We start from the raw sequence: 72089 nt of genomic DNA on the forward strand, positions 1-72089 counted from the left end.
TTATATTATGTTATATATTTAATTTTTCGTATAATTATTGTAGAATTGATTTTATTGATTAATATATTTTCTTAAGTAAAAGTTTATTTTATTTTTTATGATATTTATATCCAATAAAACTTTAATATATCATTTAAAAAATAAAATTTGTTTTAAATTTTGATTTTTTTTAAAAACTTTTATGTTTTGAATTAAAAAATAAAATAAAATAAAAACATAAGAGCAATTAGTCTCATAAGAAAGGAGAAATATTCAATGGGAGCAATCAGACTTCTAAGAAATAAAAAAGACTACTCCTAAAATTTGGTAAGAATAATTAGTTTTTTAAGGAAGGAGAAAAATCTGATGGTGTTAAGCTCAATGTCGATTGGGTTAAGTGGTGTTAGGCCCAATTTCATTGGGGTCCAGATTGATAAAACATCCAACCTAATAGACATTTATGATTCATTAGAGATGAGGGGTTAAACAATAAAGAAGAGACATTAAAAACTAGCGACAAAATTAAATAGAACATTTGAAGATAATAAAGGAAAACTTAGGTTAAGAGAGAGAGAAGGATAAATGGGCTATGATGCTAGGAAAAAAGAATATCACTTTTTGAATGTTTTAGTTGAATGGATTTTATCTTTTTGCTAAAAAAATATTTTAATAAATACTTTTTTATTATATTTGATTTTATGTTTTATTATTTATTAACATTAAATGTTGTGTTTTATAAAAAAGAATAAAAATATACCTACTTTAATTTCCATCAATTTCCAATATATAGTACATGTGATTTAAAATATTTCAAAAAAAATTAAATTTTTTCAATATATATACATATAATTTAAAAAATAAAAAAATTATAATAATCCGCCACTGGTAACAAGGTATAAAAGTAATTAATCAATGTCTACTCAAAGTGTATCACCATAGAATGACTTTCTATTGAACATGTGAATAAAGAAGGAAAAAAGAAAAAATATATATATCATTCCACAAAGTAACGAGAAACATGATAAGAGAAAATATATTCCTTGTTTCGTTTATTTTTTATTTCTTGGACTTATACCTTGTAAGATATATCTTCGTTTAATTTATTTGATATTGAAGTACAAATAGTAATTGCAGTTTAGGATACAATTGGGTTTCAGTTGAAGATTTAACTTAACCGCACTTAGGCCAAGAGGAGTAGAAGAAAATAGGCATATACAATCAGGCTACAATTAATGTTCATTCGAGCATTTGTCAACTTCATCCAAATGAATTTGTAAATTTTAATTTTAACTTTTGAATTTCCCTCCATTGTTGTGCATTTTTGCATGCCAAATTGAAACCAAGGGGATGGCATGTCATAAACTATTATTGCAACATTATTCAAGCAAAATGGAATGATAACAAAGTCAATATTCATAAAGTGATTGTTAACAAACATGAGTAGCTAATGCAAGTTCTGAAGTTGTATGAAAAGATAGGGATGTTAAGAGCCATGTGTAACAACAAATTTTAGAATAATGACAGGAACAAAACTACTATGACTATAAAGTTCATATTAATTCAAGACATAAATAATAGTAAGAGTAAACTAGAAATTTTCCCAGATGTGAATGATGTCTGTCACTCTATCTTCCATTTGGTTCAGAGAGCCTTGATCTGCATCCTACCTGTTCTAGAAATTTGGTGAGACGCATGTGTTTTGCAGCCCATTGTTCAGCCAACTTCTGCTCCTTGCTTTCTGCATCTCTTCTCAATCCTGCTAACTGCTCCCTGTATTCTGCTTCAATTCTATCCAATGCAGCTGTTTGTTCCTCCCTCAAAGCTTTGATCTTTGCTTCAACTTCCTCCATCTTCTCCCTTCTCCGCCCTGCCTTCTCCGACTCCAGCTGCAGCTCCACCCTGCTCAACCGCCACGCTGCCTCCTTCTTCTGAGCTGCCAAAGCATGATGCACTTCTTCCAACTCTTTGCAGCACTCCACCAGCTCAGACATCACCATGTTTTCACCAAATGCTAGAACACCTCCATGAGGACCCACATTCCCCAAAACAAGAGGACCACCATTGTCTGGTCCTCTCACCGGTTGCATCCACGGAGGTGGCGCCGCCGAGGGAGACAGACTGAGAGTCACAGAAGGTGAGGGTGGCCTCACAGGTGCTGTGCCATTGGAGTTTGAAAGCCAAGATGGAAGCAAGGCCTGTGCAGGCGCAGGTTGATCAGTGTGCAGAAATGAACTGTTAGAAGTAGCCATAACAAATGATGGTGAAGGCCTTTCTTTCACAAGTTTCTCAGCGAAACTCTCAAGTATATGCTCGTAATTGCTATCGTTAATCGGGTCAATGGTGCAGTTATTCCCCTTTGTTTCTCTTTGCTGCTTCTCTTTGAACACTTCCCACCACTTTCCTAACCTCTTGGCAGTGCGACCTGGAACTTGTGCTGCTATTTTCTTCCACTTGTTTCCGTGTGTTGCTTGAAGGTTGATGACAAGACGCTGCTCTTCCTCTGTAAGAGATCCTTTCTTAATGCCAGGCTTCAGGTAGTTCTTCCACCTCTCTAAGCATGACTTTGCATCCCTATTGAGAGGTGTGTTCATGCGCTGAGACACGAGATTCCATTCTCTAGGACCATACTGCTTGACGTATGCGCGTAGTAAAGCATCCTCTTCAGCTCTCCAACGTTGCCTATCCTTCATTTCCAAGAGCATATCCCACAGCAAGTTGCTTGGAACTTGAAATCTTCATGATGTCTCTACCAAATTCATCACAAGATGAGGCATCAATTCATCACAGTTCAAGTTAAGAACAAAGTAGTGAGGGAAAAGGTAGATTTTTGACAGTTTCCAACCACATGTGCACAAATGAGAAAAAGTAATCAGACAACACTGAATTCTTGTTATTACCAATGCATTCATATCATTCTTTAGATATACATACAAATCTGGTAAATAAAACAAAGACAAGCTCATCCTCCATGAATATATAGTTAAACATTATACACAACTATCTGCTAGAAGAATTCAGTTAAGATCAGACAGAGATACAAAAGATTAAGCCATTAATAAAAACCAAAAAGTTGTGGCTTTTTAAAAATACAATCTACCAAAAGACAAGAAACAAAACAACAAGTCTCTGCATCATTTTCCCTCTCACTTGTTCCTGTATTGCAGCACTAGAAATGCTCAAAAAAAAGAGTTCACGTGACAATGCCAAATACATGTCAGAAATAAAGAATGGAAACTAACTGCATGAAGCATCTAACAGAAACAAACAATGCATAAAACATATTTTGTAAGAGATCATGTGATAAGAGTAGAAATGCCCAAGGATCAATACCTTCAACTTCAAAACAACAATTTTTTCTCAGCCTAAGTACTATTAGCAACAATACTATTCTTTCAGAACTTCAGTTAGTGAATCTATAAAGCCATTCTCCATGAATTATTTCCATGTGCTCTTCTAACAATTTAATCAAGAACAATGAACGAGAAAAAACTGTACTGGTAGCTTAACCACTCCCTTCCCCCACAATATAAAAAAAACTTTAAGAGTAGTTTAGTGGTCATATCCCAATTCTTCAATTGCAGCTTTAGCTGGTTATCCACACACAAGCTTCGGATACACACATTGCACTTATGTAAGCTCATTGACAGACGGGGAGACCCAAAGAGCGTTCAGAACATGAATTGAAGGAAGACACAGAGAAATAAAGACTAAACTTGAAAACATTACGGTAATTAAAACATAAAGCAAAAAAATCAACGAGCAAATACAAATTCAGGAACTCCACGAAACCATCTGAAGCAGCACCAAAGTAAGGGCACATAAGCCAAAACATGTAACACAATATTGAGTTAACATTATAGCACACCAAGACACCAAGGAAAATGCTGAAAGGAGCTTCACTGCATTTTCTCACTGGCTACTAATTCGCATAAGCCAAATCCTCAAACATGCATACACAGTGCAAAGAACACAGCAAACCAACAAAACTTTACAAACATCGCCAAAATATTTACAAAAAACAACCCTTTTGAAAAAAAAAAGAGAGAAAAAACTTCCAGAATCCAGTTAGCCACCACAACATAAAAACACAAGCTAAAAACTGTGGAAAAAAGAAAAGAACTTTTTCATACTAGGTAGCATAGCACCCCAGATGGTTCCTACAGCACTTGAAGTAAAAAAGGAAGCACCCCAGATGGTTAAAAGCTAAAAAGATGAAGAGGAGATGCTCACAGGGGGTCGGTGTGACTGACTAATGAGAGATAAGCTATGAGGTCTGGTCCATGAAACAACGGCACAAGTTGAAGCAGTGGTGGGTTCTTAAAGCAGAGGGAAAGTGAAAACCAAGGTGCAGAGAGCGAAAAAGAGAGAGAAGGGCTGTGTTGTGTAGTGCTGTGTTAGAGGCTTGGAGGAGTAAAGACAGAGAAGTGAAGTAAAATGGACCAGAGAGAGAGAGAGAGAGAGGAAAGGTTGATAAGACAAGACATGGAGAGAGACCCCACAGTGTGACAGAGAGAGCGAGAGAGGGTACGTCAGTTTCAGCGCCTAATATGCGAGAAAGAAACCAGAGGGCACGCGAATGATAAGGGACACACATCACATGATAATTTCACCCTCCACTTAAACCTACTTCTAATTATCATTACACTTATCGCTAATAAATTCTCTTAGTTAATATAGTCAGTTTAAGGTTTTTCCCTTATAATTATAAAATTTATTACATTAAATTTGTGTTCTTAATTGTGTAGATTGAACGTCGATGTAACTAAGGATGTTACATGTGTTAGATGTCTACCGCAAGAATTTTTGTTCAACGTGGTATTCATGTGATAAATGTTGTAGTATTATTTTTTAAAAATTGTTTTAATAGTTAGAGTTTATTTTTTTGAGATTGTTTTAATCATTCGTAGAATAAATAATTACAGTCAACTTATCAATTACAGTCAAAGCATATAGTTGTCAGAATAGGTTTAACCTATCCAACTAAAACTTAAAACTTGGTTATGAGATTGCTTTGATTAACTCTTAAAACCAGTAATATAAAGAATCAGTGTATTACTATATTTAACCCAATCAAAAAACAGTTATAGGTGTTCTTTTTTATTTAGATAAACTAAAGAAAAAAAGTTAAAAAAATACTAAAATAGTTAATTAATATATTATGACTTATGATTGAATAAAGTTTAGAAGAGGTGAAACATTTTATGGTACATGGCATTTGTCTGTGTAAAATGTTGCTCCTGCAGATTCATAAATAAAGATGACAGAAGAAAAGGTTGCACACAGTAATAGCATTTGTTATAACAGAAAAAATAAAAAAGAGTGGTATGTGCTTACGTCTTCAAGGGAATTTGCCAGCGTAAGAGTTACTGTGCTTTTCAAAATAAGGGCTATTCAGTAATCTTCAACCTTTTTATTTATATTTTTAAAGATTGTTTAATTAAATTCTTAATTCTTTTTCAAAACATGAGATGACAACTTGACCAAATAGGAATGAAATAAATAAGGAAGAATCCAACTTTAGGATCACAATGAGAATAACAAACTAAGGTACATCTTTATGTTTGTAGTACTTATTTTATTAATGTGATCAAATATTGATTGTGTTGTGAGATACTCTTCGGTCTCATTTGTCTAGCCATTTACTAGGGTTTATTTATTGGATTGATTATAACACATTTCAACAGGAATTAAATTTATTTTATTATATTAATTAAATCAATTTAAAGCAATAATAGTATGAATAATGAGAAAAAATAATTATGATATTTAACATGGACATTCAAAGATGTATTAATGTTGATTTTAATTCAATTGAAGGATTTGTTCGTTGTGATTAAGAACTTAAAGAATTATAAACTCATTCTTTTACATTTATAGATCGAATATGATATATTGGATTTATAATTTAAGATTTAAAATTTAGAATTAAGAATTTATTGATGTGAACACTCTAATAAAGTAAAATCTTAGAGGTATATCTTTTTATGCAAAATAGATCAAATATTTACTATTTTTTAAGATTTTAGTTTTTTTGAGAAATTTGTACTTTAGGTATGATAATAATTTAAAAATAATGAGATTCAATTATTTTAATATTAAATGATTTTAATATAAATAGTTTCATTATAAACAAGTTTTATTATTTTAAAATATATTATTTTTTTATAAATTATTTTTCTAGAATCTCTTAACTTTTCATTAGGAGTTCTCATCCTTTGTTTGTCTGATTGAATAATTGAGACCGTAAGATTGATCATAACTACGAATTCTTCCATTTAGATCAACCAGTTTATCTGTTTGAGTAGATAGAGCTTTCTGAGCTTTTGGAACTTTTTAGGGCCCTAGAACTGTTTTAGGACTCTAGAGCTATTTGGTCAATTGTCAAGTAAATGGAACTAGTTACTTTAGTTTTATCTGATAGGCAAGTTTTGATTGATGTGTCTGGTAGTTTGATTGTGTAATTGAGTTATTTGATGAGATATGACATGTTGAGTTAAATTAGGAAGCTTGAATTGCCTTAGATATAATGTGATTAAAACTCTCTTATGATTGAATGATTGAGCTTGTATTTTGAGTGAATTGTATTGCTGAAATGCATATGATCTAAGAATTGATTGGTTTAAATATATGTGAATGGTGTTAGACTAGCTTTGCAAAAGGCTAGAACGACATTAATATGCAAAATTCTATTATACAAATTTCTATTATGAAGACTCGTTGAACAAAGTCAAAGTTAGAGAGTTCACTGATTTGACAGTCATTGGACGAGAATATACTCATTGGGTGACTTTTGAGAGAATTTAAGTATGTAAGTTCCAGTGATTTTCTTGCTGAGTGAGCAAATTTAGTGGCTGAGCGAGTGTGCTGTCAGGCACTACTAGTTGAGCGAGTAGGTGGCTAAGCGAGAGTGCTTTCACTAACCAAGTAAATTTGGTGGAGCAAAAATACCAAAATTTTAACTAAGCTTTTATATACCTCTTAAGATGTGTTTAATGAGTGTGATTATGTGGATGTTAAAAACAATGATTGGTTTATAATATATGATTATGAGTATTATTTCGGTTATAGGGTCGAGGTTATATATTCTTCGATTTTTGTGTGTCCTAACACTCGTCTTCGTCACCGTTCGTCCTTTAAAATGTTTGATCCAATTGGGAGGTTAACTACAGAAGATACTTTGGTGCCAAAGTCAGTAAAGATTCGACTAACTCGATAGTTAATACATAATAAATGCAATCACCTACCTTTTTGCCTCAAACGTGTATTTATAGATTTCGAGGAGAGCTTTGGATTACTAATGACCTAATTGTGACCCATTTGGTGTTAATCATGTTTTTCCTATGCTAATCTCCATCAAGCTTAATCGTTCTTCAAAGATAATCGTTTAGTCTGCATGGTGCAACCGCTCGATCTCTTGAGTGGTCGTCTCGATGTTCTTGACTATGTGGACCGTCCGATCCTGGATTAATCGGACAACTATACAATACAAGTATGTATGGTATTTATTCATGTATGATAATATAATGACTAGTTTGTGATGTGTAATTCATAATGGCTGGAACCAATCCAAGGAGGAATTTGTGGTGATGTTGTTAGTGTGTGCTTTGACATGTGGGGATTCTGAAAGTAGGTATCGTGATATACTACTAACCATTCAATTTATGTAGAGATGAATGGAGTGGAGGAGAAAATGGTAAGAGGTCTTTACGCTGAACTTTTGATCTCATAAAGATTAACCTCGTGAATAGTAGGGTGATAAACCTTGTATTTATAACTCTATAGAGTATAAATACTACTACGGGTGCACACCTACATTGAATACATATGTCAAAGCATGTACCTGGATAATTGAGTCTAGAGTTAATTGATTATATGTTTAGGTGAGTTATAGAATGTTATAAATGTTGAACTAATATGTGATGTGTTAAATTCTTTATGAAGTTTTCTTTTAAACACCAATTATCTCTTTTATTGTCTTTGGTGTATTGTTTATTCCTTTTGTGATGATCACCTTATTGGTGTGAGCAGATAAGAAATAGGTATTGAAACATCTCTTGTGGAGGATGGTGATGTTGTAGAGCTGCTTTTTAGTTATCTAGTGGTTATGTTTAGCTCTTTTAGATATATTTATTAGGGTTAAATATGTTTTTAGTCCCTAAACTATTGGCCGTTTCTGGTTTTCGTCCCTCTTTTAAAATAAGGTACAATTTGGTCCTCATTCTTTTCGGAACGTTCGTTTTAGTCCTCGAAACTTTGGTTTTAGTCCTCATTTTGTTGACTAAATGAGGACCAAATTTTTAACGGTGTTAGTTTTCGAGGACTAAAATGAACGTTTCGAAAAGAATGAGGACCAAATTGTACCTTATTTTGAAAGAGGGACGAAAACCAGAAACGACCAATAGTTTAGGGACTAAAAACATATTTAACCCTATTTATTATTATAGTTATTTTTTTCTAGATAACTTTATTAATACTATATCTATAAGTTAAGACAAATATGTTTTAATTTATCAATTTTATAACACCTTATTTTATGAGTAGTAAGCTACTAAAATTGAGATGTTACAATTTTCTTGTTTCTTTTTATATTTCAGTCAATAATTTTGGCTTTTCATGAACTTTTTAACAAGTTTTTACATTTTTTATTTCATTGGTGTTCTTTGGTCATCTTTTTCACCGTTATGTTCACCATGTCTTCCATTTCTTCATTTTTCAATTCTTATGGTGGTATTTATTTATTGGCATGAAGAGTGACGACATTGGAGAAGAACTTTTCTCTAAGAGTCATATGGACTCCTTTTCCATAGAAGATAAGATGGTGGTGGAAACATTTTCTCTTATTGTTTTTATTGTTATAGATGATGACAATTTTACCTTTGGTGCATAAAATTAGTGTAAAATCCAACCAAAAAGCCATCACCTAAGATGCCAATGAAATATGATTGGATTGAGCATTAGAGTAGACATAAAAATAAATTTCACTATAATTGATCAAAGAGTTTTTATGGATACTCAAAGCAATTGTGTTTTATACGTTTAAGTATATGTTTAGAAATCTAGAGAGAATTAAAAGTTTTCTTCTTTCAATAAGTAACATCGTTAGTCTATTTGCTTTATGTCAAGACTCTTGTAGCTCGATTTTAAGATAACTTTTTACATTGAATGCTTTTGTGTTATCTTTCTTTTATTATTTTATCTTACTTTTGTTGTGTATATATTATGGATAAAGACTTTAATTATATATTACTTGATCATAGTGAATTATGACATAGATGTTATTGAAATTTGTTAATACCTCACCCAAACCACATTATCTTTGATTTGTTTTTTTTCAATGATAATTTTTTCTATTATTTGTGTGGTGTTTATATGATAGACAAATTTATTTAACGATTTGTGTATGAAATTTCACAATAGATTTCTTTTAAATGATAATAATAGTGAATAAATATAAAATTGATTAATTTCCTTAACATCGATATACATTTATAAACTTTTTGGATATGATATTAAAACTAAATAGCAATATATTTACTTTATTAAATAATAATTTATTACCAATTTTAGGTTCTAAGTTCAATACTTAATTGTTGAGTCATTAGATAAAGAATAATTGCAGTAAATTCCAATATTCATAATAATTAAAGTAACTCTATATATGAGTATTTCAAAAGTGGATAAATACATTTTATTGCATCAAATTTTTTAAATATTATAAATACAAATTTTTGCTATAATATTTCTGGGAATATGATCTTGAAAATGTACTAGAATTTTATAAAAGAAACATATTAAAGTTAAAATTATTATTTCCGTAGTATATATATATATATATATATATATATATATATATATATATATATATAAAACTGTAACAGAATAATTTTCTTTTATCAAATTAAACTTTGAATATAAAATTATTATATAATTTTTACATACTTTGAAATAAAATATTTTTTAAATACTTAATTACCACAACTTAAATTTTACTTACATAAAAAATTGTATAATGAAGATGTTAAGTATTTATGTTTTGTATAATTTATTTTATACTTTTCTTGTGCACAAAGCATTCTACAATTTCCCTATAACATATAATCTTACATGAAATGTTAACTATCAAAGGACCATGGGAAATATATATATATATATATTTTTATTTTCGGCCAACATTATTATGATTAAATAATTGGGGAGAATTGACTAACCTGTAAGATAGTTTTTAAATTTATGTCGACAATGTCAAATTTTAAATTACACATTTAATTTTTTTTCAATCTTCTCATGTTTTTCACCATTTTCACTTATCCAATATGAAATTTCACAACACTTGAATACATTGAATTTATCCCATTTTTAAATAAGGTAATTTAAATTTATTAAATTTTAATTTTTTTTATTTGGAAAGATAATTTTAAGTACTATAAAATACAAAATAATTATTAAAATATAAATATAATTTACTAATAATTAAAAATGTAAATATTAATATTTTTTTAATTGATCATAACTTATATTATTTTTCTATCAAAAGTTCATGAACATTTTTCAATTGAAATTGATAAAACTTTTTCTTAGTTAATCTGAATTAAGATTGTTTTTACAAAACACTTTGGTTGAGATTTTTCTAATTTTTTAATTGATATCAGTTAAACATGTTTTTCAATTAATATTAATTTAAAATAATTATAGTTAATGTTGGCCAAAACATTTTCAAATATTAAAATTTTTATTAATAAACATCACTCTTCTCTAATTAAGAATGAATGATTATTAGAGTGACCCTCCAAGATCGAGCTTTCAACATTCATACCAACAACACTTTGATACAATCACTAAAAATTCTCCTTAGAATTCTTCCAAAATTCAATTCCATACCATAATATATTTCAAACCATATCAATAAGTATTAGATAAAACATCATACCATTAAAATCCAAACATAGTAAAGGAAGAAAAAAAATAAAAACAACCAATGAGAGTGAAAACAATGAGCTCCACCAGCCTAGCGAGCTGGCTTGCCTAGCCATTGAAACTCACTACCAGAACACCCTAAACACTCGTCCAACGAGCCACTTGCTCGCCTAGCGACTTTGCATAATTCTACAAAACATTAATTTTGCAGAATCCGCACCCTCTCAACCTTACACGTCCTATTCTATGCACTTCTACCAACTTCTACCACTTCTATTTGGTATTCTAAGCCACAATAGACCTATCCAAGTATATATGATCCAACTCAAACCAAGTTTAACTCATTTTAACATGGAATTCCAACTCAAAATAAACTAAAACACTACTTTAGACCATAAATTAATTCTACCAGTTTTAACACATAACTTAGCTACTTAGGGGTCTGAACAGTCCAAAATGACCCAACCATAGACCCTAAACCCTCTACTTTGTCTTAGACCTTCTACTTCTAAAACTCATTATTCAAAACCTCTAAAATGCACCTAAAATCATTCAAAACACAACCAATTTGGCTACCACTGTATTATAGATCTCATATCTACTAACTCACAACTCAAACAAGTTATAAATGATCACAGAAAAAATCCTAAAGTTTAGTTTCCTCCCATTGACCTTTTCTTCAAAGTCTCACCTCTTAAAACCTCTATTTTAGCCCAAAATGACCTATAACTCGTCATAATTCTTTCTTCTCAACATTGCGCCCAACTTGACACCACCAAACTTCACAACAACAAAATTCATGACAATAACCAAGTCCAAACAAATCATCAAAGTACACAAACATCATTCACTAAGTACATTCATTCAAAAACACTCAATGTTAAGAACAATCATTTTAAGCATAACACTCAATATGCATTAATCTCACCTACTATCAAATATCATTTCATACTTCATAATTCAATTAAAAAAAACATTAGCCTCTCTTACCTTAACATAAACGCTGTCAAGATCTACACACACACACAACCCTTGTTTTAAGCCCAAGGAATTCTAAAAACTCCTGCAAACCACAAAATTGTTATCAAATTGAGTCTTTAGAACATCTGATCATCAAAGAACTAGAAAAGGAACTCAATTGACACATGCGAAGGAACGCCTACGCATGGCCTTAATATAAGAATGAAAGGAAAAAAGAACATAAACTTACTTCTCTACAAGGAAAACTAATCAGATGATGATGGAGAATACACTACTATGATCTCCTAGATGCTTCCTAATCGTCAAACAGATAATCCTAGAGTCAAAAATTGTAGAGAGAAAAAAATGAAACTCAGAGAAAGAGTTCTAGAAAGATGATAAATGTTTTAGATAATAAGACGAGTTTGTGAAATTCTATTTATATTATTGAATTATTTTAACATTAAAATATTCGATCTCATTATTTTAAAACACTTATCAATTCTAATACTCTATTTCAAAGTTTTTAGAAAAAATAATAATAATTTAAATTAAAAAATAATCTTATAAACATTAATAAATTAGTCTCAAACAACAAATAATCATCTTAATATTATTTTCATTTTAATCAGGTCAGGATGTTTGAAACCACATAAATTAATAAAAAAAATGAGATAAAAAATATGAGAAGATACAAAGAATTTTTAATTTTTAAATAAATTTGAAATTATTTTATTATAAGTAATTTATAAAATTTTAAAATTTCTTATTTGATTAATATATTTTATATATTATAAAACATTATAAACTTAAAACTTTTAAAATTCTCTGTCTAAACACGTGAATGATATGTACTCAATGGAGTAGGAACCAGTCACCTCTGCCAAGGTCTTCTGCATTATGTTCGAGAAATTAAATTTCACTTTAAACTCTAATACCTCAAAACAAGATGAGATTGTTGTTAATTATGTTTGTAAATTTTAAATCTGGAAAAAATGATTGCATGGAATAAATGCATTATTTGTTACAAAGAATAGAAAGAGTTCATGTATAATTGAAAAACTTATGAGTTCATGGAAGTCCTTCACTTCCATAATATCTCTAAAACGAATTCAGACTTTTTTTACTGAATTTTATTATTATTGGATATTTTAATGCTGTCATCTACTACATATTAAAAATTTATTAATAGTACTATATTAATTTTTTTAATATATTTTAAAAAATTAAAATCAATATTAATTAATATATTTTAAATATACAACAGAACAATAACACAAAAAAGTCCCAGTAAAAATTCTAAATTTATCCATTACTATTATAGAATATAGATCTGATGAATATAAAAAATATATAAATATAACACCCATTCTTACTCAAAATTTTAATGTATTAAGTTTAAGAGTTTCATTTTTATATATGATTATTTTTTATTATTTACTTATGTTTCATATAAAACTGTTGACTTCATTAAAGACTTGAATTCCTTGTAAACGGTATTGAAGAAGGGTATGTCAAAATGAATTTATGATATGATTTTAAAGATTCATCAAATTAAATTAGAAGGTAACCTTTTCTGATTTTCTACTGGTTGACAGAGCATTCTTTGTCCACAACAGAGTAGTCCAGCCAATTAATAATTTCATAAATTCACACACCTAGAGTATGTTTTGTTTCTAAGACTAGCTTTTTTAGTAATAAAAGTATCAAATTAATATAAAATTTATTGAACCATAAAACAAACTATCGGTATTTTGTCTTTTATTTCTAAAATCAAAGAGTCATGTTTATTGAGTAGGAAAAACGTTAGAAAAAGGAAAAAAGTGTGTGAAATGAAGTTGGAGGAGAGAGAAGAGAAAGTTGGAAATGGACTTGACATAGATAGAAAGCCTACACATCTACTACTACCACTACTTTGTACAAAGAAAGAAAGAGAGAATGTTAAAGCTGCAATAATGCATTGTACCTCACTCTACCCTTGCTTTCAGTGTTCAATATTTCTTTTACCTTCTCTTTTTTTTCCTTCATTTTTTCTTCCCTCAAACAACTACGTCACCGTAAATCTTACCATTCAGATGAAATTTGGGATTTAACCCTTCCCATTCTTCATATAATCTCTCATTAATATCAGTATAACTTTTTAACCTGAGATATTCTTTTAAATCTTGATTTGCATAACTTATGATTAAAAACAGTCCAATATATGAAGTTTTTGTTTTTAGCAACTCACATAAACCAACATCTATTAGAATTATTAGATTATTTCAATTTTTATGTATTTTTTTATCTCTTTTCCTAACCTTACTTTAGAAGATAAAATTGAATTGATTTGAAGTAAGTCTAATTTCAATTTTAATATTATTTGCTTAATAAAAACCCATCTAATTCAAATTTTAATATTATTTGTTTATTAAACACACACGAACATGTTAGAATTAATAAAAAAGGTTTTATCTAATAAAAATAAATGAAAGAAAGAAGATTAAGAAAATCAACAAATTAAATAGAAAATAAGTTACTATGTATAAGAGAAATAAATAGATAAAAAATGTAGAGAAGAAAAACAAGTTGACAAGAAATTTCAAGGCAGAGAAGAAATAAAGAAAAAGAGAGAAAAATGATATTATAATTTTTATTTTTTGTCAATAATATATTTGGAGTATAACTTAAAGATTTCTATTTTGAATGTTATTATTTCATATTTATATTTTCTCTCACAAATATGATTGAGAGAAATTTTACTAAATTTTTTAACCATGAATATCAGAATCGATTGCTGTTATTGTAATCAACTATTCAAATGGAGTCAGATTTTAGTAGGAGGAATGACTACTGATGAAGGAAAGATAAAAATTGAGAAGTTCTATGGTACGAACTTTGTCTTTTTGAAGATACAAATTGAAGATTATTTGTATAAAAAAAAGATATATCAACCTCTCTTGGGACATAAACCAGAAAACATGAAGGATGAAGATTGGGCTCTTCTTGACCGACAAGCTCTCGAAGTTATTCGATTGACGTTATCCTGCGATGTTGCATTTAATATTGCAAAAGATTGGGCTCTTCTTATGACACCTCTTTTAAGTATGTATGAAAAGTTTGATTAGAGGATATGGACGTGAAAATCCAAGGAGAAGAGGTTTAATTCTAAGAATCATCGTAGTTTCCAAAACTCAAAGGCAATTGAGTGTTGGAATTGTGGAAAGGTGAGACACTACAAATATTAGTGTAAGAGTGTACAGAAGAATCAAGAGGATAAAACAGAACTAAATGTTGCTTCAACCTCAAGAGGAGAAGATACATTGATGTCTTCTTTAGAGAATAAGGAAAAGTCTTGGGTGTTAGACTCTAAAGGATCCTTTCATGCCACCTCATAGAAAGAATTTTTCGAGAATTATGTTCTTGGAAATCTTGGAAACATTTACTTTGGTAATGAGCAATCTTGTTAGATTGTTGTTAAAGGTGTGGTGAAGATTAGGTTAAATGGCTTTGTATGCGAATTGAAAAATGTTAGACATATTCCCAACCGAACAAAGAACTTAATCTCAATAAGCCAGTTGGCCAATAATGGCTATACAACAGTCTTCCATGGTTATCATTGGAAGATTTCAAAGAGTTCAATGACAATTGCTCGTGGTAGGAAGAGTGATAATCTTTACAAAACATAAGGAGCTTGTCATTTGATTGTTGTTGCAATAAATGAAAATTCTAACCTATGGCACAAAAGGTTAGGTCATATGAGTGAGAAAGGGATGATGATCATCACTCAAAAGGGAAACTACTAAGTCTTCGGTCAATAGAAATTGACATTTGTGAAGACTGTATACTTGGAAAGAAGAAACGAGTTAACTTTTAGACAAGTGGAACAACCCCGAAAAAAGATAGACTTGAGCTTGTTCACTATGATGTTTGGGGTTCAAGACTTGTCTCATCCATTGGCGGTTAACGATACTTTGTGACTTTTATTGACTACCACTCTAGAAAGGTACAAATATACTTTCTTAAAAATAAATCTGAAGTATTTGAGGCTTTCAAAATTTGGAAAACCGTGGTAGAAAATGAGACAAGATTAAAGATCAAAAAGCTCAGATCGGATAATGGTGGTGAATATGAAGACATTAGATTTAATAAGTTTTGTTATAAGCACGAAAGCATAATGGAGAGGACTGTGTCAGATATGCCTCAACACAATGGTGTGGCAGAGTGTGTGAATCGAATGTTGACAAAGATAGCCAAAAGCTTGTGTTTGCAATTAGGCTTACCAAAGCAGTTATGGGCAGAAATAATTAACACAACAACTTACTTAGAAATTTCAACAGAACACGAACACACAGATACCAACATGGACAAACACATATGAATATTGTACCGGATAACCCCGGATGGTCCCATACATACAACTAGGACGGATGACACCACTCAATCACTAATACCGGACGACCGTGACAAGCAGATCTCCAAGCATGATTAAGGTAAAACATTAGTTAAGGGATTGGGCTCTGGATTGGGCCGAAATTAAGGCTTTGCTAATCCTAGGCCCATGGCCAAAACTATAAATACAGGTCAAAGGTACGAGGTAGGCAGATTCATTAATTACGCATTTATTACAGCACCTAAACAACCGATTAGATCTTTACTGACTTAAGCATCGGAGCACCTTTGACAGGTACCCTCTTAGGCATACAGGACGGACGGATGTTGACCGACAGAAGGAAGGAACGTGAAAAGACCGAACGGACGTAACGAAAAGCCCACGGATTCAGGTGACTCGACCCCATATAGGAACGTTTTAGCGCCCACCGTGAGGCCGAGTGACTAAACCCAATGGTGACCACGAGTAACGTGAGCAGCGAGGACCCAATCGAGATGATAAGGATGTTACAACAACAGATGGAGGAGTTGCAGCAGCGGCATGAGGCGGAGATGGCAACCGTGCGGGTCGAGTGCTCAGCTCGCATAGCACAGGAGAGAAGATTCGGGGCGGGAGATAAAACCGAAGAAGAGCGCGGCAAGGCTGCCAAGGAAGGTGTTTCGGAGCACAGTAGCATGCCTGATCCTACCTGGAAACCGCCCGGGTAGGAGGTTGAGGGGAGCAAGGTTAAGGCCGACCAAGATGAGAGCGCATCCCTAAGCAAACAACTGGTGGTGAAGGTCAAGGATACCTCTGACCACCTACCATTCGTCCAAGCTATTATGGACGTCCACATATCCGAGCACTTCGTCCCACCGCAACTCAGCATTTACGATGGGACGACCGACCCTGACGATCATGTGAAGGCGTTTACTACTCGGATGGCGTTTCGGACAGGTGACCGGACAATCTGGTGCCGAGCGTTTTCTTTGTCCCTAGAGGGAGAAGCCCTGAAATGGTTCAACTCTCTACTCCCCAATTCTATAAAAAGTTTTGAGGGCCTCAACGCCATGTTCGGACAACAATTTGCCAGCTGTCGTTCCCAGGATTTAACCATCTTTGAATTGTCCGCCCTCAGGCAAGGCAAAGAGGAAACACTGAAAGCGTTCATGGACCGCTACCAAAAAATGGTTCGGCGGGTAAAGGATCTCAACTCTGAGTTGGCTCTTTAGTATGTCTTACCTACGCTCAAACCAGGACCGTTCAAGGAAAGTGTTTGTCGGCGGGCACCGAAGACTTTCGAGGAGCTGCGTGAGTAGGCATCAGACAAAATAAGGGTGGAGGAAATGAAGCAATTCTACCAGAAGGAGACCCAGGAGGCAAAGGAGAAATCGGAGGGCAAAAGCCATGGAGGACTGTCGGGAAAGACCGGAGGGTTCAGTCCGAAGGAGCCCCCCAGGGGCCCACATTTCCAGTAGTACACCCCATTAAACGCCCCCCGAGGGAAGATATTGCAGGAAGCTTTTAGCATTAAACTCATACAGGCGCCCAAGAGCCGCCCAACACCGCCCGACGCCGACAGAAACAAGCATTGCCTATGGCACCAGAACCTGGGTCACACCACGGAGGAATGCATAACTCTGAAGGATCGGATCGAGGAGCTGATCCGGGCTGGGCAATTGAAGAAGTATGTCAAGACCGAGCAAACTGAACGCCACGTCGGCTCGTCGGCACGACCACGTAGCCCTCGCAGGAGTCTGTCGAAACAGGATGGTAGGAACAATCACGAAACTACGGAAATAACCGTTCCCGACAGGAGAGGTGCCGGAGCAGAAGTAGAAGCAGGAGTAATGACCGATCGCTGTGCGGCCACATCAACACCATCTCAGGAGGGTTTGCTGGGGTAGGATCATCCTCATTGACACGGAAGTGCCATATCAGGGCCCTCCGCTCGGTCAATTCAGTGCAGAGAACTAAGAGATCCATGTCGGAATTCACATTCACGGACGACGATTTCCATGCTCCAGACCTGGAACAGGATGATCCCATGGTGATCACGACGGAGATCGCTCGGTACGAAATGAGTAAGGTATTGATTGATCAGGAAAGCTCCGCCAACATCTTGTATTGGAAAACTTTTCAGTGCGTGGACCTGTCGGAGGACCTTATTGTGCCTTACAATGAACAAATAGTGGGATTCGCAGGAGAGCGGGTGGATACGCGCGATTATATTGATCTCCGTACTCGTTTAGGAATCGGGCGGGAGGGCAGCAGGAGGAAGGTTCGATATCTGCTGGTAAACGCCAACACGTCTTACAACGTCCTCTTAGGCCGACTGTGCCTAAACGCATTTGGAGCAATAGTGTCCACCCCACATTTAACTATGAAGTATCCGTTAGAAAGGGGAACCATTTGTACCGTTAGAGCCGACCAAAAAACGCCCGGGAATGCTATGCAGCGGGGTTAAAGCTCCACCCCCAGGTGACGTGGCAACGAACGGTCGGTTCAGAGGTGGCGATGGCCGACCTCAATCCCCGGAAGAATACAGATGATCAGATCGAGCCTATTGGAGAACTGCATGAAATGAAGATAGGGCGTGATGAAGGGCAGACTACCCTCATTGCGGGGGGTTGGAGCCGGAGGTAGAGCGGGAATTAAGGACGATACTTTGGCGTAATTGCGACCTATTCGCTTGGGCAGCGTCTGACATGCCGGGCATTCACCCCTCGGTAATGTCGCACAAGCTGGCTCTGTTTAAAGAAGCCAAGCCGATCGCCTAGAAGAAGAGGAGGCTAGGCGCGGAAAAGAACGCAGCTGTCAATGAAGTGGTGCGCAAGTTGAGGCTGGTTTCATACGAGAGGTGACCTACACCACCTGGCTAGCAAACGTCGTCATGGTTAAGAAGACTAGTGGAAAATGGTGAATGTGAATAAATTACACTGATCTCAACAAGGCATGCCCCAAGGATTCTCATCCGCTTCCAAGTATTGATGGTTTGGTCGACGGGACGTCTGGCCATCATATGCTCAGCTTTCTGGACGCCTACTCCGGCTACAACCAGATTCTGATGTACGCCCCGGACCTGGAGAAGACGACCTTCATAACTGAGAAGACGAATTATTGCTATGATGTCATGTTGTTCAGACTCAAAAATTCAAGGGCCACTTACCAACACTTAATGGATAAGATCTTTGCAGGACAGATCGACCACTGTATGGACGTCTACGTCGACGATATGGTGGTACAGTCGAAGTCCAGCGGCGATCATATCCGGGATTTGGAGGAGGTCTTCGGACAGGTGAGGTGATACTTCATGAGGCTGAATTCGGCCAAGTATACTTTTGGAGTAGCTGTTGACAAATTCTTAGGCTTCATGTTGACTGCTCGTGGTATAGAGGCCAACCCGGACAAATGCGCGACCGTCCTGGATATGAGAAGCCCCTCCAGTCTTAGAGAAATTCAGAGATTGGTGGGTCGACTTACTTCCTTGTCTAGGTTCATTCCCAAACTTGTCGAACGTATACGACCGATCGTCAGAAGAATGAAGAAAGGAGCAGGCGTCGAGGCTTGGGATGCCGAATGCGAGGAGGCGTTTTTGGAGGTTAAGGGTGTCCTGACCAACCCTCCAGTCATGAACAAACCATGGCCGGGGGAGGAGCTGCAAGTTTATCTGGGTGTGTCGCCAACTGGAATCAGCGTCGCGCTGGTACAGGAGAAACCAGAGCCCCGGCTCGTCTACTTTGTCTGTCGGGTACTGCAAGACGCGAAAAAACGTTACCAACAGGTGGAAAAGGTGGCTCTGGACCTCGTCAACGCGGCCAAAAGACTTTGCCCCTATTTTCAGAGTCACTAAGTGGTCGTTTGAATGGACCATCCCATATCCAAGATTCTGAGGAAGCATGATCTGGACGGGCGGATGGTCAGCTGGGCGGTACAGTTGTCAGAGTTCGGATTAAGGTTCGAATCGCGAGGATAAGTTAGGGGTAAACCCTTGCCAACTTCGTCGTAGAGTTGCCACAAACCCCTGATCTGGGCGAATGGAATTTATATGTGGACGAGGCTCCAAAAGAACAGGAGGGGGTCAGGGGTGGTCCTGGAAGGGCCGGGCAACTTCCCACTAGAACACTCCCTCATATTCAAGTTTAAAGCGTCCAATAACTGGGTCGAATATGAGGCCCTGATAGCCGGCCTTGCCCTGGCTCACAATATGGGGACACGCAGACTGACCTGCCGCACGGACTCCCAATTCGTCGTAGGACAAATGAAGGGCGATTTTCAGGTAAAGGACGAACACCTCCTCAAATACTTCCACAAAGCCCAGGCTTTGCTTGAGAAATTTGAAAAGGTAGACATTAAACATATTCTGCGGGAGGAGAACGTCCGAGCAGATATGCTGTCAAAGCTTAGCAATAGGAAGGAAAAGGGACAGTTAACGATCGTAATCCGACAAGTATTGTCAGAGCCTTCGGTGGTGTGCCTAGCTATCGGCAGGGACGGCGGAGAGGATTGGCGAAGCGAAATTCGCAAATTGATGCAAGATCAAGACAGCGGATGCCCGGTTCGACCAGTAGACACCCGCAAAGTTGCAAGATAAGTCATCATAGGGGACGACCTCTACAAAAGGGGATTTTCAACTCCTTTTCTCAAATGTCGGGATCGCCCGGAGGCGCTGTACGTGTTGGACGAACTTCATAATGGTATATGCGGCTTCCACACCGATGGGCGCACCCTGAAGGCCCGCGTCGTCCGAGCTGGCTACTATTGGCCAACGATGGAGGAAGAGGCTAGGGACTTTGTTCAGAAATGCGGGTGCCCATGCTAATATCCCACAGGCTCCTCCGACCAAGTTGTGTAGTCTAGTCTCACCATAGTCGTTCGCCCAATGGGGAATGGACATTGTGGGACCTTTCCCACCCGGACGAGCACAGAAGAAATTCATCTTGGTCGCCATCGACTACTTCACCAAGTGGGTAAAGGTAGAGGCCCTCGTGAGAATAACGACCTAGTAGGTTCAAAAATTTGTATGGAAGATGGTCTGCCGGTTCGGCCTCCCACGGGCGATAGTGATCGACAATGGCAGGCAGTTTATTGACAAAAAGATGGGGTCGTTCTATCAAAGTCCGGGGATCAAACATGTCACGAGTTCGGTGGAACATCCCTAGACGAACGGTCAGGCAGAAGCTGTGAACAAGGCAATAGTGGTCGAGCTTAGAAAGAGGTTGGTAGAAAAGAAGGGCGCATGGGTGGACGAACTCCCTGAAGTCTTGTGGGCGTACCGATGCACCCCACACGGGACAACTGGCGACACCCCGTTCATATATAGAACCACTGCCACCCGACTCCAAAGCTAATAAGCCGAACGAGTGGTGAATGACGAGTTCATAAATAGAACCACTACCACCCGACTCCAAAGCTAACAAGTCAAACGGGTGGTGAATGGCGAGTTCATAAATAAAACCACTGCCACCCCATCCAAATGATAACCAACCGACCGGGTGGTGAATGACGAGTTCATAAATAGAACCACTGTCACCCCATCCAAATGATAACCAACCGCAGGTGGTGAATGGAAAGTTCATAGAAAGAACCACTACCACCCGACTCCAAGACTAATAAAACGGTCGTTAGGAGAAGGGCGAGTTCAATTGTTAAAACCATTGCGTTTTAGAAGAAATAAACAAGAGTTTATATAATGATCTCCACACCGGACGGTCAAAACTAATGAAATCTCTTAGTGATAATTTTTAGAAAAAAGAAACTAACGAAATCTCTTAGTGATAATTTTTAGAAAAAAAGAAAAGAGCGCATAGGTAAAAGGCCCTAAACAGACGACAAAGTAAATAGCCGAACAATACAAGACGGAGTTCACGAAACTTCAAAATTCATTTATAAGTGTTCAAACTTGTAACATCTAGAGTAAACGGTCATCGGCCGGAAATCAAAACAATCCAACCCTTTCAAAAAGCAAATAAAAATCCCTCCTACTCTAAAATCATGCATCATCGTCCTCATCCAGATGTCCCTCCTCTTCGGCAGCCCCATCTTCCTCCGCCGGTGAAGCATCTACCAGCATCATCTTGCCGTCATAAACATCTTGGCCAATGTCGAAACCGACAGCCAAAGGGTCCCCCTAGCAGAAAAGCGGCCTAGCGGATAGCCTTATTGAAGCCTTCTTCATGCTCAATCTGAACATTTGTGTTAAGAGTAACAATGGCCTCGTTGGCCTTCACCAGCTCACCGGCCAGGCAATCTACTTGCTCCTGCAAATCCTTTTCGCTTGCAGTCAGCCTCTTCGTCTCCAGCTTCAGCCGCCCAGCCCCCTCCACTATCCGGTCGCTCCTAATGCGGGTATCCTTCAGTTATTTGATGGTCGTGCTCAGCTCATGACACGCCTTGTCCAACTTCTCTTGCAACACCGACCGTTTTTTCTCGCAATCTTGGTGCTCAAGAGTGAGAGCTTCCATATGAGCCCGAAGATCTTCCCCGGCGCTCCTCTGATCAGCAAACTCGCGCAGATACCATGCCAGCATTGCCCCCCGGCTCGTGAACTCCAATGCGGCCTCAGTGATGTCTTTTTCTGACATAGGTTCCACCACCGCTCGCTGCGATGAGCTCATATGAAAGCTCACACGCCCACACACATTGAATGCCGAGTCGAAGAGACCGCCCGACAGGGGGTGAGGAGTGCTACCCTCTCAGCGACTCCTCTTCGAGGACGACTTCTCTCCCTCTTTGGACTTTCTCTTCTTATCCAGAGGGGTAGTAGTAGGAATGACGGCCGCCTCAGACATCTCCAGGTTTACCACGGGAGGCGATTGAGCGACAACTGTAACAGGAGCGCTCGTCAATGCATGGCTTGATCCGACCGACTGGGGATCCCTCCTCTGGGAAGACGACACATAACTTGTCTTGCGGGACGCTAGGAGAGACATGATATCTGAAAAGAAAACACAAATTTAGCTAAGTTAATATGAAAATAATATGTAGATGGTGGGAAATGCCATACCGAACGCCATTTGATCGAAATCCTCATGGCGAAGGCATTCATCTAAATTCCGGGCAGGGAGGCGGCGGGATAAGGCGTTAATGGTCTTAACCACCTCTATCTCGACGGGAGTCATAACACCAACCAGAACGACATTTATCTTCGCCGGATCCTTCGTCTAATAAAAAGGGAACAGTGGATCGCCTGCTTCGGTGTGAAACTGAGACCATCCGCTCTCTCTAATTATTACTTTGAAATATCGGTGTTTGAAATTTTTGAAAGATTCGGAATACGGCTTGAACAGGCAACAATCATGGAGGGAAGTCAGGGAGACCTAGCCTCGCTTAGCGACCGACCGGACATTGAAGTAGTGGAGGAAGATGGAAACAGTGGGAGTGATCGCTAGGGCCGCACACATCGCCATGAACGCTTGGTTACATGCCCAACCATTCGGGTGTAGCTGAGAAGGGGCGACATTCAACCTTCGAAGCAAACCGATTGGAACACAGTAAAGGGCACCCGAACGAACATCTGGTTGAACAAATATGTATATACAAAAAAGAAGTCCTCAGTGTGGGACCCCTTCCCATGAAAGACCCGTTCGTTAGGATGACTAACACCAAGACTGATCAAATGAGCGTCTTCTCCATCCCTTGCTATGAACGACTGTTCCGCCCACAAATGCAGTTCCTCCCGGGTGGAAAACTCGAACTCATAGGATCCCATTTCGTGAGAAGCCCAGTCGTAACCCCCGATGGTCGTCCACCCGCCGGCCGGTTCTGCCCATTCCACGTCTATATCAATACGCCCCTGAAGGAGGAAGAGCGATATCCCGTTTATAACACGCTCACCACCACGAACAGGGGATCTCGGCCCCGGTCCCTCCTCCTGCTCGGGTCTCTCCAAATAGGACGAAGACACTAAGCTGGGAGATGATGACCTGCCCCCGTCGGATGAATCCTCGCCATCCCTGCCCGTTGACCCATCGGAAGAAGAAATACCAACAGTAGCCATTTATTAATTACCTTGGAAAAAGAATTTCAAGTCGAGCGGCAACAACAGAAGAGAAAGAGTGTGTGAAAATGACTAAGCCCAACGCTCCTATTTATAGAAAAATTTTTGAAACTGCTGATTCATATCCACCGTCCAAATCTGGCACGATCAACGGCTCAGATCAAACGACGATCCCACTACTCGAGACAGACGGCTAATTACAACGCGACACGTGTTTTCCCGCCCAAACTCAATTCAAAAGAACGTCGACCGACCACCCACTAAAAGCCAACGACAACTACTTGTCTAGGGCTTGGGGGCCTGATGTACTGGATAACCCTAGACGGTCCCATACATACAACTAGGACGGATGACACCACTCAATCACTAGTACCGGACGGCCGTGACAGGCAGATCTCCAAGCATGATTAAGGTAAAACATTAGTTAAGGGATTGGGCTCTGGATTGGGCCGAAATTAAGGTTTTGCTAATTCTAGGCCCATGGACAAAACTATAAATACAGGTCAAAGGTAAGAGGTAGGCAGATTCATTAATTACGCATTTATTACAGCACCTAAACAACCGATCGGACCTTCACTGACTTAAGCATCGAAGCATTTATTACAACACCTAAACAACTGATCAGACCTTCACTGACTTAAGCATCCCAGGCGTACAGGACAGACGGACGTAGCGGAAAGCCCACAGATTTAGGTGACTCGACCCCATATAGGAACAAATACACACGCACACACTTTCTCACACACACATACTATGTTGTGCTTGTAGGTTTATGCTTTATTTATGGGTTTTTTCTTGGGCTTATCATTTCAATTTAATGACTTGAATGATCCTGGGAGATGGTAGAAAGCAATGGTGAAAAATGAATGCTCTAGGGATCACCACATCATCAAAGTTTGATACTTCTTAGCAGTGGCCATTAGAAAGTGGTTTTAAATCTAACTTAACCTCACATAACTGACTTGTAAAGTAAGGTTTGCACCCCACTAATATATTATAATTTGACCTTATTTCTAGTCGATGTGGGACTTCCAACCGTAACTACTGTCAAGGAGTTCATGGTTCGGATCCAGTCAGTTCATTGAAATATTGAGAATGTTTCTTTTAGTTCATGGTCGGGTCTATAAACATCTTTTGGCACCATTATCACCTCACACATCTCTTATTTTCCTTTTGGCCTAAGTCATCTCTTATTTGTAAGAGTAATTGCTTTAACATTCTGTGTGACACTAGCAATATCATTAGCTGCACGCAAGGGACAAACATCCATGGCTGCATTTCAAGTCTACCTTCAGATTTGGTTAACAATGTCCCTTCTTGCTGATGGTCTAGTTGTTGGACAGGTTAGATACAACCACACTGTCCATTAATTCTCCAGCTATACTAATCATCCATGTTTCATAGCAAAACTTTCATAACTTCTATTACGATATCATGCTTGCTTTAGGCAATTCTTGTAGGTGCATTTGCAAACCAGGACTATGAGAAGGCCGAAGCAACTGCATCTCGAGTATTACAGGGTGAAAATATTTCATATCTGTTTGCCAGAAATTGATTAGTTGCAATGTAACAAGCAATTATACTGTAACTGGATTTGGTTCTGGGGTTGGCTCTTGCATTCATTCTCGTAACAGAGCTGCATCTTGGAACTAAACTACTACGAATATCAAGTGATCAAGCTTTTGTGATTCTTAAATGTTTTTTTATGTAATCTCAAAAATTAGATCTGGAATATATATTCTGCAATAGTGTTGTAATTTACTTAAAAAGTTTTACCTGTTTAGGCTCTTGCTCGATATACGTTTCAACGTCCTAAACTCTAGCAACTATGTGCTGAATTCTTTTTGTGGTCTTTTACAACAATTACAATGTTTAAAGAAAATTTATCAATAAATATAGTTGATACAAATATATAAACATTTTAAATGGTAATATTCATTGTCATGTACAATAATTTCTAATTACTAACAAATTATTGTATTTAAGAGATTAAAAATAACACAAGCAAAATAAAATAATAAATTTACAAAAATAAATAATATAAACGAAGGAAGTTAAAAATTTTATAATATAATTATCAATAAAAAAGTTTGAGATTTTAATTAAATCTTTGTAATAAAAAAGTTATAAATAAAAGAGGTTTCAAATTTTCACAAAATAATAAATCAATGAGAGGTTAAAAATTTTCTAAAAAATATCTTCACAATATAAATGAGATATCAAATACCATCCTATTTGGTCGTTTGATTAGTCATAATCATAAGATATATTTATTGACTAATTAATTATAAGGAAATATTCGATATTTCAGTACTCACATTGAAGTCTCTGCCCAAAATATAGAATTTGCATTAATTATTGAAATATTTTCCAATATTGTATTCATAATAGGTCATGTTTGGTGTTAAATAGGGTTTGTCGTTGATATAGTAGTATATGGGACCTGGTTAAATGGAGATTTAGTAGTTGTCATAATGGTCATATTGAATACAGTTACAGTTACATTTGACCTACACACTTGTGTCATTTAAACTAACACTTGTAGGGTTCACATTATTATTTTGGTGGGTACACATTACCATCCTCCTACATTGCAATCTCATACAATTTCAAACACAGATTTAACACATTTAAAACTAGCCGAATTAAGTGTTTTACCCAAACAAGTTGTAAAAAACATCAAATCCGATTGGATGTACCAATTTGTTTTGATGAAATTGATGATAAAACTTATGCTATTTCAATAAAAACAATAAATTTTTATTTGAGTTTTTTTTTAGATAAACAATAGATAAATTTTCAATTTAGATAAAAACAAGTTTATTGAAACTGTTGATTACATTGAAAATATTTGTATAAAACAAGTTTGAAGTTTAAAATACATGACTATATAAACTTCACTAATTCCTTCTAATGACAGGGACGGAAAAAAAACACTTGATCTTAAAAATAAATTATATGGAAAGACAACAAAAAAAAAGCAACGAAATTAATAATCAATAAAAACACATTGTGAACAAAAAATATAACTTCAAAAAAAATGAGGAATAATGCAAGAATTAAAATAATGCGAGAAATAGAAAAGCAATAAAAATAATAATGGCTAGGAATAGAATAAAAATTTAGCTAAATATAATTGACAGCATGAATATAAAACTATTTTTAATTTTTTTATTGGTGTATACCGAACGTTAATGAGGGGCATTTGGGGCGTGTTTCATGAAGAGGTGTCTTGAGTTACCTCTTCAGCATGAGATTGAGTCTATTTTTATCTGGTGCAAGGTAGCCAATATCAGTAGCCTTATGGGAGGGTTTCAACATAGTTGGTGAATCTGAAGAATCAAATTTTTGAGAATTCGCTCAAGAAGCAGTTTTCATAACCGAACGTTTCGCCATGGAGTATACCAGTTTTGCTAACGGAGAAGAAGTATGAACCAGAGGGGAGCTTGAGGAACATCTTAGGGCAGTGTTTGGCGTGGTGAGGAAAAAGGTGTTGTATGTTAAATTGTTCAAGGATGAATTCTGGATGAAGGAAGTACAAATTCTAGGACTTGTGTCGGCTATGATAATCTGAGAGTCGGGTTTGTTTGAGAGTTTGACTTAAGATTACATGTGAGGTTAAAACCAAACGATATTAGATGTTAGATGTTTCAGTTGGAGGTAGTAAGTGAACCATTCGGCAAGGATCTGAATTAAGCAATTGGCAAATGGAGAGTTGTAGATTTTCAGAGAACCAATCGGTAGTGATCCAAGGAAAGATTTTGTGTTAGGAACGGTCGATACTTTGAAAATTCAGCCAAAGGATTGGTGTTCCTGATAATAGAGCAATTAAGAGATTCATTCTTGAGAAAGGACATCATAATCATTTTAGTATGAGTCAAGGCATGATTAAAATGTATAAGGATCTCAAGAAAATCATTTTTGGTGGTCAGGTATGAAAGCAGACGTTGCTCGATTTATGTGTTCTTGGTTATCATGTCAAAAGGTGAAGGTAGAGCTTCAAAGACCGAACGGCAACGGGATAAAAATTTTCAAGAACTTAGCCAATCGCTTTTCCCGTTCGGTCATAAGGCCATAGTGTTATTAAGATGGTAAGGACAGTTTGACCAAGAGTGTTTACTTTATGGTCATCAGTTGAGAAGTCAATGTCAAAGATTGGTTCCACTCTACCACAAGGAAGTGGTTCGGTTGCTAGGAGTGACATGTGGTAGCAATTCAGACGAGGATCCTCACTTCACCTCTCAATTTCGGCAACCATTGCAGAGAGATTTGGACAACCAGTTGAAGATTTGTTCAACTTATCATCCCAAATGAACGACCAGACGGATAGGGCAATCCAGACACTTGAAGATCTGTACGGAAGTGTGTATTGGATTATTTAGGAGTCAGAGATGAAGTATTACCTTTAGTGTAAATAAAAAAGAGAATACTAGTAAAAGATCTCTAGGAATTCTCGTTTTCTTCAATAACCAAGAAATTCAGTCTCTACCTAAACCTAAAATATCTGATGCTCTTCTTCGAACCACTCATAAATTATTTATACTCCCTCCCTAAACAGTTAACGAACTTTTCCCTTATTTTTATCTTGCTAACAAAACTTGTAACTCTTCCTAATAATATCTTTCCCGTTCGGTATTTACGTTACCGTTCGGTTTACCTTTCAGAGTCACGACCTCTTTATTTCAAAGTTACCATTCGATTCCTCACTTCAGAGTTTCTGTTCGGTTTCCTCTTTCCCATAACCATTCGGCCCTTACTCAAATATAACCATTCGGTCGAGTTGCAGTCGGTCAACGGTATGGAGAGCCTACCTAAGTAACTTAGAGGAAAAATCAATCAGTCTAGTCAAGGTGGTTAGAGATGTGAGAACAGGTGAATCTACCTGGAAATTTGGATTTGTTATAAGAGAGTTGTTCTCTCATTTGTTCTTTAGTATGTCTCAATTTTCGAGGACGAAAATTTTTGTTGATGGGAAGAATGTAAAACCTTGAAAATGACACCTGGAAGGGAGGGACAGATGTCTCAAATGCAAGAGAGTGAACATTTTATAGAATTTCCCAAACCATAGCTCATCTCATTTTCTCATAAATCTGCATCTCTCTAAAACTCAAACCTCTATCTTTTCTCCTCCTTCTCTCTAGAAATCCTTCATCTCATTTTATCTTTTCTTCAACCAGCCATAGTTTGAGCAATTTTAGGGGTCCAAATCTTCTTTTCCACCGATCAAAATCAAGTTTAGAGTCAGTAAGTTCACTCTCTTCTTAGAAATTCTATTTCCTGGCACATGGAAACCAAGTTCTTGGTTGCATCTGTTCATCAACTTCTTCTTCTTAGTTCTGATCACTTTTCTGGTAATTTTAGGTTGGTCTTTTCTCACCAATCGGTGAAATATAGGTGTTCTTGGAATTTTCTGGTAAGAAAGCAAAGTCTGGAAAGAATAATCGTTGTTCGGTTCGGTCAAAGAGGTAAGGGAAGCTAGATAATTTAATTACTTGGTTTTGATGTATGGATATGTTGTTTGATAATTATGCATGTGTATGAAATTGATTTGGATAAAGCTATATGAATGTAAAATTGGATGAATTGGGTGTTCGGTGTTGTTGGTGTGGAATATTGATGTTGTGTTTATGATGATTGTGTATCTGTATGATTATGAAACAGTGGTCGAGTGAAATTGGTAAGGTTTGGTGTCGATCTTAATTTTGTAGCTATTCTGCAGAATTATGTAGTTGTTGAAGGCCTTTAATTAACTGTTCGACTTTTATCTGGTGCTCGGTCTTAACTGAGTTCTTCTATTGTGGATTCTCAGTTAATGACCGTTCGGTTTAGTGTTGATTTTAAATTAATGTAGCATTCGGTCTAGACATAACTTTTGTTGTAAACAACGTTCAGTTTGTCATAGGCTATAACTGTTATTGACCGCTCGGTCTTGAACTGTCTTGGTAGTGCTCGGCCAGATGCCAGTGCTCGGCCAGATGCCAGCACTCGGTCTCAGTAATGCTCGGTGATGTACTGAGCACTCGGTGTCGTCATATTACAAAATTATGTAATTGAAATTGTAACTAAGAGAGTTCGAACTAAGCTTGTAGTGTTCGGTCTAGGCTCTTAGATTTTGGTTATGAGCTTTAGTATTTTTTTATGTCTAATTATAGATGTTCTATAGTATTCAGTCAAATCTTTGGATTCTGTCTAGTAAATATCCCGTTCGGCCATGTTCACCATAGGGAAATAATATCCCCTTCAGTCATGTTCACCATAGGGAAATAATATCCTGTTCGGTCAGGTTCACCATAGGGAAACCATATCCCGTACGGTCATGTTCGCAGATAGGAGGTGTTCTACCGTCAGGTTTTGTTCATAATAAGTGTTGATATTTTCCAAGTCAGTTATGCTCAATGGTGATGTTGTTTTAATGTTCGGTTTGAAGTTATTTAAAGGTGTTATGGATGAGGAAATATGTTGTTAATGAGGTATGGTATTTAAAATGTGATATGAATGGAATAGTATGAATATGAAGAAGTATGATGTGACTTGTATTATATGGATATGAACGAGTGTTCCAAGGAGGAATATCTCATAAATGATTATGGAATTGTAAAGTATGAATATGGTCAGACTAAGTTGTCGTTCATCCTGACATTCTAATGGTCATCGAGTCTCAATTAGAGAATGGTGATGCATGTGGTGAGAATAGCAGGAGGCCCTAGCCTGGGCGGTATGTATTACCTTGACCTAAGGTGAGGAATAACGGGCTAACCTCGTGTGGCAGCTCAAGGGTTTTCCATGCTACGGTAATCATAAGGTTTTTAGATTACTACGCACGAGTGCACGAACGTCGTAGCTACATAATTCATACAGTCCGGACAGTCAAAGGGAAAGTGGTCGTTTATAATATGTTGGTGTGATTTCTGTACAAGTATGATTGTTTTATGTGTTTGTATGAATTGTAAGTTTACATAGTTAATTAAATTACACTAGCTTACCCTTATTTTTCTGTCTTGTCATGTTTTACCGTTCGGTGGTCCTTGTCTTTGCGATGATCACCCTATGGGTGTGAGCAGAAGGTGCAGAAGTTTCTCTAGAGCAGGCGCTGGCAGAAGAGGATGGTCTCCGCTAAGAGTAAGATCGTTCGGTCTTGACTTTGTTTTGATATTTAGTATAGGACAGTTCGGTTAATACATTTCTTGTATGACCGATCAGTCTGCTCTTTTGGGTTATATCAGTGTAGGTTTCTATAAAGTTTTTAATTTATGGTTATTTTAGGATAACTGTAAGTTAAATTTTATTTCCTGTAACTGTTCTATTTTATTGTAAATGTAAGTACTCTTGAATATAGTTTGCAGCTATATTTTTGGGATGTTACACATTTTATAGACACAAGACTCAAAGATTTCTAGACTTGGTATTCATATTAGTACAATTGCTTGGACACTAGAAGATAGGCACCCGTGGGAATTTTTCATAAAATTTTCCACCTTTTGAAATATGATAACTTAAGATTGGTCCAAAGTTTACTAATCCACAATCTTCTCCGCGAGGTTAATTTACTATACTTTAATAGATAAGGAATTCACTATTTTTAAACAAGTCATAAGAACCTCTTATACTTTTCACCATCCAAAACCCATTATTTATATGAGTATGAGAGTTTGGTTGAGTTTAAGGATAACTTCAAGGAGTGTTCCTAACAATTATCACATTAATCTTATTGAATTGTAATATTTCTCCTTAGAAAGAATATAGTTGTGCCACCAAACAATTATATATCTACAATAATAAAATCCTTTCAGAACATTCACCTTTTATTTTCCAATTTATTTGACATAATCATCCGACATTTCTATCACAATTTTCATGTAACTCAAATCATCACCCTTATTATAAAATTACATTGTTCTTTATCGTAATTCATAATTAACTAACCATTTCACGCATCATATATATAATCAAAGAATACTTAGCAATATCCACACACATATCATCACTCGTGGAACTAACTACAATTCATCAATATGGAATACTACTAAGTCATACAAGTCTCAAGCATCTTCTACCTAGATCCCTTAGAAAGTGAAAAGGACCATAGATCCTCAACAAATCACATAGAATAAAACATTCAACGGGTCACTGCTTAGTGCTAGAAGACACATTCAATGCTAGAGCAACATGGTCTCTTTGACTTCATCACCACCTAGTAGCAATAAGGTGTCGCCCAACTCCAATCTTTCAGGGGCTTCTTGTTGAGTCTGCACTTAGCGGTAAGTGCTACCGCTTAATGTTGTCTATGACAATGGCCTCTGTTTGAGGTTTTGTGCAACTCGAGTTCAACGATACATGCTTGTAGCTCAATGACGTTCCAAGACTATAGAAAAATTACCAAATCAAATTTAAAAGCCACATGCAGTTTCCCTATCACATACAACAAACATAATGTATCCTCTCTAATTAAATGATTTCAAACCAAAAATTTAAACATTTCTCAAACCAAAAATTTAATAAATCTCCAACCAAAAACTTAAACACCCAAAAATAAATTTAGCTTATGTTACCTTCTTACTAACTCTTCCTCTTCTCCAAGAGACACTAACACTTAAACCCTTACATAATTCCTAGAATGAGAAATAAGAGAACCCACTTTAGCGATTTATAGCTCCTTTGGAATAAGAATTAAAAGAAAAACCCTAACAAAGCATTCTAGCAACACATGCAAGGGATGTGAATCTCAAACTGAATTAAGAAGAAGAAAAGGAAAAAAAAATCAAAATTTCCTCTTATCGTATTACAATTCTTGATGATGTTGGGATGTTCGGTTCTCCAAAACTTCTTTAGGAAGAGTTCCTGAACCAAAAAAAAAAGAAAGAAGAAAAACGTGAGGACTGAGAAGAGAGTTGAGAACAGAAATGAGAGTGAACATGAAAAAAAGAGAAAGTCCTCTATTTTTGAAATTGAAAGAAGGATTTTACAGTAGTTGGAGTTTCACATTTTGAAAGAAAATATATAACAAAATTAGAAATAATTTTTAAATGTTAATTTATAGATAAACTAATTTTTATTTATGATTTTTTCAAAAGAGTTTTGGAATAAGCATTCACATACAATAATAAGCTTACAAATGTGACATGCTTGTTGCACTGACTCTTGCTTCTTTTTTGACACATATCTTACAGAGAAAATATTTTTCTTTTTTAAATAGGATAGTTGATATATCTGACAGTGACTACTTTAGGTCAAGTATCTATCAATTTCTTTGCCATAGATGAAAAAGTTGCTGCCAAATTTCACATTATTTTGAATTTTATCATTTTAATTATTTTATTCTCACTTTTCTCTTACTTGTCTTTGATCAATCATTCGTTTGACTTGACTTAGACAATATGTATATGCAATGAAACTTCGCAATGCTCAAAATTTCTAATTCTCCAAATTTATTTTATTTTCTAAGAAAGTGTTGTTGCAATATTGTTTGAAATATTATGTTCCTACACTAAAATTATTCATTACTTGCACAACTTATTTATAATAGTTATTTAATTTTAAATTTTCTTTTAATACAATATGATAACATTTCTTATAATTTTTTTTTGTAGTGTTCTGTTTGTTTCTTTGTTTTTTTTTAATTTGTGTTTCATTCCTATAGTTACCTTAGGTTTTTTTTTTTTTAATTTGATATATGATTTATGAACAAAAACATGTGATATCATATTTATCTACTTAAAGCCTATTAGAGGAATTACTAGGTACATGTGATTCATTAATTATGTTTGAGTATATAACTGAATTATTCTTATATATATATTTTTGGAATATTCTTATGCCACAATATCAGATATATATATATTTTATTTAATTCATTCACATAATCTAAATTTTTTTACTTAGTACAATATCAGATATATATGTAAAAAATTTATACTTTTTTAATTGATTTATATATGTAAAACATTAACTTGCTTGATTAACACTGTTTGCGTATATTCTCATTCTAATCCACTACTTTCTCTCTAGTCCACAAATTTATCCTCCTTATTAAAGACTAAAAAATACGTAAAAATATTTAATCATCTTCTTCCTCTTATATATTTATTTGTTAGTTTATAAAGAAATCTTCTTTTGTTTCCTAATAAACAATAATAATAATAATAATAATAATAATAATAATCTTCCTTGGACCATTGTATGATGACGTTAAATCTGATTGAATCACTTATAAATTAAATATTATTATGATAGTATAAATACGCACACGTGTCCCAATTCGTATGAATACACATGTGTATGCGACACGTTAGCTGCAGTCAACTACGAAATTCTAAACTGCAGGATTTGTTCTGAAGATTCTTACCTAATTTTTGTCACAAATCTCGCAATTATTTTTTAATCATCAAAACAGGAACACACATGTGTGCACATGATTTAAATCTTTAACTCCAACATTCATTTTTTTCATCAAATATTACCTTAAAAGGCCATCATCATAATTGAATGATCATGAAAATGCTACAATCAAATCTTAAAATTACCAAGTCTTTTTTTCATTCTATTTTATTCAACTACGATAATTGGATAGTTAATTATTAGTCAGAATCGTTACCAAATACAATATGGCAACACCTTTAGCAACTCGTAATAAATCACTTAACCTGCGATTATTTTATTGAAATTATTTTGACTTGACTTTGTGACTGTATCTATATTTTTTCATTAGTATTTATTTTTTTAATTCGCCTGATAGTTTGGTTTTAAAGAAAATAAGTATCCAAAGATATTGTAATAATTTAAATTGTTTTTAGAATTTATGGACTTGTAAGGAACTTAACTGTATATTTTTTTTTATTTCATTTATTGCACAAGTTTTGAAAATTTGTTATTATTTTAACTATTTTATTATTATTTTAATTATTTTATTTGAAAAAAGTATTTGACTTTGGTTTTTCGAGACCATATTTATATATGGTTTATATTAAAATCCAAAGGTGTTAAAAATTTTAATTTTTTTTAAATCTCACTATTTAATTAAATATTTATATGAGAAATACACTATAACAATTTTACAAACTTATAGATTTTGTTGTATTAAAACTAAAGTCATATTTTTTTTTGACTTCAGCTAATAAGAATCGAGATTTTAGTTGTATTAAAACTAAAGTTCTGTATATATTTTTTTTGACTTCAACTAATAAGAATCAATGTAATTTTTTAAAACTTTCGTTATTTTTTAATTATTTTATCTAAGAAAGGAGATTTGATTTTGATTCTCAAATAACCAAGGTGATATTCATATATGACTTTAATTATATCACAATCGAAGTCATGTACTAATTTTTTCAATTCTTTTTTTAAAAAATCTCACTATTTATTGAAATTATTTATCTGAAAAAAGATATATGGTCTCGATTGTTTGAGAACCGATGCCATATATCCTTATGGTTTCGATTTTTTTAAACCTGCCATAAAGATGAATACATGTTTAAAATTGTCACTCTTATTATTTAAATTTATTATCTGAGAAAGAGGATATGGCCTCGGTTGCCAGATAACAGAGGTTATATAAACTTAAGACTTTGGTTTTCCTAGATCTGAGACCATAAAGTTGAATAAAATTTCAAAATTGTCACTCCTTTTATTTAAATATTTTATATGAGAAAGGGGATATGGTATTGGTTGTCAAAGAATCAAGACCATATAGTCTTATAGTTTCGATTTTTTCAGACTCGAGGCCGTAAAATTGAAAATTTCAAAATTGTCATCGAAATTAATATTTTTTATGTTATTCCCAGACATTAGGCTTCAATTTTTAATATATTGCTCCAGTTTTATGAATAATTAAGCCAAAATTCTACTTAGAGTAAATTTAGGAGTAATATTTATGAAGTCATCATTGTTCCCTCTCTCTATAACGTCGTTTCATGAATTTCCTCCACTATATGTTCACCACTACAAATACTTAGTCCCTAATGCATTGCCTCTATGCAGAGAAGTTGTGCTCTCTTTCTCCCTCATTACATTTGTGTTTTTCTCTTCATCTGTCACTATCTGCCATTGTTGCTCCATTCCTGTAATTGTAACTTCTCGCTGTTGTAGTTCACCATTTCTACCATTGTGAACTCCTTCCTACCAATATTCTCATTCTTCCATTTCCCTCACTACAAAGACGTCCCCATTTCCATTGTTGTTCCTCCTCTATTTTTATCATCGTGAAGTTCGTTCTCTTTCCACATTTTTTTTCACTTATGTTACTCTCTTCCTAAAGAATGCATTTTGTGTTGCCATTCATGTTTAGGGTACTACATTCTGGTTGCATTGTGCAGGTTGTCTTTCCTTAAAACATGCTCTATTGTTACAGTTCCTATCATCTGCGCTCTCATGTTCTTATTTACTTAAAAGTTTATATATATATATATATATATATATATATATATATATTAAATGTTTTTAATATATTTGTATGTTTAATATTTTGAATTGTTTATTTATTTAGGATAGGTTAATTACATGTTTAATTTTTGTTTATTTGAAATTGTTGTTACATTGAGTTAGTCTTAGTTCTCCGTTTGAGATTCAATACAAAAATTATTTACTGTCTCCAAATTTTTTATAAAATTGTATTTTTTTAACAATTAATATAAGAGGAGACAATAAATGAATATTTATATGTATTGAATCTTTGAATTGTCCGGTTGGATAGTTTAAGAAGATTAATCACTTTTTCATAGTTTATTAATGTATTTATATTTTAATATACATTTCTTAAAATTCATTAATATTTGTCAATTGTGTTTTGTATTGATCTTTGGGTAAATATTTAATTGTGGTTATTAATCACCTTCATTTCCTATAACCTGAAGACCAATGTGAAATGCTGGAAATTTTTTTTGAAATTTATGATATGTTGTTTAAAATTGACATGTACCACTAAACTGAAAAAAGTGAATCTTCTTGAATGAGCTATCGTTAAACCTTAAATACAAAAGCGATGAAGGTGATCATTCATTTAAAGATTATTGAGATTGTGTGAACAATTCAATATATATACCTATGAATCGAGAGTGAGATAATTCACCATGCAATAGTGTTGAGTATGAAAGAGGAGTAGAATAATTTATACAATTTGTGTAATGTAATGAGGGTAGATGTGATGATGAAGTGAAGTTTAAATGTCATTGTGTTCACTATTTGAATGGGAGAAAATTGAACACAATTGAAATTAGAGAACATCTTATTTGTGATGGTGTCCTTCAAAGTTATACAAAATGGACATGACACGATGAAATGATAGACTTTACAACTGTCTCTCGAACTAAACATATTGGTTCCACCATGGAAGATCAACTAGAAGAAGACAAATTAGAGGACATGATCCACGATGTTTATCTTAATCCACTAGTTGAAGACTTGAAGTTGTTGTGACTTTATGAGGTTGAAATATTTGATGCCTTTGCTTCTTAAACTTTTGTGATGCTAGCAATGTTATTTTGCACCATTAATGAATTTCCATCTTACAATAATTTGTTAGGATATAGTGTCAAGGTACATAAAGCATGTCCTATATGTGAAGAAAATATTACAGCTTATCAATTGAAACACGTAAGGAAGACAATATATATGTGCCATTGGAGATTTTTACAATTTAATCATCCAGATCGAAGACTAAAAAAACCATTTAATGGACATAAAGAGAATAACAATGCACCAATTTCATCGGCTAACCTTCAAATTCATTAAAAAAATTGATAAAATACATTATGTATTTGAGAAAACATTTAAGAAGTCATTTGTAATGAGTCTTTGGAAGAAAAAAAAAAATCAATATTTTTTTATCTTCCATATTAGTGAAAGTTAGAGGTTAGACATTACATAAATGTAATGCATATAGAAAAGAATGTCTGGGACTTCATTAATACACTACTCAACATTCAAGAAAAAATAAAAGATAGAGTAAATGTTCATTTAGATTTGATTGAAATAAAGATTAAAAAAGACTTAACACACAAAGAGGTTAATAAATATACTTATTTTCTCCTTATATGTTACCTTTTGTAATTATACTTCAAATGTTATAGAAATAAATATATTCTATCATTCAAATTAATAATCTTTTTATTACACTAATTAATTATATTTACAATAGTTCGAAATGGTTTAACTTTAAACTCTTTATAAAACTTTTTAGAAGCAATATTATATTGTTTTAAATGGTTTCATGTACAGTTCTTTTTCTTCTTCTAGAAATTATACACTTATATAGCGTTGACTTAGTCAATTTTATATGATTTTAACCAATATTTTGAATTGGAGTAATTTTTTGTACAACATGATTGAAAAAAAAATGGTACAAAGAAAAGACTAATATGAGAGAATATTCAATTGCATGTGTTTGGTGTCGATTTGAAATATGTATGGAACAGATCCTTCGGATAAAAAAGGGCAAGAGAGGTTTTTGAGTTTAAAACTTTGTATTTATGTATAAATTTTTGTTTCTTTGATAAAGAAAGATTATATGAAAATAAATGAGAAAGATATAATCTAAGATAATCCATACTATTAAAAGAGATAAAAAAATATTATTATAATCAAAATTACATAAAATTAAAAACAACACTAAGAAAGCTGGTTAAGATGAATATTACGCACCATGTGAAAAATTTGAAAACCTATAATTGATGAAAAAAATATTAAAATTTTAGAATTGACAAGTGAATTTGTCTCATATTTTAAATTATTTAATTTATTATAAATTACGTAAAACATTTAATTTTTATTTATAAAAGTTTAGTTTCATGTATCATGCTTTACTATATATATATATATATATATATATATATATATATATATATATATATATATATATATATAATTTTAATTTGAAGTAGGTTGATCCATTTCATACAATGACATAACTAAATATGAAATCAGAGAAAAACAAATCTATTTATAAAATATATCAAAATAGACTAAGTATATATAAGGCTATTAAAAATAAGCTAATTACAAAAATAACTAAGTCAATTTGATATTCATACTATTATCCTACAATTTCTTTCTTTAATAATTTTTTACTATCATTCAAGTAAACACATAAAAAAACATTTTTACTACAAAACAGGATATTTCAAACTATTTTGTGGTAAAATATGTAATATTTTGATAATTTTTCAAAATAAAAATATTACGAATATGCATGATAAATAATATTTTAAATAACATTGAAAATAATAGTTAGTGTTTTAAATTACATCGAATGTAGAAAATGAAAAGCTTATATTACCATAATAAACATAAACTGATGAAATAAGTGACAGTCTAATAATTGTAAAATATGTAAACAGGAATCATTAAATAGCAGTGGGGACAAAGTCTCAGAAGAAGACAACACTCCTTGACCGACAAAAACGTGATGATTGTGTAAAATTAATTTTTTTTTCCTTTGACGGAAGTGTAAAATTAAACTTCAAACTAAAAAACTTATACCATGATTATAAGCTCTTTCATCATCATCGTTATTATACCCAAGATGAAATCACCCGACAAATAAATATAATCTTCTTTGACCAATTTCATGAACAGTTTTTTGAATTATCATTTTCATTTTTTAACACTTATTTGAGGCACTAAACTCTTAAGTTTCAAGTTCTCAACTAATGTGTATGATTTTAATTTTTTATGTTTAGATAATTATAGTTTGATGTTATATTCCCTTAATTAATGTTGGGTGGAAAAAGGACAAAAAGAAGAAGGTGGTGAAAGGTGAAGTCAACCTTCTATTCCACTTTCGCTGGTTTGCCAAAAGGGTCTAAAAAAGGCTACAATATTATCATTTACAAAAGCCACCAGCAACAAAGTGATCAAAGTTCCTGTTTTGACCCTTCTAGCTTCCTTCCACGACCCTTCTCATCAAACCCCTAATCATAAAGGGTCGAAAAAGGCTTCGGAAATCTAAGCTACTGAGTGCGTAATTACTGAGATCTGCCTTCATCCTGGTGGGTTCAACAGTGTTTCATTCTGGGGTTTGTTGGCCCTTTTTTCCTCATTTCTGCAAATTTGCATTTTCACCCTTTAGAGTTTCAGACTATGTGGTTTTTTGCTTGCATCTGAAAGGCTCAACCTTTGACTTGGTCACAGGGGTGGTTTGTTGATGGGTGCTTGCTGGAGTAATAGGATTAAGGCTGTGAGTCCTTCCAATACAGGTCAGTTTTTTTTTTTTGCCTTGTACCTTTATTTTCTTCTATGTCAATTGTTAAAATGGGCTAACTTTTCTTCCGGGGTTGGAGATGAACATGTGATAGGCTTAAAGCTGATAACTTTATGGATAGTTTTGCTGTCATGTTCATGTTTCCGAGTCTGTAATACATGATTAAGGTCCTTGAATGTCTGTTATGCCTTTTCTGACACGGTGATCTGTGTGTGATGTAAAAAGAGGTTTGATTTCAGAGACCCATTGGATGGGTAGATTTTGGATTTGGGTATTCAAGAGAATTGTAGCTTTTCCACACTCCCTTGAAAGTTCATCTCAGGCTTGATTTGGTATGTGATTGAAAAGCTTTTGAATGGTTTTGCACTACAATTCACTAGCAAAACTAATTTATGGGCTTTTCACCTTTTTTTTAATCCCTCGGGAAGAAAGGTTTTCTGCTAGGTAACTTTTAAGGAGAGAAGCTGTTATCTCAGTCCGAGGGAAATTGTTGTTAAGACGACAGAAGAATAGGTTGGCGGGTTTTGGGATCCAAGTGAATTTGCTTTTAGAAGTGTTGATTTGTTTATTTCAAGGCTAGTGATGGTAAGTGAGTCTTTTTGAACTTGTTTTTCTTTGTATTCATGTAGGGATAACCTCGAGAAGTGTCAGCAGGAGTGGCCATGACATCAGCTCAGCTAGCAGGAACTCATCAGCCTCCATATCCGTCACTTCTCGGAGTGAAGGTGAAATCTTGCAATCGTCCAACTTGAAAAGCTTCAGCTATAATGAGCTAAGAGTCGCCACAAGAAATTTCCGCCCAGATAGTGTCTTGGGGGAGGGTGGGTTTGGTTCAGTTTTTAAGGGCTGGATTGATGAACATTCACTTACTGCTACCAAACCGGGAATAGGCATGATTGTTGCTGTGAAGAAGCTTAACCAAGATGGGTTCCAGGGTCACAGAGAATGGTTGGTAAGTATCAGTTGAATTATTTGCTTGATACTTATCGTTGACATAAAATTTCATTGCATATTAACAAAATTCTAGGCAACTGCAAGCATTTTTGGATACTCCTTCTTTTTGCCTGTCTGATTCTGTGAGGGGTATTTTTAGTAGAACTTGACTTTGACACTGAAGTTCTACCAATTCCCAAGTTGCATAATTTTTGACGTCCTCTTCTTTTGCAATGTTTGTCTCAGGCTGAAATCAACTATCTTGGGCAACTGCAGCATCCTAATCTTGTCAAGTTAATAGGATACTGCTTTGAGGATGAGCATCGGCTTTTGGTTTACGAGTTCATGCCTAAGGGTAGCATGGAAAATCATCTTTTTAGAAGTTAGTACCTTCTACTTTAGTTGAAAGCATGATTCTTTATTCCTTTATTCCTTTTTGTTTGTACTCCTTTAAAGAAATTTTCATTTTCCTGAATATTAATTAATAATGTTAAATTTAATCCTGAGTTCTAATACTAATGTTGCTTGAAATAATCATAAATACAGGAGGTTCTTACTTTCAGCCATTCTCATGGAGTTTGCGACTGAAAATAGCTCTTGGGGCTGCGAAGGGCCTTGCTTTTCTTCACAGTACAGAACGTAAAGTCATATATCGTGACTTTAAAACTTCAAATATCCTACTTGATACAGTACGTGCATAATTGGAACTTGAGCATTTCTTGTTATGGTTGAAAATTGGTCGATTTAGAGTTGATCACTGGGTTGCTTCATGTTGCTTTGCAGCATTATAACGCCAAACTTTCTGATTTTGGGTTGGCCAGAGATGGTCCAACTGGTGATAAAAGCCATGTCTCTACCAGGGTCATGGGAACCCGAGGATATGCGGCTCCAGAGTATTTAGCTACAGGTATCAATCATAGTGTTTGTCAAATTGCCCTCCTAGCATTGATTTCACCCTAATGTATGCTGTTTTGATTGATAACCTATATTATTACATAAATAAGATTGTGCCTACTTTCTTAGTCTAGTTACTAAGTTTTCTAAAGCGGTCTTTACACTTTATTCTATCAGTAGAATTGTTACTATTTTTTAGGATCCATTTGCTAGGTGTATTTTTTCAGAATGCCAATAACCATGGTTTTCTCCAAATTTGTTGGAAGTTTCTGATATTTTCAATTATCAGTGACAGTGTTTGTTGTCATCTCGTGATTTGTGAATTTACTACATTTGCTCAGCTTTTAGTTTTTTCATATTAACACGCAAGCCTGAAAGCATTACCTAGAATTTTGTGATCGAAATTTTTATTTTGCTAGGTCATCTCACTGCCAAGAGTGACGTATATAGTTTTGGAGTAGTTCTTCTGGAAATGATATCGGGAAGACGAGCCATAGACAAGAACCAGCCATCTGGGGAGCATAACCTTGTTGAATGGGCAAAACCTTACCTTTCTAATAAACGAAGAGTTTTCCGTATAATGGATCCACGTTTGGAAGGTCAATATTCACATACTCGAGCTCAAGCAGCAGCTGCACTTGCCATGCAATGTCTTTCTGTAGAGTCCAAGTGCAGGCCAACTATGGATGAGGTGGTAAAAGCATTGGAGCAGCTTCAGGAATCAAAGGACATGCAGAGAAAAGGTGCTGATCATAAACATCATCATGTACGCAATTCCGGCCAAGGCCGATCAACCGGCACCCCTGGTGGTGCAGATGTGCCTAGAATTGCTTCTGCTTATCCTAGACCTACAGCTTCTCTCCTTGGCGGTTGATACACTTTTGTGATGCGGCAAGTAGGAAGCAGAATACACATGATTCAGAGGTTTAGGTCTGGCATGAACCATATTTATGTAAGCAATGTATAGTTTGCATTATTTCTGTTATATTTTGTGCTATATATAGATTTTTTTTGCTGTTGTGGTCCTGATTGTTAGACATGCAAGAGTCTAATGTGGATCCTTGAGATTATGGTGTTCATTAATTTTGAACCCTGTAGAAATTTGCAACACTGCCCATGTGGTTTATGCTCTTCATATTTATCTTTTGCATTAAATATGTGAAAAAGTCTTAATAATGTTGACTACCTGACATTCCTCCCCAACCACCATGTGCACCCTGCTTTTCATCTGCTTCAAATCATCCTGGTAGCATTGTGGGTCACTTATGGTTCAACCGATTTTCTTTATCTTTTGAAACATTTAAGTCAAATGTCCCACCTGTGACATTTGTTGCAGTGACATGGATCTGGGAGAATCATTTTAAGTTATTTCTTGAAAATATAAAAGTATACAAACCAGTGAAGTTTCTTTGTTATCATGCTTTCTTAATTAATTTTCAGTATATATCTAAAGTATATGATTGTATATTCCGCAGTCTGCACATTCAATTCAGCAGGTAGCTATTTATTTATTGATCCGTGTGTTCACACATTACAACATTAAAGAGAAATGTTTTGAAATGTTGAAATTCACTCTAACCAAATCAGGTTCAATATATTAGAATATATATTGAGACTAAGAAGTTAATGTCTGGTTTGTAATGGAATAAAAAACTGCCAACTACTTGATGAAGACATATACTGACAATGTATCAGCGTGTAGAGTCGTGTTTTAGGACTCAATGTCCGTCCACCTGTCTCATGATGTGATTCCTGGTTTAAGTGTCCCAAAAGACCATACTTCTTCATTTAAGGTTTTAATCTTTCGTAGCATATCCAATTTGGATTCAAGTGATTGGTTCATCACATGTAGCCTTGTAGAACTGGAAGTAAAAACAAATATGATGATGATGTCTACATAAATTTGTGAAACGAGAAAGAAAAGAAAGTGACAGTGATGTAATGAAAAAAGAGAAAGATAATACAGACAGGAAGAGTGTTTTTATGTTAACTATATTATAATTAAGCTTCTTATGAAAAAATTTTGCAGTGTTTAGTGTTTATATTTGTGAGGGTAGGCTCAAGGACAAGCAGATAAGCTCTTGCTTTAGTCTTCAAACTTTTTTTTATTAATATATATACCTTTATTAAATAATTATAAAATTATGTTTAAAAAAATGTCTCAATTTTTTTAATAATATATTTTTATTAAATTATTATAAAATTATGTTTGAGAAATGTTTCATGTTTTAGGTCTTTTAAACCTTTAAGTCACCCTTGTGTTTGTTTTATTATAATGATAATTGTTATGAAAAATACTTGCAAAAATAACAGTCTCAAGTTCTCAAAGTTAAAATTGTATGCTTTTCATTACAATGTAAGATCACGAATTGAAGAGTTTTATTGTCATGTATGATGAGTGCAAAACAGTTTAAATGCCGATTAATTAGAAATAGCTGTGGATATGAGTATTAAATTAGTTATTTTAAAGTTCAATAAATGAATCATGTTTTGTGATAAAGTGATAAGATAAATCACTTTACATATCGATTTACAACTTATGTTCTCCAATTTAAAATTATTTAACAAAAATCAAACCTAAGCTATTTTCCTTCTTAAGCAAAAATATCTACATATCCCATCCATAGTTAAAATCAATCAATTAAAGATTACATTATTTATATATATATATATTATTAAATCAATCTTAGACGCTATTGAACAAGATTGAAAGATAAATGTTTCTACATCTCAATAGATCATTATTAAACAATGGATAGAAAATAAAACACAATTTTTTCATTATCTATATATATATATATATATATATATATATATATATATATATATATATATATATATATATATATATATATATATATATATATATATATATATATATATATATATATATGTGTGTGTGTGTCATGACTCCTTAAATTAACACAAATGTGAAAGTAATAAATTAAATAAAAAATATTTTGTCAATTAAATATATGCCAATTAATGATCACTTCTATAGTTTTTGTCCACTTCAGTCTATAAATACAACACATTTTTAGATAGAGTACACATTCAATTTCTCTCATACATATTCACTTTATATGTTTGTATATTTTATATTCTTACAAACTTGAATGTTAAAGAATCTTGTGTAGATGATTCTCCCTCTTATTTGATTCATGATTAACATTTCCACTTGGAGGACTTATGCTCTTTTTCAATAAGAACAATACTTCTTATTTAAAGAAAGTAGTGAGTAAAAGTATATGGCTTCAGTAACCAAGACCATATGCATGTATGACTTTGGTTTTAGTAGACCTGAAGCCAACGTTACAGAGAATTTTAAAAATTTTGCTGAATCAAGGCAATATACCTAGATGGCTTCGATTTTCCTAGAAGTAAAGCCAAAAATTTGTCCAAAATTTCAAAATTGTCATAGAGAATAATATTTTTTATTTTATTCACAGACATTAGGTTTTTGTTTTGAAAATAATCGAAGCCATAGAGGCTTAATTGCTTTAGTCTTATTAATAATCGAAGCCAAATGTTTGCGTAGGATAAATCTAAGTATAATTTTAAGAACTCATCACTATTCATCGTCTCTATAATAGTATTTTTGAGAATTCATCTGCTCTATCACAATTGCAATTGCTCTGTTCACCACCGCAACTACTCCATTCACTATTTTTTTCAACTACACTTTCAAAGCCAATGACAAATGCACTGGTCACAACATAACAAGTGATAAATATCGTTCTCTTCCAATTCACAACTTAATTAGACACAAAAATAACAAAAACACAAGAAACTCTTTTTGGTATTTTGATCAAACAGTTGGTGTGCAAGGAAATGTAACATAGAGTATTCACAATTGTCAAGATTATATTTCATCCACTTTATTCTCATGTATTCACAAACATTTCATTTCCATATTCAAGTCAAAATCACTTCACCAACATACTCAAATCCTATCCCTAGTAACTTTAAGCCTATAATAACTCATCAAGTTTCAATTCCTTGAATCCTCAACAAGCAACCATGCATTAAGTTCAATAATCTTAAGATTACTAATGAATCATGTTCTATCCCAAGATACAAGCTCCATTAGGTATTCAATTTCAGTTACATGTTCAAGTCATATTTTCCAATACATTAAGAACAATAAATCAAGCCACAATAAGCATTAAGCATACAAATCAAATACTAAGTTTGAAAGGCAAAACATATGCATTAACATCACAAAATATATAAGATTCAATTTCTTACATCTAATCTCAACGAATAAGAATAGTCCTCCATGATGGAGAACTTAGAGTTCTACAAATGGAAGAGATAAAGAAGAAATGAAAACCAAAGAAAGATACACCCCCCTTCCAAAGGTTCTTGGCATCTGCTCCATGCTCCAATTGTGTCTCCCCTTAGCATCTACACTTCCAATTTGTGACCCATCTTCCTCTTCAACCTTAAAAGGGGAAAAACTACCATGGATGAAGGAGGAAACCCAAGGAGGCAAAGGAGAGTTTCCCAACACTAAAAACAGTCTCCAAAGGTCTCTCCCAAGTACCCTAGGTGATTTTATTTGTGTAAGAATTGAAGCTTCACTTTTTGCTTATCAAAGCTAATAGACTAGCCCAACAAATTCATTCTCGCCTAGTGAGGCCTAAAAACTGATCTTTCCTCACTTGTAACTCGCTGGGCGAGTCATTTTTGCATCCAGAGACTCGAATATTGTAAGTTTAGGTTGTCAAACTCGCCCTACAAGTTAGCCTGAAGCCCAATGGTGATTTTCTGGTTGTCCGAGGGTAGTCCATGGCCATATAACCCTACATGTGAGTCTTTTCTTCATGTTTGTAGCCTTAGGTGTGATTCTAGAGCCCCTAAAGTGGATATTTATCTAAAAATAATTATTTCTTTTCCAATCATGCTTCCTTGAGTTCCAGCTTGTTTTCCTCCACCAGAATTACTTCTTATTTCTTTATTTCACACACTCAAAGAGAGGTTAGAGATAAAACAAGCATGTACTAACTAAAACACAAGAAAACATAAAAAACAAACTAAACTTGAGGGGAAAATAAGGTAAAAGTTATGAAGAAGTTTATTTATTCATGAAAGTATACACACAAAAATATGTAAAATCAATCGTTATCACTTGTCTCTCTTCCCTTTCCTTTTTCAACTACGCTCCATTCACCATTGTCTGCAACCCATTTCTGCATTCCGCCACTATTTGTTCTTACCACCACCATTGTATTTGTTCCCAACATTGTTACAACTAGTTTCACACTCTCAGGTTCATAAAAGTTTAAATTGTTTTTATATATGTTTTAATATCATTTTGTATATTTGTATTAAAGTATTTTTTGTGTTAAATCTATTTTTTTTGCATGTATTTGTATATTCGTAATTATATATAGTTATATTTTGTTTATTTGATAATTGTCTTTAAGTTAGCTTTAATTACTCATTTGAGATTTAATACAAAAATTATGTATTACCTCCAATTTTTATAAAAAAAACTTGAATTTTTTAAAAGTTAATATAAAAGGAGACAATACTAATTATGTAAGCCATTGGAACAACAAAGGCAACACATTTAACTTCTTATAATGGATTTTGATATATGTCTTAAAGTTAAATGTTAATTTTTACATATTATATATTAAAATAACAAATAATTCTTTGTTCTTTTACATATTATATTATAAAATGACTCGTATTGTTATCAAAAGAGAAATATTACTTTAAACAAAAGTGTCAAGGATTGAAATATGTTTTTCAACCATTATGAACTCCTTGAAGATGAACTTTAATTAGTTCCTAATGATAAAAAGAAAATTCATTTACAAAAGACTCATCGACACTCAATTAAGAAAAACTTTAATGATAACTATGGTGAATAACTTAGTATTAAATGAGTACTTTATTCAATATTTAATCACAATATCCTAGTTAGGATGAACCAAAACTAGAAGCACAAAGCCATGTATGTCACAATTTTAATGGGGTGGAATTTGGTGGTGGTGAATGGATGATGTGTTTAAGGGTTCTCTAAGAGAAGTTGGACCAACTCTTTGAGAAAGGTGGCTAGAGGAAGCCACTTGGGGTTGCTCTAGCCTAGGATGACCTTATCAGAGTATGAGTGCACAAAATGACAACATAACATTACTATATTTCAAAGGTAATTACATGAAGGAGAGACACCTCTATTTATAGGATAAGGTGTCTCAAAATGAGAAGAAACTTTAACCTAAAAGAGCCACTTTGGTTGGCTTGGAGAGCAAGGAGAAATCATCTCCAATAGAAGGGAGACAAGTGACAAAAATCTCATAATTGAGAGGGTGACATGTGACCACTACCTATTGAGAAAATCTCAATTCCTAGAGTGACATATGGCCACTAACTAGGTGTAAAAACTCTCAAATAGGGAGGAGAAACATATCTAGGACGAAAATAAGCTCCTTGTCCGCCAAGCTTGGCAAAAAATGTTGACCCCTTGGTCAACTCTAGCTTTGGACGTCCACCTTGGTCAAAGTTGGGATTTTGGCCCTTTTGTTGACTTAGGTGGTCAAAACCCTACTCTACTCGGCCCAAAATACAAGGTCCAAATTGAAATCCTACATTACTAAGCCCATAATACAAAACTCAAATAAATCCTAGAGTACTTGGCCCAAAATACAAGGCCCATAATTATTCTTACTCTAAAAGCTCGATGATGGCTTAAAATGGCACAAAAGATGATGTCATCACTATTAGTATATATTTAATGCCCTTTAGGCCTCTAATAACATGGTAAACAACAAAAAATATATTACTCTTAAATAAGTTTCTTAATACTGACTTTTAGTTTTATGTTCAATATTCAACTATTTTAAGTTGATGAATAACAAAAAAATATCTTACATTTCAATATCTTTTTTAATTAAAAATTTAGACATTCGAGTAATTTAAAGGTGGGTAGGTACATAAAACCTCCAAGCTTGAATTCTGAGTAAGAAAAGGTGCGCCTAGCATACATGAGCATGGAGGGAAGCGTTGGGTATTGGTTCCGGGCCTGGAAGGAGAAAGTCAAGAATTGTTTTTGGGAAGGTCTGAAGGGAGCAATGATGGTGTGATTTAGAGGAAGGAATAGGGGTACAATCTTTGAAAGGTTGGCTGCCATTAACCATTCAAGGAGTGTGGAAGAATACATTCAAGATTTTGAAATCTTAGTGGGTCAGACAAAGGGAGTGGCGGAAGAGCAACTAATGGGGTACTTTCTCGCAAGACTGCAAGAGGGCATCCGATATCAAGTTCGACTCCATGACCCGCAAGAATTGAGGGCAGTTATGGGGATCACAAGGGGTATAGAGGAGGCCCACGACGGTGCGAAGGCTGGGAACTTGAGTATGACCAAGAATCAGGCATCTTGGGGGCGAATGACAAGAGCAGTGACGCCGAGAGTGTGGGGTCCGTGCGGAAGGAGGGAAACATGGTGAGTAGGGTAGCGAAGGCGGGAAGTGATGATAAGGGTGAGGAAAAATCAATTTTTTCGTGGGTGAAAAGAGAAGAGGTTGAGCACAATCTAGTGAGAGTTGAAAAGAATAATGATAACAATATAAGTAACAGTGAAGGTGTTGCGGAGAAAGAGATTATTGGTGTTGAAACAGTGAAGGTGGTGGATGTGGCCACCGAGGACCAAGGGAAGCAAAGGGGGCTTGCAGTTCTTGATACACCTGTAGAGGGGAGAAAGCTGCTTGAAACATTGAAAGACATCGAAGACCATTTTCTCAAGGCTTATGATTCTAGAAAAAGGTGACCAGAATGCTGGAAGTTAATAGAATCCAGGAAGAATGAAAGACATTGGATGAGGATTTGCCACCACCCAAGTCTCTAGACCTGAATTTGAGGGCAGTAGCCAATGAGTTCCCTTCATATGATAACGTGATTATGAAGAGGAGCCAGGATATCGAGTTTCACCGTTCCAACCTTGAGAACAAGGTTGTTCTGCAGCGGGGTGTAATGATAGGATATAAGGTAATAGGATATAATGGGTTTAGGATAGAAGGAAGAGGAAATGAGTCAAACGGTATTAACAGGGAAGCCGAATGGTAATAACAAGGGGGACATGAGATAGAAGTCGAACGATATAAAGGCAGGGGGAAGCCGAACGATATAAAACCGAACAATATGTTGGGTAGTTAGAAGTGGGTTGCCTCTATAAGAAGGCAAGGGGAGTCTGATAGAGAGGTTGTAAAGTCTGGACTTTGACCAGAAGAGGAGGATTAGGCTCCTGTCTTCCTGATTGTACATGTATCTTGTGAATTGAATACATAAACCCATTCTTTTTACAGTTTGAGTTCTTGTTTGTGTGTGTGAGTGCTTGAAGTCAGATAGGTTTCGTTACCCATAAACCTATCAGATCTTGAAATTTTTAAAATGTCTCATGTAGCAACAATTTTCTCGCTTCTTAGACATTATCCAAGAAAACAGTTAAACTTGTTATTTAAACTTTCATTTTTCTCTATTCCTTGTTTTACATTTTCTTTAGGTTTTGCGAGCATTTTGGCAAGTTTCTTGTTCTCCATTTACAATCTTTGGTAGCTTTTGTTCATTTGTTTTAGGCATGTTTTTTTTTTCTCATCATGTCTTATATTCATCTCTAATTTCTTTCATGGTGATAGCCCCCATTTTAAGTGAGGAGTTTATTAGCATCAAAGATAGTCATTTTTCAAATAGTTTAGAGTTTATTAATAATTTTCTTTGTATGACATTAATAATATCTTGAGGGATTTCGTTGAAGATTTCTTAACTTCTTTTAATGTTTGCACTGATAGTATGATGAAACATATTATGATCGAGGGTTCTATTGACAAAGAGAAGGTGTACATAAACCTCCTATAAATGTTCTTTACTTTTATTACATGAGCTCTTCTTTTAGTAATTTAATGTTCTTTTCCTGTAACACCTAATTAATTTAACCTAAATAGTTAAGCTTTCTTGATAGGATTACAAATTATTTGTCTAACATCTTTTAATAAGTCCCACCATATATAAATTCACCTATTTTTATTAGTTAAAACAACTCTAAAATTGGTTGAATAGTTGGAATGATGCCCAACATAATCCCCATTTACCATATACCTTGATCTTAAAAAAAACAAAAATAAATACTTCATGTCAAATGTTCACCCATGTATATAAAAAAAAAGCTTTCTTTTTTTACTCAAATGTCACAACTCAATTCCTATTATATTGGTAAATTCCTAATAAATTTTAGTTGAGAGTAGAGTATTGTCTCAGGGTCAAGGATTAGGTTGATATAAAATTATCAAAACCTCTATATATATAGAAGGTCTAGTAGCTCGATTGAAGGGTAAGAACCTAGCTTCTTAGCATCTTGTCTTCTTTTTCTTGGTATGCTAATCTTTGTTTGCTTTATGCATAATTCATTAGGAAATTCTTTGATTATAAACAATCAAGCACTAATGCTTTGGGCAGCAACTTTAAGGAGTCCAGGGTATTCCTTCTTACATCCTATTACTTCCGAAATTTATTTTCTGTAATACAATAAACACTTCCGAAAATTCTTTTCCGAAAAGCAATCATTCCTCCCTGTCGTACGGAAATTTTTTCAGTAACTTTTTGTGGGGTGAGAGAAATTTGACAGGGTTTAGGAAGCAATACCCTATAGTTTCAAAGGCCTTAAAAATGTAGGAAGTTGAGGCCTACTCATCCAATCCCACAATTGAAGTGTCACCAACCACCTTGAAGATCCTTATCTTAGACTCTCCTTGTCCAACCATTTAGTCATTAAGGTCTCCTTGAGTATTATCCCACATAAAATTGACTTGGCCTCCACCAATTGCTGATACTTTTAGATCAAAATGCTTTGTCTTGTTGATCCAGACCAAAGTTGTCTAAGTATGTTATAGATGATGATCTAGTTGATGATTGATTTTTGTATCTTTGTATGAAAGTATATGATTTTTTTTACTATGTTTATCTCCTTTTACTTTAGTTGAAAATTTCTATTTTGTTTACTTGACTTTTTATTTAATTTGCCAAAAATATTTTTTGACTTTAATAAGATCTATATTGAAAACTATGATTCATAGTGTTTCTTTTAATATAAAATTATCTTTTTATGATGAAGATAAAACATTAAAAAGTTTTTTGTATTTTTTTCACAGTACCCTCTTTGTGATATATAGAATTGATTTTTGTTTGACATCGAAAGAAACACATTACTAATTGGTATCTATCCTTGTGAGAGAATATTTAAATGGAGCGTTTGAAAAATTCCTATATAAATAGAAAAGACAAGATTTGATATAGTCTATGATGGTAACCAGATTCATGAGCACGTCAAATTAGTGTTCATACACAAGTGATGGTTACTTTATTCATTCCCATTATCTGAAGTAATAACTACACGTGTCTTAAACAAAATTGACGTGACAATGATTTTGTGTGATTAAATTCTCATTTGTGTTTTTAAGCATGCCATTTATTTTTTAATTTACTCTCGACATTGATATTCGTTTTTAACTTGGTTTTTCTACGCAATTTTTTTCTAAAATGTTATATCTTAAAAAATGTAGAATGGAATAAGGTTTTATACACCACCTACTTACCTTCTGATTAAGCTTTGTGATACAAATAATTTAACCAAATACATTTACTTATACTGGAAATAATTAATCATGCATTCAAGTCTTTTATTGTTTGATGTGTTCATGACTCATCAAACATCATTGAAGAAGAAATAGGTGGACAAAAATAGATTATTAACGTAAGTTGAAACTTTCTTGGCGTGGCTTATAAGAAGGTTGACTGACAATTTAAATATGTTGCAAGGTCTATTTATGGTGGAATTGACACTTCCTTGACGTGGTTTAGAGCAAGAAAATGAGTTGTTGAGAGGGATTGTTGTCAATAATCTCATTTTCTGTGGAAAATGATTCTGCAGTTTCTAGGGAATGGATGTTCAGTTTTGTAATAAGGTATGAAGTTGTGCAGTTAGCAACTTAATATGGAAGAGTTTATTTTAAAAAGCGTATGCTGAAAATTTTGTAACAGGTGGTAGAAATTTAACAGGGACCTTTTACAAGGGCAGTCTTGGTGGTGGTTACACACATTAGTGGGATTTCTTTGATAATCCATATCCATCCATCAAAGACTATGTTAATACCTTTTTTTTTCAAGTTGATTTAATTGGTTTAAGTAATCATTCAAGAGTGTTTTCTTTTGTTGTAATAGAGTCATTCTCGATGCATTGTATCCATGAGGAATATAAAATCATTGATATTATTATTTGCATCAAACAAATATGAATTCACATAATAGAGATTTTTTACAAGATTAAAAAGCAACCTAGAAAAATAGAACATTCTAACTATGAGAGCGTTGACATGATCTATGCCTTTTTATATTAAACGTCCTTTCTAAATGATCATTCTTCATTTCTTTTAATGAACTATTCTCATATTTATGTTTTGTTGACAAAAAAACATACTTATGTTTTAATCTATTTTTATCAATTTAACAACCAATTTCGATTCAACCAAATATTTCTTCATTGACATTTGAGCTCATACTAATTCTAGTACCATAAAATTTTAATAAATGAGTTTTTTACTATGGATAAGAACTTTTATAAGTTTTTTGACAAAACTTATTCTTGTTTTCCTTTCTTTTTGTTCCTTTGTCTAATACATTGATACAAACCCATAAGGATAATTAACTTGAACATATTTTAAAATTAACTTGGAATTTTTTACTTAAAATTGAACAATTTGTTATTGATGGTAAAACTTTTTACTCCTCCAATCATCGTAAATAAAATATCACATCTATTTAGAAGTAAATAAAACCAATAATAAAAAAAAGTAGTAGAAAATAGTGAAAAAAAGCCTATAAAAGAAAGAAAAAAACTTAAGAAGAAGATAACATGCAACTACTCAAACGCTTAGACATAACAAGAATAAAATAATTGAATATTTCTTCAAACAATTTTCCTTTATCACACTTGTTATGTAGTAAGATATTTATTAGATAGAATATCTTAGATATTTTAAGCAGTTAAGATATTTAGGAGTAACTAATCACATTTTTAAGTAAGGTTATTTGGCTTATAAGTACAATGGCAAGGCAAAAGTTCAGGTACGTTCCTTCTACGTTCTAGAGACTCTAGATAATATTCTACAGTGATAATACAATCACTTTCTTGAGAGCTGAGGCTCCATAACTCACATCTGACTTGAGCGTCGGAGTATCTTCGCAGGTACCTCCCCCTCCTTTGGAGCATGAACGACAACAATTGAGGAAAAGCAAGCGTCCCAGACATCTAGAAGCAACAAAGACACATCGGACAACATTTACACCGAAACATTTTGGCGCCCACCGTGGGGCCGAGTGCCATCCCACAGAAGCCACAAGAGGAGCCTCGGCCTCGACGAATCACTTCTTCGGATAAAGCTACTCCATCAAGATGAAGCTACCGCATCACCGCCAGGAGTCTCCTCCGCGAGCCATTGACGCCACCGCGAGCACCTCTGCAAAATCGCGCCTGTGAGCACCTATGCGAAATCGCACCCCTTTGCGGGTCAGACCCAGCGCAGAGACAACCCCCAAATCGGGTCCGTCCATCAGACTCCGTAGCGCCACCAGGCACCACTGTCACTGAGGCACCATTAGTCCATCCCAAACCTGGGGATGAATCATCCTCCGCATCTTCCGCAGCACCCACGGCATCCACGCACCCTTCGGATTCTGCCTCCACGTCGTCCAAATTCCTATTCCCCAAAGGTCAAACTCCGGACACGACGGCTCAATCACCAACATGATCGGCAACTTAGTGTTGGCGAATCTCTGAACAGATGTTTACTTCTCTGTTTGGGGACGTTCTCATCCGGTCCAGCCTCACGTCATCCTCCAGCATCGTTCAGTACAGTCTTCGTGCAAACTCGATGTCACCGCCGTCCATTGTAAAAACGCGGGCGGTAACTAACACCTCCATCACCTTGGCCTGAACCCTATTTTTAAGGGTTAGAGACTGAACCGTCCGGTCCGTCCGACACATAGACCGAACGATCCCTCAAGGTCGTCCAACCAGGTCGACCATCAAGAAAACCTAGCGCACGCAAGTATAAAGGCAATCTACCTATTATGGAACATGGTAGGTGTCCGTCAACTCGCCCTCAAATCTTTCGGCCTTCTCGGCACCATTAGTCCATCCCAAACCTGGGGATGAATCATCCTCCGCATCTTCCGCAGCACCCTTCGGATTCTGCCTCCACGTCGTCCAAATTCCTATTCCCCAAAGGTCAAACTCCGGACACGACGGCTCAATCACCAACATGATCGGCAACTTAGTGTTGGCGAATCTCTGAACAGATGTTTACTTCTCTGTTTGGGGACGTTCTCATCCGGTCCAGCCTCACGTCATCCTCCAGCATCGTTCAGTACAGTCTTCGTGCAAACTCGATGTCACCGCCGTCCATTGTAAAAACGCGGGCGGTAACTAACACCTCCATCACCTTGGCCTGAACCCTATTTTTAAGGGTTAGAGATTGAACCGTCCGGTCCGTCCGACACATAGACCGAACGATCCCTCAAGGTCGTCCAACCAGGTCGACCATCAAGAAAACCTAGCGCATGCAAGTATAAAGGCAATCTACCTATTATGGAACATGGTAGGTGTCCGTCAACTCGCCCTCAAATCTTTCGGCCTTCTCGGCACTAGAGCGTTCAAGCATTTGGCCGTTCGGCCTCGCAAGTTTTCGGTCCTTCGACCTCAACCACCAGGCCATTCGTGGCCTCAAATTCTCAAGCGTTCGGTCGTTCGGCATCAGTGGTATTCACCCTTTAGCTTCAACCGCTCGACCATCCATGGCTACGAGCGCTCCAGCATTCGGCCGTTCGACCTCCCTGACGTTCGATCGCTAGGCCTCAACCCCTTCGGCCTCAATCGTTCCGCTTTCCGTGGCCTCAAGCGTCCAGTTAATTTTCAGCCTCAAACGTTCCTGCCTTCGGCCACTCAGCCTCACAGACGTTCGGCCTCAATGATGTTCGGCCGCTTGGCCTCAACCGTTCGGCCATTCGGTCTCATTTGACGTTCGGCAAATTTTCAGCCTCAAACGTTCCTGCTTTCGGCCACTCAGCCTCACGGACATTCGACCTCAATGACGTTCGGCCGCTTGGCCTCAACCGTTCGACCATTCGGTCTCATTTGACGTTCGGCAAATTTTCAGCCTCAAACGTTCCTGCTTTCGGCCACTCATCCTCACGGACGTTCGGTCTCAATGACGTTCGGCCGCTTGGTCTCAACCGTTCGGCCATTCGGCCTCCCTGACGTTCGGCAGCTTGGCCTTAACCGTTCGGCACTTCGCTCTCACTGACGTTCGGCCGCTAGGCCTCAACACCTTCGGCCTCAATCGTTCGGCTTTCCGTGGTCTCAAGCGGCCAGCATTTTTCCTCACTGACGTTCGGCAACTCGCATTCTTCCTTATTGACGTTCGGTCTCTAGTGCTTGGCCACACATGGTCTCGTGTTCAAACATTCAACCGTTCGGCCATTCGGTGTCATTGCCGTTCGGCAATTTTCAAGACGACCATCAAGAACGAGTGTCAAAAACTAGGACCTACCTTTGACCAACTGTCGTCAACCTCCAAGACAAGACGATCCTGTCATCCTCTAAAGGTCGCCCATCCAGGTCGACCATCGAGAACGAGCCGCACTCAAAGGTCGTCCGTCTAGGTCGACCGACAAGACCGAGTGTGTATCATGACCGATCGGCAGAACCGAGTGGCTACGCACCCAAGATTGACATCCTTGGCCGCTCACCCTTCTAACCGGGCCTCACGACCATTCCATGACCACAAGCGTTCCACCACTCATCCGTCCGGCCTCACATATTGTCGGCTCTTCGTCCTCAAATACTCCAACATTCGGCCAAACTAATGCTCGGTTATTGAACCTCCATGACGTTCGGTCGCTTGCTCTCAAACGTTCGGGCATTCGATCTCACGGACGTTCGGCCCTACTCATGATCGGCCATTTGACCTAACTGACGTTCGGCTTCAAGCGTCCAGCACTCAGCCTCACTGACGTTCGGCCATTCGGCCTCTACCGCTAGGCCATTCGCGTCTCAAGCGTTCCAGCATTCGTTCTCACAGACGTTCGGCACACAGCCTCTACCGCTCGGTCATCCATGGCCTCAAATACTCCTTCATTCGGCAATTCGGATCCACCAGCGTTTGACCTTTCGACCAACTGATGCTCGGCCATTGGCCATCAATGACATTCGGCCGCTTAACCTCAACCACTCGGCCACCCGTTGCCTCAAGCTTTCCAACATTCGGCTATTCGGCCTCATTGACGTTCGGCCATTCGGTCCTACTAACGTTCGACCGCCAGGTTTAAATCTCGATCGAACGGTCTCACCTATATGTTTAATATTATGTCTTACAGGTCACAAGAGACGGTCAACTGAAGACCGAGCGATCTTACTATCTAAACTGATCGGCCTTATAACAATCTATTTTTTATATTAATTTTCTAAACCTTGTAAATACATTGGTTTGTCTGGCTACTCTTTTTCTCTAATTCTACAACGCATATAAGCACATCTTGCATACATAGACGGACACCAGAGATTCGTCCATGCTGAAACACTCAAAATCGGGAGAACACTCCTAGACCTGGTAGATGTTCACCCTAGAACACCCAGGTGCATGGAATAAAGGGATACACTCCCGCTGGTAGATGTTCGCTCTAGAACACCCAGAACTTCAAATTATGAAGCATTTGGCCGTTCGGCCTCAAAGGCATTCGCCCTTTTGGTTTCAACCGTTCGACCATCCATGGCCACGAGCGTTCAAACATTCGGTCGTTCGGCCTCAAAGGTATTCGCCCTTTGGTTTCAACCGCTCGACAATCCATGACCACGAGAGTTCAAGCATTCGGCCGTTCGGCCTCAAGGGTATTCGCCCTTTGGTTTCAACCGCTCGACCATCCCTGTCCACGAGCGTTCAAACATTCGGCCGTTCGGCCTCAAAGGTATTCGCCCTTTGGTTTCAACCGCTCGACCATCGCCACTAGCACTCAAGCAGTCGGCCGTTCGACCCCACTGATGTTCGGCCTTTCGGCCTCAAAGGTATTCGTCCTCTTGGCTTCAACCGCTCGACCATCCATGGCCACGAGCGCTCTAGCATTCGGTCGTTCGACGCCACTGATGTTCGACCATTCACCCTCAATGACGTTCGTCCGCTTGGCTTCAATCGTTCGGCCATTAGGTCTTACTGACGTTCGGTCATTTGTCCTCAAACCTTCGGCCTCAATTGTTCAGCTTTCCGAGACCTCAAGCGTTCAACGATCGGCCTCACATGCCACTCGGCCTCTACCGTTCGGTCATCCATGACCACAAGCATTCCAGCACTCGGCCCTTCGAAATCACAGGTTTTTGGTCATCCGACCTCACCGCTCGATCATCCTTGGCCTCACATGCTCCCTAAAACAACGAATACAGCCTCCCCCAAACTCATAAGTCCTATAGTTACCACGTCCATAAAACAGAACGGTTAACTCGGACTTGGGGAGCATGTTATGTAGTAAGATATTTATTAGATAAAATATCTTAGATATTTTAAGCGGTTAAGATATTTAGGAGTAACTAACCACATTTTTAGGTAAGGGTATTTGGCTTATAAGTACAATGACAGGGCAAAAGTTCAGGTACGTTCCCTCTACGTTCTAGAGACTCTAGATAATATTCTACAGTGATAATACAATCACTTTCTTGAGAGCTGAGGCTCCATAACTCACATCTGACTTGAGCGTCAGAGTATCTTCGCAGGTATCTCCCCCTCCTTTGGAACATGAACGACAACAATTGAGGAAAAGCAAGCGTCCCAGACATCTAGAAGCAACAAAGACACACCGGACAACATTTACACCGAAACAACACTTAAAATAATTTTCCTTTCTTACACCTTTAGTAAAAAATAAAAAGTCATAGATGACACACATAAGCAAATTATATAGGATTGTTATTAGTTATCTATCTATTTATTCCACATTATATTCTTTCAACCTAAACAAAATCACAAAAATATATATATCAAAACAAAACTAATTATATATTTTGATTTAAAAATATAATTTATTTCGAAATTATATTCATTACTGTTGATATTTAAATTGTCACGCGTGTTTACAATTTTTTAAATTATTAAGTATTTTATTTTATTTAAATATTAATTAATATTTTTTTGTTGTGCGTATAAATCTTTGAATTTGTAGTTTTCAAGATTTTTGAACTGTTATAATATTTTATTCGTTGTTATTAATATTTTAAAATTTAGTTTATACCTTATTTACAACTATTTTTATTTATTGCTATTATTGTTTGAAAATTCGCTTTAGAAACCATTTAAAATATATATTTTTGTTAGATGTTAAAAAAAACAAAAGCTTTAATAAACAAAAGAAAACAGAACTGGATTTTACGGGGTGATTGTTAATCTTAGAAAAAAAAAACAATAGATGGGATATTGGGTAGAGGTGTCAATTTGGGGCCATTGGCCCATGAGTCAATTGCAGCCTCTCTTTTTTCATAAGTTATTCTTTTAGGGGACTCTCAAATGAGAGGACAAAAAATTTGTTCCAGATCCTCCTTTTAAATGGGTTCGAATTAGGGTTAAAATGGACTTGGTTCCACTAAAAGATTTTAATTAATTTTTAAAAATAATATTTTGAGTTTCAAACCAAGTTTGAGCTAAGTCGTCTCGGATTAAAGGCTAAGATGGAAAGTTCAAGTCAAAGGTCAAATGATCATTTTGGATGAAATTTTGAAACAGATTGTCATGAGATGAATTTAGGCTAAAGTTGTGAAAATTGAGATAAGCTGACCTGGATCGAAAGTTGAGACATTAATCATGATCGAAAGTTAAAAATAATTGGCTTAGAACAAAAATCGAGACAAACTAACCTGAACTGAAAGTATAAAAAAAATTCATGAACTGATATTGACTTGGTCTTAGCCCTGACCCATAAGCCTTTTGTGAGTATTTTGTCATGTTAACTTTTTCAATAAAAGAAGTTTTTGGTCTTGTGAGATTTTTTTTGTTCCAAATAGGTGAGGACCAAATCATGAGCCATTATTATTCGAGGTCTAACATGTGTAATAAAACATTCTAGATATCAACATTATCTAAGTTTAGCCTATAAAAATATTAGTTGGGTATGAATAATAACTTTCAAAAGTTTATCTATGATCCATCAAAATATATAATCTACTTCTAGACTATATACATTGTCTAAACTCAAAGCTTATAGTAGATTATACATAATCCAAGTGGAGTTAAATAACTCAATAACCATAAATGTTATTTAAAATTATTGGTTGAAATTTCTTAGGTTGTCTTTCAACTTTTATGGCAAAAGAGTTTATTCACAAACATGAAGGACAAGATTTTAATAAAAGACTATCAAATGATACGTTATAAGTATTAAAATATGTAGAAAAATATATCTCCTTCAGTACAATTCTATTCGTCCTTTCTGCTAGGCCATTATGATTCTTAGTTAAATTTGCCACTATTTTTATCTTTCCTCACTTACCATGAGATTAATCACTCTTGTTTTAAACTTGTGCTTGGAGTGTATGCTTTTCTACTACTTTATTAGCACTTGGTGACAGAAGTTTTAGTTCATGAATTTTCTCACCATATTTTGATCTGTGATTGATTCTCCACAAGCCCTCATTGAATTCACCAACAGCTGAATTCGGTTGAAGTAATCTGCTATTTATTCTTGATCAACCATAGACAACAACTCATTGTCTTCTGAGATACTGCATACTTTCTTGGTCTCCTTAGCACCTTCATATGTTTTCTGCATCATATCCCAACCCTCTATAATTATTATTTCACACTGTATTCACATACAATTTACAATTTACAATTTAAAGAATCTATCTATACACTCAACTCAATGTAAAACAAAAACAAACTATGGTACTTGAATTAATTTTAACACTTATAATTTATTATTATAAATAAAGCTTACACCACCATTTCAAATATATTATAAAATATTAGTATAAATATATCAGAAACGGTTAAATTTAAATAAATAATAAAAAATAAGTATTTTAATTTAAAAAACAATTATTTAAAAGATAAAATTGAAAAAAAAAATATGTACATAAAATCTCTTTTATTAATAATAGAGATTTTATCCTAAAATCAAAAATAAAAAATTTCGGAATGATGCTTTTAAAAGAAAAAAATTATGGAAGTCTTTTAATTTTATTTACAAGTTGGATGGTACTAGAACTGGTGCAAATACTCCATTTATGCTATAAATTGCAATTAGTAAATGGAATAATTACTATGAGAAAAGAGACTGACCATCAGAAAAGAACGCACAGATAGTAGTGGGTTCAAAACAAACTGTTTTTGGTATAGTTTATTTTGTAATAATAAATTCTATAACATGTTTTCTCGAAATGAATATTTCAAAATAGTTAAAATTCAATAAGAGATTACAAATTCTGAAATTTATTCAAAACCTTCCTTTTTAAAATATTTGTTTACAGAACATTCAGGAAGGTGTAGTTTGGAAAAAAAAAATCTTTTAGTATATTTTAGATGTTCTCTTCAGAAAATATAAAAAATTTAAAAGATTATTTTGAAAAAAAAAAACTTGGGAAAAATTATGGTGCAATTGTCCGGTGCTTGTTACATAAGGGCTAAAAAAGCCCAAAATTCTCCAAAATCTATCATTGGTATTCCAAAAAGCCCAATTAATCATAGCATAGCTAACACACACACACACACAAGAATAGAAAATTTCTTCCTCCTCACCCTGTGCTTTTCCTAAAATATATAAATTGCTCACAATTTAGATTTTCGGAATGTGAAATTTTAAAATATATTTTAATTGTGAAATTTTCGGATTGTGTAGTTTGAAAGTGTATTTTCAATGGTACAATTCTAAACATGTTTTAGTATGGTGAAATCTATAATGCACTTTTAAATTATGAATTACATAATTTGAAAATTTATTCTACATTAAGCAATAAAAAATGTTTCAAGACTACGAATAATTTGGGCTTCTTAAATGTCTATGGCGGTGCAAGAAAAACAATACTAGGTGCAGAAAGAAATTGCTGGAAGAAAATTATACTCATTTCTCTAGTGGGCCCAGAGACCAACACTGTAGCAGTCTAATGAAAACTGCAAGTTACTTTTAATTTTACAAGTATGCCATAGGAATGAGTAGAGTGCAAGCTTAATATTTTTCTCATTTTAGCATTTTTTTTGGGTTAAACATTCGTATTTTACAGTGAATAAATGTTCAATAATATGTTAAAAGGTACGTTTTAAAAGAAAATAGTAGAAAAACTGTTTATATATATATATATATTATTAATTGGAAAGGGAAACGCAACAACAACAAAGAATGTCTCAGGGTATTTATATTAACAGAGATATTTATTTATTTAGTTTTAAACATGAATTTGATAATAATCACTTGCCATATCTTTCCTTTTCTTTGTGTAAAAAAAGTAGAAAGTAATTTATTTTTATAACAAAAAAAACTAAAATAATGAAAAAATATACTTATACGTCAAATCAACTTTTAATTTTTATTTTCATTAAATAATATCAACATATTTATTTGATTTTTTTTTTTAAAAAAGTGAACCTCAAACTTGAAATGACTAAAAAACTAACTATCCTAACTCAAGTTAATTTCTCAACCTATAATATCTTCCAATTATAAAAACTTATATTGTATTAATTCTTTTAGCATATTATCTGCTTTATGAGGAAGTTGGATGGTAATTTCTTGACAAAAGCTTTGACCAAATCAATGAATATCACCCATATCACATAAAGGTACTAAAAAGAAAAAGGAGTCAAACACAAAGCTTTTGCATATATTCATCTTCCATCATTTCTTTTTTGCCGTTTCAGTGACAATGAGAACTCAGAATAACAACCTTACACAAATTACTCAAGCATATTTTATGACCAACTGAATGGTAACACTGAAAAAAAATTGTTGGATAATCATAACAATGTTCGAAGAAGCTTTTTTCAAAGCCTTGGAATCTTGTGTCAATTGTGTGAGATATTGTGTGAAGCAAAGCAATGATAAACAAGTTGTTGAAAGGATTTGGTGGTGTTGTACTTTGTACGCTATCTTATTAGAACCAAGATAGCAGCAGTACCATGCACCCTATCCTTTGCCTCTTGAGATAAATTCCTTGTCTATTACTATCTTATAACCCATTTGAAAGAAGAAACGTCTGTTGCAGAAACCAGATTCTGCATATTTTTATATATCACTAAGCTTTAATGCTTCCACACATTGCTTCGGCATAGTGGGAGATATATACTTCAACGGTTAAGCTTTCTTGCCCATCATTTGCGTCACCAATATTTTACGTATGACTGTGGCTTTATGTATCATATTCTCACAAATTTGGTTTAAACATATTCAAACAAACATGCACAAACATGCTTTTGTAGGGTGGAGATTATCCCACTTTCATATATTTAAGATTAAAGTTTAATTAATAATTCGTTTTTATTTTTAAATCTTTTATCTAGGTCTTTACATATATTTTTACTCATTTCACATTAGTGCAATGAAGGGATACGACAACGGTTATTTTGGGTCTATGACAACGGTTGTAGAACCGATATATATTTAGGAGAGATAAAAAGTCAGGAACCTTTGGTCTCGGTTCAAAAATCGAAGAAAAAAGGATACGATTTTGCCTCAGTTCTGGTTCTAACCGAGGCCGTAGACCCTTAAAATTAATTAAAGGGTCTATGGTCTCGGTTAGATCCAGAATCGAGGCAATAGCCCTTTTTTGCCTCGATTTTTACCAGAACCGTTGTCTAAAGTATTTTTTTTAAAAAAATGCTTGTTTATGTAAACATTCCATAGCATATATCACTAGTGCAGAAAAGGCTTTAGACGTATGTTATTTTGGGCTTTTTACATCTGATCCCGACTTGATGTTTATTCGGGTGACGTTGATGGAACGTCGGACCCTAGTCAGACGTCTATATAGACGTCTGACCTATACAGGTCGGACGTCTATATAAATGTCGGACCTAAATAGATTAGACGTCTAAAATGTCGTCGTATTTGATTGGATCTTTCTCCACTTGAAGCCTCTCGGGTTGCTCTTGGCTCATGGTGATTCGAGTTTACAACTTTATATTTTAGTTGAAGAGAATGGATTGTACGTTTTTTTTTATATTAGATGGTTTTAAAAACGTAGAGGAGGGAATTTGAGGAGTGAAAAACGCAAGAAATCGCCGTCCAAGAACGCCGCCCAAGGACACGAGCAAAATTGCACAAAAACCCAATGAAAACGCATTTTAATCGGTTCAAATGAAAGATAATTCATCAAAGAGTAATGTAATCGGAGTAAAATTAATTTTAAACGGTGCAAAAGTGAGAAAACATACCTGAAAAAGTAGCCCGTGGAGAGAAAATGCGAGGAAGATACTAAACAACAAGTGCGTGTAACGGTTGCCTCGTGTTCGCGGTGTTTTAATGTAGACATTTAGAAGTCGGTTCCCCCATAACAAACGTCTAAATGGCTTTAGAAGTCGGAGTGGCGGGATGAGACGTCTAAATGGAGTCAAAAAGTGATTTTTTAAATTTCTAGGCTGAGTATTTAGAAGTCGACTCCCCCCATAACAAACGGCTAAATGACTTTAGAAATCGGAGCCCCCCATAACAGATGTCTAAATAGTTGTTTTATTTACGGAAAATGACACCAGTCATTTTTTATGTTGGATATTCGAGGGTCGGACGTCTAAAGGGTGACGTTAAAAGTCTTTTATGCACCAGTGTATACAAGAAAAAAAAAACCCAAAAACACCAAAATAGACCTGCACAAAAAATAGACCTGTACACAAGAACAACTATTTAATGTGATTTTTGGTTTTCATAGCTATGGTCATTATCTTTGAATGAAATTTTTTTAGCACTCTTAATTAAACTCATATTTGAGAATAAAAATATCAAGAACTCTTAATTCGGATCAATCTGAAGTTTAAAAAAAAATTACATTACAAATCTTAAAATGATCATAACTTTCACTCTAGTTAACCATTTTCCTATATGCATTTGGGGTAGAAAAACACTTTTGATACCCTAGTAGCTCACGTAGCCAGCTAATCCTTTCAGATCTCCTAGAAAATGTTGTTTTCTGTTTTTTCAAAAATAAAATTTTAAAACTTTGCAAAAATATTTAAAATAGATAGACTTTGAATTTTTAGCTGAAATTTTTTGTGAGTGATTTTCATGATTTTTTTTGGACCTTCATACAAATTTTCAAGCCATTTGGAGTTCATTTGAACATACTCTCAGTTTACTTATACATATGAATAATTAACAAACACCCAAATGAAAACAACTAAAATGAAACTAACTTTGAAGGTGGTGGTTTGGTGCTACTGAAACAAAGTGAAAAAATACCTAAAGAGCACTTGTGCACAAAATCAATCAGGTAAAACAAAGAAAAAATCATACCTAAGCACTGAATCAATGTAAAATGAAAGAAAAAATGGAACAAATGGTGAAGATGATGGTCACAAGGACGACGAGAGAGCAGTAACGGCTGAGAAAAATTTGACTCAGTCTGAAAATGTCTTTGTCCGTGAAATTTAACCCTAGAAACATATTATTATCTTGGTTATTTTATTAACCGAGACAATATAGGTTATATTGCCTCGGTTCTATTAAGAACGCTGCCTAAAACCTTTCAAAAAATTTAACAAAAAAATATTTTCAATTATTACAAAAATGTCACTGTGTCATTTTATGCTTTGGTTCCAACGAAACCGATGTCAAATGTGGGAGGTAAAATTCATATTTTTTGTTGAATTCAAATATAATTTGTTGAATTTAATTCGTTTGTAAGGTAGTCAAAGGTGGAGAGATGTAAAAAAACATACATAAAGATTATGGGAAGTGAAGGAAAAAAAGACACTAGAAAAAAATTTTAAGATAAAAAATAATCATATTTTAACATATGAAACATTTCAAATAATTTAAGAAAAAAAAAACCACATTTGCCTTTTTCAGAAAAGAACACATTAGTTTATTTTAAATAAATAGAGAGTTAATTGAATTAAAAAAATATAAACACTAAAATGAATTAAAAATTTAAATATCGATACCATATTATTAATTAAGCCTAAAATTAAATATATCTTTTAAGAATAAAGTTTATATATTATGAGTTTAATTATATTTCGAGATATTAGTCTTTAGATATTGATAATTATTAAAAAGAAGTAAAAGAAGGTTGATGTGTTTATTACAAAAGGAAAAGCAATGGTTGGTTTGATGGGTTGATGAAATGTATTCCCAAGTAACAACATTGAAGAAGGAATTTAAAGTTGAATGGACAGGCATACTTTACTATATATGTATTTTATAAGATTGGTTTAATATGTAATGTTTGGTGTGGTGAATGTGTGTATGGAATCAAGATATAGTAGCTTCACACACATAGCATAGAGGCCCACACAAAACCAATCCAACAGTCAAGTAGGAGCAAGATTTCAGATATGATTCAAAACATAAATATTCATATATTATGCAACATCAACACGAAAGCCACGTAACAACGTTCTTTTTATAGGATTAGGAAAATTATTTTTTTCTTCAACTTTGGCCCTTTTTCTATAAAATTAATAATAAAGTCTAGGCATGAAAAAAAGTGAAAAAAAAAACATGAATAAGATTTAATTTATTTTACCTCTTTATTTGACAAATCCAAATTAAGATAAAAAAAAATTCTTTCCTTTTTGTTTATGTTTCGATTATATTTTGGTGAATATTCAACTCATCATTTTTCTTTTAAGTATGTTGATTAAATTATCATATAGATTTTTTTCTCTATTGTACAGTATATTTATACACATTGAAACAGTATGGAGGATAAAAGAATAGATTTTTTTTCCATGTTATTTTGTCACTTACATTCTTATTTTGGACCTTTAGAAACACAATATTTTAGCTCAATCTCATCCTTTTATCTTTGGAGAGAATATGAATGATAATGTGATAAAAATGTTCTGTGTATATACATTTTTTTTCCCATGCCTCAATTGGTTATTGCTTGTGTTATCTATATAAATAGAAGATGCACAATGCTTTATATTTTCTCAAGTTTTAATATGCTAGAAAGTTGAAAAACGTTCAAAATCATTGCATGCAACTTAAAGCTCTCCTTGCGATTTTCATTGAAAATGTCAATCATTTTCTCACACATCTTCATCACGTTGAATTTTTCGACTTAGATAAACATTTGTATAATTCCCTAAATGTATTGAACCAAAAATCATCATGCATAATATAACACATTTTTTTTCATAACTCAATAGGAAGATTATAAAACTTACCGAAAAGATTCATTTTTAGATAACTTCAAGTATTAGCAACATGTTTTTTTAGGAAATTCTTTTTTCAACAATTTAAGCAAAACAACGAAGTTATTGTCAATCCACTCATTTTTTGTCTTCAAATTATTCAAACTTAACCTTTTTTTATTACTGTTTGAAATTAATGCATTATGGACACAAAGACATCTTCAAATCCTTTTCTAATATAACATACAAAGGTCAATGTGCTTCAAAGAAGTATGTTTTGATAGTTAATAGTATGTAAGTTGAATGTATGTTAATTTTGATGATTGAATTGTGTGTTTTATTTTAATATGCATGTGTGATTGAATGAAAGTGGTTGAATGAATATGGTTAAAGGTGATTATTGTCTTCTATTTGGTTGAGATTGTGAAGGTTGATGGTATGAAATTGATATAGCTTAGAGGAAACAAATTATATATTGAATTGTTAGTCATTTTGACTTCAAAAAGAGGGTTTTGATATGTGAGTTTTTAAGCTAAGGGTTAAATAGAGTAAATTCCGTTTTAGAGTCTATTTAGATGTGAATTGTGACTTATTAGAGGTTTTAATTAATTGAAATATGTTTTAGAAAGAGGTAATAGGATTTTTGGTAGTGTTTTGGTGGGTTTTCAAGTTCATTTTTAGGGGCTTGGACTAGTTAGATTTTGAATTATAGATTCTGTGTGAAAATGGTCTTTTTAGAGGGTGTTGCTAAGTCATTTCTGACTTGTTAGACTCACTAAGTTACTTAAAAATAAGTTAAAACTGGTAGATTTAAATTTTAGTCTCAAAGGAGAGGATTTAAATGTTTTTAAGTGGAATCTTGTTTAAAATAGTTGGAAACTAGTTTAAGTTGGATGATACACATTTTTTAGGACTATGGTAGTTTATGATTCAAATTATGAGCGTTAGAAGTTGGTAAAAATGGTAAGAATAGGTCATGAGTGGTCCAGAGGTGTTGTTTAGGCAGTTTAAGTGTTGTAGGATTATACAGTAAAGCTAGGTAAGCAGTAGGTGTTCGCTAGGAGAATTTAGGGAAGTCTTGGCAATGAGTTCCAACGGCTAGGCGAGCCAGCTCGTTGGGCCTAGGAACCTTGCTCCTTTGCCTCTCGCTGGGTGAGTAGAGGCAGGTTGTTGGGCGAGCTTTGGGAGTTTTTGACAGTAAGATTTAAGTTCTAGGCGAGCTCCCTCGCTAGGCTAGGGAAGCTCCCTGTTTGGGCTCTTGTTGGATGAGTGGTTTGTGTTCGCTAGGCGAGTGGTTTAGGGTTGTTTAGTTATTTTTGCTTTCTATTTCTCATATGTGCTTGGATTTATATGGTGTAATGTTTGCTCTGATACTTTGTGATATGATTTGGACATATGGTTAAATGGATGAAAGGTTTATAAGAGTTCTAAGGATAATTATTTTTTGTGGTTTCAAGTGTTGTTAGTATGAATGTATGGAGCTAAGTACTAATGGTTTATCTTGACACTCTAATGGTCATCCATTCTCAAGTAGAGAAGGGTGAGGCATGTGGTGAAAGTATTAGGAGGTTCTAGTCTAGGGCTTTACCTTGGTCAAAGACATTTGTTAATCGACTAACCTTGTGTGGTAGTTTTGGGTGAGCCAACAGTATAACCACTACAAGTGCATAAATTTTCATAGTTCGACATTCTAGATGAGTCAAGTCTATGTTTATTATATGTTTTGGCAATGTTTGATTACTTGGCTTGGAATTGTAATTTGTGTAATCATTTTATTATAACTTCTGTTTACACTAGCTTACCCTGCTTGTTTTCTTTGTGCTTATTTTGTATTGTTTGTTTGTGCATAAGTTATGATCACCTGGTGGGTGTGAGCAGATGATGATGTCGTATTAGTAGAGCAAGTATTAGGTGGAGAGGGTGCTAACGTTTATATTTTTATTTCTTTTATGTTTTGTTTAGTTATATTAAGGAATCTCTTATTATACTTTTTGTTTAGTGTTTGTATATAAATTTTATTTTATGTTTATATTAGATAACTGTAATAGAACTTTATCTTTTCCTAATTGTTAACTGATCAATTATTAGACCTGTCAATTTGGCCCCCTTACATGGTTTGGCCCTAACCCACGTGGGTTGGGGCCAGAAAAATCCATAGGACCAAAAAGCCCCTCGTAGAAAAAGCCCACAGGGCTAAAATATCTTCAAAAGCCCTGTGGTCAAGGCCAACCCATGGGCCTTTTTTTAGAAAAAATGTTCATTTTGAATACAAGATAAAATATAATTAACTCTTTCAAAAATAGTTACGATAAAAAATAAATTGAATTTTTTATAGGACGAGAGTTCTAGAATCAAGAAACAAAAGCAAAATGACAATATTTATTGAGTTAGATTCTCTAAGTATATAATTAGAAGATCATTTTATAAATTTGAAATTTAAATATTTAATTTCGTTTTTTTTAGGTTATAAATTAGAAATTAACTTTCTATCTATAATTATCCAAATTGAAATTTAAGAGAAGATTTTCTCTAATTGAAGCTCTTAATTTTAAAAAAAATAAGGCTTCTTTATTTTCTTAGCAAGCTATTAAAAAAGAAATTAAATATAAATGATTTTCTTTTTCATTTTATACCCAACAAATCATGCTCATAACATAAATAATAAGTAAAAAAAAAAAACTCATAAACCTTGTGCAGGCTGCAGTTGTATTCGTCCATAGGATTCAATCTCGTCGTACTCCTTACTCAGAATGTTTACATTTTAAATGTCATAAACATAAACATAAACATACATTTAAGTTATGTGTTCTAATTGAAAGTTAAAAATAAATTATTTAATGTGTTAGTCAAAGAATTGAAACACTATAACATTTGTCATTCTTTAGTACTTTAGGTCTATTTAAAATTTTCATTTTTTTTTAAATTTTTAAGAAATTAACTTTCTTTTTATAATATATCTTATGGTGATTTTGAGAAAATATTATCAAAGAGAAAAAACAAAATGAAACATAAGTTTAATTTACACATAAAATATTAATAATATTTTTGATCAAAAAATTTTAGATAATAAATTTTTGAATTATTTTTAATTTTAAATAATTAAAAACAGATTGAGTGATATTTTAGAAGTCGAGAAAACAAAACAGTGATTCTTTTTAAAAACTGTAAAAGTGGTGAAAATATTAAATCAATTTAATATGTTATTATTTCTCTTTGGGGTTATTTTGATATTACTAATTATATATAATTTTTTAATAATTGGTGTTTGCAATATAAGACATAATTGTATTAAAATTGACAACAAAATAAAGCATTTTTATAATATTTTAGTAAAAAAAAAATTGTAATACTATTTAGTTGTATAAAATTAAGTGTGTAGTTTGCAATTGTTTTTAATTATTTAAAAAAGTGGTTATTTTGAATATTAAATATTCTATTATACTATAGTTAATTAGTTTTATTTAATAATTTGAAATAAGAAATCAATTACATGAATATAAAATTTAGTACTTTTGATAGTTACTATGAGAATATTGAAGTTTAGTTTTCAAATTTTTTTAGTGGGGCTAAACCCACCTTAACCCTGACCTTAACTCCCTTGAGAGGGGGCTTTGGGGGCTGGGACTTTTTTTTGACCCCAATTTGAGGGGCTTCTTAAGAGGGGGCTTTTTCAATAACGGGTTAGAGCTAGCTCCGGAGTCATGGATCAAATTGACAATTCTATCAATTATATTAATTATGTGATAGTTTCTTTATAGTTTAATACTATATATTTGGGATGTTAGACATTTAATCCCAATTCACACAATTAACATATGGATTATAATATATATTTTTTCATATAAGTTTACCTTTTAACAAATTTCAAAAACATTTTAATGTTATTCTCGTGAAGATGACAAATATGAATTTTCTTCATCCAACATCAATCCATCTTGTCTCTTATGATTTTCAAAATTTGATAATGAGTTTAAATTTTAACTCTTCCCTACAAGGCGTGACCCTATCCTACAGCTTAAATTTTATTAAATTTGACAAAATATTAATAATATTTCATGTTAATCTTCAAATACATGTAGTGGTAAAACGTAATGTTCACATAACAATCAAGTATGAACCAACGAAAAAAATGGAACGCTCTCAATTAAGACTCATCAAATTTAACAAAACAAACTTAAACGTTAGACGTGATTCAACTCAAAAATCTTCTTCCCAGACTGTCAAAACAACAACAATTGCGAGTAATTTTTGTAATATTAAAAAAATTTATTATTGAACGTTGAAAATGAACTAATGTTAAATTTTAACATTTTATTTTTATTATGATTGTAATAATTTTACTTAACTAAACTAAAGATCTTTTAATTATCGCACTGCCTAAAAGGATTTGATTTAATTTTTTTTTCTAATTTGATGCTTACATTTAATAAAAATAATATATTGAAAGATTAAACATTTAATAATAATTTAATATACGGACTTAAATATTTTTAC

At 34.3% G+C, this 72089-nt stretch overlaps 2 protein-coding genes and 1 long non-coding RNA gene across 6 annotated transcripts; 1 reads left to right on the plus strand and 2 right to left on the minus strand.

Moving 5' to 3' along the window:
- Positions 1 to 1374: 1374 nt before the first annotated feature.
- LOC108329594 (transcription factor AS1) lies at positions 1375 to 4507 on the minus strand. Of its 2 annotated transcripts, none has more exons than XM_017563877.2 (2): positions 4210 to 4507; positions 1375 to 2725 (listed from the first exon to the last, which is right to left on the minus strand). In XM_017563877.2, the coding sequence occupies exon 2, from the start codon at positions 2679 to 2681 to the stop codon at positions 1605 to 1607; it is 1077 nt and encodes a 358-aa protein (XP_017419366.1). In that variant the 5' UTR covers positions 2682 to 2725; positions 4210 to 4507; the 3' UTR covers positions 1375 to 1604. The 2 variants fall into 2 exon arrangements, with proteins under 2 accessions (XP_017419366.1, XP_017419367.1); XM_017563878.2 differs by having other exon boundaries at positions 4110 to 4506.
- Positions 4508 to 32042: 27535 nt separating this feature from the next.
- LOC128195537 (uncharacterized) lies at positions 32043 to 33153 on the minus strand. Its single transcript, XR_008247157.1, has 3 exons — positions 32987 to 33153; positions 32753 to 32812; positions 32043 to 32565 (listed from the first exon to the last, which is right to left on the minus strand). It is a non-coding gene; the product is annotated as an uncharacterized LOC128195537 (long non-coding RNA).
- Positions 33154 to 40009: 6856 nt separating this feature from the next.
- Positions 40010 to 43374, plus strand: LOC108329222 (probable serine/threonine-protein kinase PBL11). 3 transcript variants are annotated; one of them, XM_052873456.1, is made up of 9 exons: positions 40010 to 40180; positions 40323 to 40387; positions 40618 to 40724; positions 40825 to 40905; positions 41022 to 41344; positions 41572 to 41707; positions 41872 to 42014; positions 42109 to 42232; positions 42639 to 43374. In XM_052873456.1, exons 5-9 carry the CDS (start codon positions 41285 to 41287, stop codon positions 43091 to 43093), a joined length of 918 nt encoding a protein of 305 aa, XP_052729416.1. In that variant the 5' UTR covers positions 40010 to 40180; positions 40323 to 40387; positions 40618 to 40724; positions 40825 to 40905; positions 41022 to 41284; the 3' UTR covers positions 43094 to 43374. The 3 variants fall into 3 exon arrangements, with proteins under 3 accessions (XP_052729416.1, XP_052729415.1, XP_017418830.1); XM_052873455.1 differs by lacking the exons at positions 40618 to 40724; positions 40825 to 40905 and having other exon boundaries at positions 40010 to 40207; XM_017563341.2 differs by lacking the exons at positions 40618 to 40724; positions 40825 to 40905.
- The last annotated feature ends 28715 nt before the right edge of the window (positions 43375 to 72089 follow it).

This window comes from Vigna angularis, chromosome 2 (genome assembly GCF_016808095.1).
Source record: "Vigna angularis cultivar LongXiaoDou No.4 chromosome 2, ASM1680809v1, whole genome shotgun sequence".
In the NCBI taxonomy this organism is placed as follows: Eukaryota; Viridiplantae; Streptophyta; class Magnoliopsida; order Fabales; family Fabaceae; genus Vigna; species Vigna angularis.

Excerpts from the sequence above, each read along its gene's own strand:
- LOC108329594 (XM_017563877.2), bottom strand. The coding sequence starts at position 2,681 with ATGCTCTTGGAAATGAAGGATAGGCAACGTTGGAGAGCTGAAGAGGAT.
- LOC108329222 (XM_052873455.1), top strand. The coding sequence starts at position 40,336 with ATGGGTGCTTGCTGGAGTAATAGGATTAAGGCTGTGAGTCCTTCCAAT. Across the intron at positions 42,015-42,108 it reads CAAATATCCTACTTGATACA|CATTATAACGCCAAACTTTC; the intron begins GTACGTGCATAA and ends GTTGCTTTGCAG. Across the intron at positions 42,233-42,638 it reads TCCAGAGTATTTAGCTACAG|GTCATCTCACTGCCAAGAGT; the intron begins GTATCAATCATA and ends TTATTTTGCTAG.